The 72,089-nt window shown below is 45.7% G+C and overlaps 1 protein-coding gene and 2 non-coding genes across 5 annotated transcripts; all 3 read left to right on the forward strand.

Annotated features, from left to right (window-relative positions):
- The first annotated feature begins 10,201 nt into the window (after positions 1-10,201).
- Positions 10,202-10,274, forward strand: Trnaa-ggc (transfer RNA alanine (anticodon GGC)). Its single transcript has one exon. It is a non-coding gene; the product is annotated as a tRNA-Ala (tRNA).
- Positions 10,275-13,662: 3,388 nt separating this feature from the next.
- On the forward strand, positions 13,663-46,804 carry LOC135386275 (cytoplasmic aconitate hydratase-like). Of its 3 annotated transcripts, none has more exons than XM_064616098.1 (23): positions 13,663-13,702; positions 19,812-19,904; positions 21,710-21,875; positions 23,172-23,309; positions 25,874-26,098; positions 28,616-28,685; positions 29,788-29,971; positions 30,700-30,839; positions 31,710-31,881; positions 33,009-33,109; positions 34,210-34,326; positions 34,979-35,141; positions 35,556-35,691; positions 36,433-36,517; positions 36,581-36,737; positions 38,493-38,557; positions 39,940-39,999; positions 40,069-40,173; positions 42,091-42,233; positions 42,352-42,499; positions 42,574-42,696; positions 42,819-43,004; positions 46,641-46,804. In XM_064616098.1, exons 1-23 carry the CDS (start codon positions 13,678-13,680, stop codon positions 46,752-46,754), a joined length of 2,916 nt encoding a protein of 971 aa, XP_064472168.1. In that variant the 5' UTR covers positions 13,663-13,677; the 3' UTR covers positions 46,755-46,804. The 3 variants fall into 3 exon arrangements, with proteins under 3 accessions (XP_064472168.1, XP_064472170.1, XP_064472169.1); XM_064616099.1 differs by lacking the exon at positions 13,663-13,702 and adding an exon at positions 19,141-19,340; XM_064616100.1 differs by lacking the exon at positions 25,874-26,098.
- Positions 46,805-66,614: 19,810 nt separating this feature from the next.
- Positions 66,615-66,691, forward strand: Trnat-ggu (transfer RNA threonine (anticodon GGU)). The gene has a single exon. It is a non-coding gene; the product is annotated as a tRNA-Thr (tRNA).
- The last annotated feature ends 5,398 nt before the right edge of the window (positions 66,692-72,089 follow it).

Here is a 72,089-nt window from a genome sequence, read left to right on the forward strand (position 1 = left end):
TCGATCACGGTGACGTTGAACTACCTGTGTTGTTCAGCATGAGGAACACTGAAATGCTTCCTGCATGTGGGAGACTGCACCATACTTGTAATGCTGTGCTTCACAAAATTGCAGCAGCATAAAAGGTTTGCCAGTGACATAGATGTCTCTATTTCTCGTATAGGGTAATGAGAGAATTTCTTGGCATTCTAGAGCTTTGTCTTCTGGCAACAAGCATGACTGAGTAGGCGTCCTTTGTTGTTGCACTTTCAGCAGAGGAGTCTGGTTACTATGGTGCAGAGCTCAAAAAGGAAGCAGAGTGCCTTTCCATACTACGTTGGTACTGCAGGTCCCACAAATTGTTTGCAAGGGCTCAGACACTGCGTCAAATTTGTAGAAGGCACCAGCATCGAATACTGTCTCCGTTACTCCCTGGAGGAATCGGTCGATCCTTTTTTGCCTCGACAGAGTCCGCTTTGCTGCAAGTCTGGTCTGTAGAATGTCCCACAAACAGTGGCAACTTCTGCAAATATTGCATCACATTTGGCATTTCTCTTCCTCGTTCTCAGTATGTTGGGGAACAGTCTGAAAGAAGTTTGGAACAACATGTCCAGGCACTTTTAGTTAGACAAAGCATCTAATATCTGTTCAAATGGAAATCCCAGCGCCATGCACGCGTCAGCCAAAACTCAGTTAACCGCAGCTGTTTGTAAATTACATATTCTGGTTATTTGATGTCCTAGATTGAATCCTGTGGTGTCTGCCCTCACCCTGCTTTGTGGAATCTATGGCTTTCCAGGATATGTAAAATGAGAGACCGGATGTGGTTGCTTGGGGGGAGGTGTCAGTCCTTGTCATCACAAAGAGGACACCACGTTCCCAGTTATCCACAGGTGCTCTCAGGTTACACAATCTGGAAGCCTGTGTTCGGCTCTTAATTTCTAGTTTATGTCAATCCCATAAGCAAATTGCAAGTGTACTACGTCATCCAAAACAGTCCTGAATATTCTGCCATTTAATCGGGCAATTGATTCACTATACAAAAAAAGCAAAAACCCAATATCACTGCTTCAGCAGCATTCATGAACGTCAGCAGACCACAGGTTTCCAAAACTATCGTCACTGCAGAAGCAGGGCTTTCTATGACATCTTTGAAAAGTTTGCTCCTAGAAGGACCGACATAAAAACTAGGCAGAAACACTACTAAGTGTACCCGATTATTATAGACTTTCGCTGTGCTTTTGTGTAATTACTTAAAGCTTAATTGAATTAGCAATGCACAAGAGAGCACTGTCTAATTTTGATATGACTAATATCACTCAGTAAGCTGCTAATTAAGTTTTTCTTAGTTGTGGCCAGGTGTGCTACTGCGGAGGTTATCCTAAATTTTATTGAGCAAAACAATAGTGATCTAAGTTCACCATAGCAAAATCTTCATCAATGACCTGCCTAGCACTTTTAGCTCACATATCCACATGTTTGCTGATGACTGCGTCTTATACAGTCACAAACTCTCCCGCAGATTCCAATCCTCTGCAGGAAGACCTAAATGCTATGTCCTCAAGGGGGCTTCAAACAAACTTCGCCTTAGCATTACTAAATGTTCTTATCTTTGTTTCTCCCACAGTAAAAGCACTCTAACCAGAAATGTTACCATTCGTCTGACACTCCTATCGCTCTTGCAACTTAATAAACCTTGGTCTAATTTTAACACAATATTCGTCCTGGGAGTTTGGAGTTTTCTGGCGCAAGGATATCGAAGATCATATTCGTCCTGGGATGAGCACACTAAACGTAGCCGTTCTGCCAACTCTACCATTGGTTTCATCAGGCACAACCTGAAGCTTCACTCTGTCAGTCTTAACTAAGCGTACATTACCCTAGTTCACCGTATACATCTTCCATGTGGGACCCTCACCCCATCAGTCATATCTCCACGACCTAATAGAAGCTATTCGGAACATGTAGACTCGCTTTGTTCTATCAAACTATTCAACATTCAAATGTCTCTGCTCTAAAGGCCTCACTGAACGACCCCCCCTCTTGCTTTACGTCTAAGGTTCTTCCACTTGTGCCTCTTCCATGAGTTCATTTACCCGTCCCTCCTTGTGTGGCACTTACATCCTGGCTGTACCACATCTCTCACTATGTCTTGACCGTCCCATGAAAGTCAGCCGTCCCACTACTCGTATACTTCAAATTATATTCGGAATCATCCTTTCCACTAAGTGGCAGACTGAAACGACCTTCCCAAACCCCTCGTTCTCATCTGTGATCCCATCATTTTATGCTACCTTGTATTTTTTTTTCTTTCCCACTAAGTCATGTGAGTTGTACATTGTGTGTTCTATGTGTATATCCTGTTCCTCCTTTTGTGGTTGATTTCTTCTTTCTTCTCTCAAATAATATGTACCCCCACGTAATGCCCACTTGAGCACTTTAAGTCATAAATAAAGAAACAAAAATATTAATGAACACATCTACGTCAGCAGGCTCCTGCGACAGCAACTACAGCCACTTGACGCTGAAAAATCCAAGCAGAACAATTAATATACCACATTACACAAATATAAAGAGGCTGAAAAAGATCTGTAGGTTGGGTTAGAAAAAAAAAAAAAAAAACACCACGCCAAACTACCCCCCTAACCTAGACGTACGGTAAATATGTATTGATCGGCAATACGTAAGGCAAGTAAGCGCACCATCAACGCTCTTTGATCTCATTCTGTGGAATCAGTTGGAAATATGACTGACAACGCGTATCTTATAACATCTTAAGACGGGATGTGTTGCGAATATTGATCGGCAACACATGAGGCGAATAAAATGACACAGACTCAATAATTCACACAGACACACAATCGTGGTTTCTACCTCGTTTCTACCTCATTTTTTTTTTATTGCGTAAATGTTGGTCCTGGAAAAGAACGTGCGCGAGATTAACTTCTGCCTCATTTGAGGTGAGGTTCAAAGACACGTTCGTTTTGTATGCAAAGAGTGACGGGCGCCTAGCAATGTGCTAAGCGACCCGCCGCGGCCACACGACTGCATAGGTTCCCCAGGCCAGGACCAGAAACTCGTTAATGACTTAGTCCAAGTCACGAGTGCCACAAAATGGCCGACGACATCTCGTGCTGACGTGGAGCGACCAGAACAGTCGAGTGACCGAATCTGACCTACGGCGCAACTATACGGCAGTTCCAGCGGCGGGAGGTCCGTCCCGCGGGGGCACGTCTGCGACGTCCTGTCCCACGGCGCAGTGACTTACCGTTGCGTCACCCAGGCGTATACACCGCCAGAGGGGGGAGAGAGCGCAAGAGTGGAATTATGGGCAGGGGGATTAATCTTAATTCCGCTACACAATGGTGTAGTTTAATTGTACCGATAATTTAAATTAATCCACATGCCACTCATTGCCCTCTCCTCCGATTAAAGTCTCGCTTTTCCTACACAGAAAGAAAAACACCCTACACAAAATGTCCCTACCGCTTAATCCTATAAACGTTTCCTTCGGAGAAACGGGCGTAGAAAACGTTACACCCTAACAGCCTGTAATCCCTACGTACTCACGAACAAAGGACACCCCAGGACCGCCACCGCCGCGGCCTGTCTTTATACAATCGTAAGAGCTAACCGGTCGCACCCGCCCACTCTCCAACTACCTCAGATTCCACTAACTATACCTGACTATACGCACCTGACTATATCCCAACCCCAGTGAGCGGGCCCGGTGGTCAGCGGTGGCGGTACTTTCCCAGCCCCGTACACACTCATTTCGAATACTTACCAAAGTAACGGCTCGCGAAGGTGCCTCTGATCGGAGTACCACGCGGTGAAGCTATCAGAAGCTATATTAGGGGGTCCGCAACATCATTATACAAACAAAATATGGACGCGTACACACACACACATCCCCACTATCCGCGTGCCGTGGCCTGTTTGTGCAAACGAGATAAGCTAAGACTGGATAAGCTATCCCTAACATTATTGCTTGATCAGCGATGTCAATTGCGTATCAGCCTGAGCTCCAACCCAAAGATACGTGCCTATAAGTGCCGTAAAAAAAGCACACCGCAATTAATAGCTGAGCGAGACACATACAGTCATCACACACCACGAGCCTTGCACGCCTATGAGATGGTTAAATTTAAAGGTAACTTTTTGTTTATAATCATTTTTGTTTAAATGAACACTGACAGATGGACGTTCTCTTAGTTGGCGTCAACATCATGCATGTCGGCTTGACAGCACTTCCTGCAATGTCGCACTGCAGCAGTGATGTGAAGCAGACTTGCAGAACGCGCTGATGCTAACCAAAATACCAGATAACGTTGACATCATGAATGGAATGTCACGTATTTTACTACATTTTCGAAACTAATCGAAGCACACGGAATTGTGCAAGGCTCGTGTTCACAACACTGTGCCCAAGGTGTTCCTGTTCTAAGCAACAGAATTCCTACAATTATATGCCAAAAGTCACTATAACAGCGCCTTACTCATGGCTAAAGGTAACCCACTCGAGCCTACCTGATGACCCCTCAAGTGCTTGTAGCGTTCATAGCAAGCCCTTTTACCAGAGGTTCTGCTGTATTATGGCTATAATGCCTTACGCATGCTATTCAATCACTGCTGTGGCGCTAATAGTAACCATGACTAGTCATAAGATTGCTTGTCTGCTTCAGTTCCTCCTATAGGTTACGACAGGACTGGAAACTTGTTCTCGTTCAGCAATGCAGCTCCTCGGACTCCAATGCACCATCGCGCCTAACTTGACTAAACTACCGCTCACAGTAGTGACACTAAACTAACTTCAACCACGTTAAAGTGATCTTATGGAGAATCTAAGGCGTCGTAGCCTGCAGCACACCTGGGTCGTCGTCCATGTGGAACCAATACGGACATATAGAAGCGTGCCTATACCACATTTTAGAACCATATAAGCTATTCTATTCGAAAGGCTACCCTACATACTATTCTAAATAATAGTTCCTTGGCTGTGCATTTCAAGGACCCAAAATACCCGATCGTAGTTCTTTGGTTTTTTATGGAACAAGCGCAACTATCTGATCGTAGTTACCACTCGTATAACGTTATTACGAGACAATTATTTTACGCAATTTGAGTAATTGATACATAGCCATTGAATACATCTTTAATTGAAAATCCAATTAATGTCAAACTATTAGAAACCTAAAAGCCCACAGCACCACTTGATAAACGTGCCAAATAATCACCAACGAGCTCCTAAAAATGCACAGCACAGAAACGCACACAAGATAGGACATAACGAAGCCCGCTAAGCTGAATGCTCAACACCTCAGGCACAGTGAAATGGAAGGGCTCCGATAGGTTAATCCTATCAGCGTCCTTCAAACCACACACTTGAATACACATCTTCAACAATCCTGACAGTGGAGAGAACGCAGAGCCCGATATAGGTATTCCACTGTTAATTTAATCGTGATTTAAGCAGCTTAAGTGTAGATTACATTTGAATTAAACGATATAAATATAGACGTTTCGAACTACAACTCGCACAGACCGAAAGCTAAAATACCCACCCACACACTTCCACGGCAATCCCCCCCACGAGCTAAATAAAACACTCCTATCACTTAAACACATTAGACAGTATGAAAGCTGACATACACTCTGAAAGGTGCGAGAAAGCCCGGAAAGTCTATTCAGCCTCTGCATCGCCACTAATATGCTACGGCTAAGTATAAGACAAGGTCCACTTACCCAAAATTCTATGCGAGGCGAGGGTTGTCGTCGAAGTCAGCACTACACTGCACCACACCACACAACACACCACCACACACAAACACAACGCCAAAGAGCATCTTCCCTCATCGTTTGTGCACTTGCACATCATTGTATTAAAACTATTGAAGACTCGAATATCCCGATGTTGATGTAGTCGGTGACAGCTGCTTGAAAGAAAAAAAAAATCGTTAGCTAGGTGCAATAGACTTGACTACACGAATACGCGTAAGTGATTATCACAAACTTGAAAAAAAAAATGAAGCAAGCTACTATGTCATGCAGGAAGAAGTTTACTAAAAAAAAGAAAAGAAAAATTACACCTGCCAGAGCGAGCAAAAAAAAAAGTTCCAAAAGCCAGCACATGTAAGTGTCATACATCCCAAACGGAATTCCAACCCCCTTCCTCTACCGAAATGAATAAAATAAAGCAATTGCCACGGAAGGGTAAATGACGAAGTTTACAAATTATACGCCAAATCCAACACGCCTCGGAAGGAGAAAAAAAAAAGAGCATGCAAAAAATAAAAAAAAATAAAAAACGAGAGAGGGAGTTGAAAGAGATGAAGAGAAACTTTCGACCACTCAGCGTCGTTCTTCACCAAAGTCCGCCATCAAGTACAATCAAGGACGCCATGATGACGTATGTCTTTTGAAATGGTAACGGACAAGAAAAAGCGTCCATTGCCGCCTACAATCGCATGCGTTGATAGTGCATTTTAACTGCGACCGGTAACGTTTTGTGGACATAAGTAAGGAGAATTCATAGGCACATCTTGTAGCAGAAACCCAACTAAGGGTTCTCGAATGCGTGACCCGAACCTTCGAGAAGTCAAAATCTACGCACGTTCGACAAGCGCAATGAAACGCGTTCGCAAATAAAATCCAACACGAAGTTCAATATTAATTGCTCCTTACTCTTATAAAACATCAACTGAAAGAGTGTCGAAAGTTCTCTACCAAAAAAGAACAGGCGCAGTAGTATAAACTCAGCACTGTGAACCAAACGCCTTACCTGAATAAGGCCGCACATCAGCAACGTCCGTCCGCGCGGTCAGCTCTCGGAAGATCATCAGATTGGGAGAGGGAAGTCAACGCTGTTTATATAGTTAAGGACTGCGTCATCTGGTGGCAAGCCGTGCAACTGACAAACAAAGATTTAACTAACGAACTATTCATACTTTCATTGCTGTCATTACCTAATCCGTCAATAAAGGAGACAAACTATAGCTTTAGTTGAACAAGTGCTTTTGTATTTCGCAAAGCCTACAGCCAAAAACGGTGACGAACAGCCGCCCGACTAGGGAAGAAAAAAAATCCCCATTACCAAAAAACAAGTGACACAGCATACGTAACAGGAAAACAATTATTTTGTGTCCAGGAAAGATACCGGGCTTACGATTTCTTTTTCACAGAAATCCCAGACAATAAACGAACTTTATTTGATACAGACAGCGACAAATTACGCATCAGATTAATCGCAGGAGCGACATAAATTTCCAACCGATCATACTCGGTCAAGTTCAATTCGTTGATAATTGTACCTCAAATTTCCTCTTCAAGGGCTAAAGGCAGCCGGATAGTGCTCGTGAATGTTCCTCGGTTGTCTGTTGCGTGCATTCCAGCACTGTAGCACCTTAGGACACTGTATTGGTGCAAAAATACATCATTTTAGTGCTTCATATTTACAGCTCTGGGCGGTAGCCTACGCTAGGGAGTGATAGTTTTACGACATAACCCGTCGAAAGGGGCATTCACAACCATAGGCCGGGGAAGAAACACACCCCGTGACTTTATGACGAATGTTTCGACAACCAAGTGTCAGTGTATGACCAATTCATTCACCGATGGAATAGCGGTGAGCAAGGGGGCCACCTTGGCATCTGGGGATCATCTAGGGGAAGCTAGCCAAATTGCGCAAGTCTTCCCTTATACCGGCTCGCGATAGGACTTCAGTGTTTTGGTACTGTTCTGGAAGCGGCTGTACAGGACGTTGCGCTCGGGACGACAGCCCGAGAGATTAAGTAACGTGAAAAGCAGGTAAGTCTTCTCTGTATGTCATACATGTTGCTCTGAACATCCGAAACTACGTTCCGGCTGCACTCGCAATATGGCTACTTACCTTTACGAACAGAGACCATATCTACAAATACACACTTATCGCATCGAATTGCTCAACAACAACAACTTTATTTAGACGATTGAAACATCGACTTGCTGCTTGCATTCGATACGTCTACAGGCGACCAGCTTCGATCAGCTGACAGTGCTACACACACACACCACACGTATAGAAGCAGCACGTCTTTTCAGCCGAACGTTCATCAGCAGCACGAACGCATTTTCAGCCGTCAACGTAGCCACAAACATGAACTGTGCAACTTATGCATATATGGACCACATGCACGCCATACATGTCCGTAACGGAAACACAAACAACAGCACTTCAAAAATTTCTAGCTCCGGCACATGGCGTTCGTCCTTCTCGTCCGCTCCTGAACCATGGTCGTAGATCACGTGACACGCTCTAGGTGCGGAAACGGAAACATAAACAGCATGCCTAGGGCGAATTGTGCTTCACCTTTTCCGGCTAAACGTAGCTAAACGGAGGCGCTGGGTTTGGGGGGAATTCTATTAACTTGCGGAAGTGTTAGAAGCGATACTGCTTGGACGTCTGACGTTTGATGCGTTGTATATCACTAAGAAAGCGTTGGAAATATTACTGCTGGTATATTACATAGGAGTATGGGGACAACGTGAAGCATCCCCCCAATGATCCCCTGTGATGCATGGAGATGGGCGGTGTGTCTAGCAGCGGTTTGGATCGTCTAGAATCGCAAGCATCCGATGAGGGGGAGTCATTATTCTATAGTTACATTGCAACATATTTATGCATCGCTGATTTTTTTACAATGATTTTCACTCCGCAATACGTTCCGCGAAGCATCTGTATGGCAATGAGCGGTGTACAGACGTGCACAGACGGAGAGAGGACAGCAGGAAGGAGTGGCAGACAGGAGGGATTAGCATGCGTCCGATTTCAAGTCTGCAACCCCGTGGGGTGGGACGCTCTTGAAGCATTGCGCGAAGCCGCGATGCCACTGTGATGATGAGAGGCGAGCAGACCTGATGGATATTTGGGTTAGTACGCGTCCTGGGCTGACTTCACTGGGAATTGTGCCCCAGAGGTCCCTTCAGCACTCTTCAGCATGCACCCAAAGATATAACGTTGTCGGTGCGCATGTCAAGGATGCTGTCTGGATGCTGCGGGCTTCCTTGGCTATAAATCAGAGAGGGACAAAAATAAAATAAAATAAAGTAAAAAAACTTGGACCACGTAAGTATGGTTTCAGCCGAGGGGGGGCGTTGGCGGATATCACGTGCCACTTTCTCGTTTTCGTGCGCGAAAGGGTGTCAGCTCTCTGGTATACAACTCCTGAATCGCCCGAATGTATATTCTGGAAGACTCTCGTCACTATGCTATATACGTTCGGGCAAGGAAGACGTAAATGGGAAGACACTGTTGTTTTAAAGGGTTATTACTTTATTACAATATTGCTTTAAACTGGTAATTTGGAGTTCAAAGACGTGAATTAGAAGACATAATTACACTAAAGGATTGCTACTTTATTACATTATTGCTTTAAACTGGTAATTTGAGGTTCAAAGACGTAAATTAGAAGACATTATTACATTAAATGATTACTACTTTATTACATTATTGCTTTAAACTGGTAATTTGGGGTTCAAAACGTAAATTAGAAGACGTTCTTATTTTAAAGGGTTATTACTTTATTACATTATTACTTGAAACTGGGAATTTTGGGGTTGGAAGACGTGAATTAGAAGACATTACATTAAAGGGTTACTACTTTATTGCATTATTACTTTTAAAAGGAACGTGAAGTTCGAGAAAACGAGTGAAAAAATAAAGGAAAAGAAAGATTGGCTTTGTGTATCCTAAATGCGCGTATTAAAATCGTTCTCCACAAGTTTCTGGACTTCGTAACTACGAATTACATGAAGCTATGAGGAAGGTGCTTTAATGAAATACTAGCAACGGGTTGTCCTCAACTGTGACCGTAATCTTAGTAACTGGGAATTGTATTCGCTACTTTTTATTCGTCGCGATGTGATTGGTCGCTTTCCGGCGCAGGAAGTAATTGTATAAGGCGGAGCAAAGACGCTCCGCCCGACGGCGCGGTTGCCAGTCGTCTGTGGAAGGGATGGAGGCAAACAACAACGATCAAAGCCTCCACGCCTGCAAGCAACCAATAGGGAACACATAGCCTGTTGCTGCGCAGAGGGCTGACCACTCTAAACCCATAATAAGGAAGGAAGGAAGGCTGAACAATCGCGCGAGGTGGTTTTTACATACGTTTTTCGATGGCTCCGATGTACGAGGCGATGCACACGGCGAAAAACGGTGCAGCTAAAAAGTACGGTTAGAAGTACGGTCAGCTTAGCTCAATTGGTAGAGCCCTGGACCGGCAATCCAGAAGCTGTGGGTTCGATCCCCACAGCTGGCTAACCTTTTCAGTGACTTTCATCTTTCATCGTTGATTTCTTAGGCAATTTGAGGCTTTGTTTGTATCTGTCCCTTCTATGTTGTTCCAGCCTCAGAACATCAGTTTATCTCTTGTTACGGTGCAATTTTTTTTATATATATATTTGCACATCGCACCGTCCCGTGTAGGTGTAGGTACGATTTTACTGGGGATTATACTTCAAAACACTATAATTTATATCGAATATTTTAGTGAAATATGAATAGATAATATAATAGATATAAAGAACAAATATTTTATCAAACATTTACGGTTATATACAAAGGAAAAATAGAGGAAGCTATATAGATCTGCGTGAATGATATGTTGATGACTTGAGGTATGGGCATGATCGCGTTATTAAGCGTAATATTTACGAGCTTTTATCTTTCATATTATTGTTTTATACTATTATACTTCAAAACACTATAATTTATATCGAATATTTTAGTCGAATATGAATATATAATATAATAATAGATATAAAGAATAAATATTGTATCAAACACAGTTATATACGGAGGAAAAATAGAGGAAGCTATATAGATCTACGTGAATAATATGTTTATAACTTGAGGGATGGGCGTGATCACGTTATTAAGCGTAATATTTACAAGTTTTTATTTTTGATATTAGTTATTTCTACGTAGTATTTATAATTTACATACGATCTCTGGGACTATATGCCTTACCGGCGGTCTATCACCCATCCTCCTCTGGGCCTCTCCAAGTTGGGGGGAGAGGTGGCGTAAGTCTGGGGAAGAGAAAACCTGCTTGCTCGGTTTCGGTGGCTTTGTATTGTGAGTCACCCTCTGTCAGTTCCCGTTCTTTTCCTCCCCGCGCTAACCCCCTCATACGTTAGCATAAGATAAACATAAATTAACATAAATGCGGAGTGTGACAAGAAGGCGTACGCCTCCCGTTTTCAACCAATCGGGCGAAGGAACGGTGATCGGTTGTGTAGGAGCGTGTTGTGCGGTGAAGCTTCGATCTCGCGCTGTGCAGGATCTGTACTGGAGGACGATATGGAAGGCCTCGTTGCGAAGAGCTGCATCCTTTGACCTTGACCTGTTCGGAATGATTTTCTTCCTATACGCTCAGTTCCCGGCCCTGAGATTTTTTAAAGAATATTTTGTGTCCCAGTCCATCCCTGATTGCCATTCCCCCCCAAGAGGTATCTCTGCGGGTCCTTGGGAACTGCAAATAAAAAAGAAAAGTCATCATGTATCAAGTCATCAGCAATCATACATTAATATTAAACATGGAAAAGGGAGAAGGCGTAGGTTAGCTGGTGAAGCGTGATGATGGGAGGAACACCCCGAGGCACGGAAAGAAAGAAGACGACGATACGTCAACACAAGCATTCAGAATTAGTGTCGTCTCGTTCTTCGTTCCGTGTGTCAGGGTATTCCTCCGTTATGGTATCTTAATAATAATTTGTCAGTCAATGTTAATCAACACGAAAAGTAATCAGCTAGCTTCAGTGGCGGATCCAGGGAAAGAAAAAACGCTGGGTTGCACCTCCCCTCCCCAGTTACGCGCTTCGACAAAGAAACTGCCCCCCCCCCCCCCCCCCCAAAGAAAACGAGGGTCTGTATTCACTGGCTAGCCTGTGTCTTACGTACACTCTTAAAAATGAACTTCACCGCGTAGCACGCTCTTAGCCAACCGTCATCTCGAATGATATCGTTATATGCCCTGATTTGTTGAAAACGGGGGGCGTACGCCTTTTTTGTGACAATTATGAACAGCATAAGTGTCACAAAAAAGGCGTACGCCTCCAGTTTTCAACAAATCGGGGCAGGTAACGATATCATTCCAAATGATGATTGGCTATAGGAACGTGCTATGCGGTGAAGTTCATTTCTAAGAGTTTAGTAGTGTCTCCAACGTGAAATCTTGTGTGTATTAAAGGCGGCTTCACCTCTGGTTTTCCATCAGCACCGTCAGCTTTTTGGACGTCGACTGTACACGGACACATCAGATCAGATTAGGGTGTCGAACCAAAAAAATCTACCGGTTCGGTTCAGGTTCAGAAGGTTTGGTTCGGTCCCGGTTTAGTTACGAAGCTAGAACTGGTTCGAACCGGTTTATTCGGGTTCATAAGGGTTCAGCGCACTGCAGAAAAAGTCGCACCAATATTATCTGGTAATACGTTGGAGTGTGCAAGCATAGATTTATTTAAAACATACATTTGAGTTGAGGATAACGCAAGCAAGCACGCACGCGCGTTGTTGAACGCATGAAGTAAGAAAATGTTAGTAAAATAATTGTACATCTTTCATAGTATAGTACCTGTGGTGGCCAGATCGCCATAGGCCAAAGTAGGCGAATCAAGGGCGCAAAGAAACCAAAATAAGTTTTATACTACCAAAGTGAGAAACACGCCACTCACACCTGAATAAACCACCGTGAGGCATTTTTGAGCCCTCGGTGTCCTTCACACCTTTTATATCATCCTTCTCCAAGTGCCTTACGAAATAAATACATAAATAAATAATAATAATAACACTGAACCGGTTCGGAACAGCACTTTCAATTAATTCCGGTTCGGGAAAAAAATATGATTCAGTTGCGATTTTCGGTTCGGTTCCAGTTACTTCACTCTGATACGTCTTCAAGAAAAACTAGATGGTGATAGGGCTTGCCGTTGTCGGCCTCACGTATGTGGGCAACGTCACGACTCACGCCCTGGGGGAATGTGCGTCCTGGGCCGACTTCTAAGGGAACTGTGCCGACATATGTCTGAAAGCGTCTGAGGAAAACCCAGGAAAAACCCCAGACAGCACAGCCGGCACCGGGATTCGAACCCGAGTACCTCCCAGTCTCGAGGTGACATGGCCAGCACGCTAACCACTGAGCCACGGGAGCTGGTCAGAAAAACTAGATGCATGGAACATCAGCGCACATAGCATTTCACTTGCACAAATCAAATTCAAATTGATACTCTCATCTTTCCTGTTGGGAATATAAGACACGAAGAACGGGGCGAAATCTTTCAAATTCCAAATTGATACTCTCATCTTTCCTTCTGGGCATATAAGACACGAAGAAGGGAGCGAAATTGACAATCAAAAGCAATCAAAAAGTGCGAGTCCATGGCGTCCATGCAAATCGTGCGACCCCACTTGTCGGAGTCGTGACGTAAGAGAGCCATCGTACGTCATCGACTTTAGCGACCCAGAGTAGAGTCGCTAGAAATTTAGAATGAGATTCGTGGTCCTGACTGTGAGGTCACGTGAGCCGCGCTGCGACCCTCGAGTTGGTGGTGTACAATAAATGAGCGCACCCCGAAGCAAGAAGCCGAATCCAAAGCCTAAAAAATACGTCCAAAACAAGTCAGTTCTGCGTCGGACTGTCCCTTTGGTCCATTTTGAGCATTGCTATGAATGACTTTCACAGATTGCATGGTAATATTCTGAATGTGTTTAAAGCATTTTGATGAAATGTAACGAAAGCGTAGTGAATGTGAGCTGCAGTGTCCAAATGACGGCTGTAACCACGCGATCGTCATTTTCGTGCTCGGCTGCGCTGCCTTGTTCGCGTGTTATTCATAAATGACGGTGAGGCAGGAAGTATGCAGTCCATAGTGATGACATGTTCTATGTCATGCTGAAGACTTGCTCTTCTGTCTGGGGATTCCAATGGCTATGCTTTTCAAGTGGATGTCGGCATCGTTGTATACACACACTGAAGTCGCACAACAGCCCACAGTCCCCCACTGGTTCCCGTTACGATCTGCTCATGGCTAGATTTGCTTCCTGGTGCGAAAATTTATTTGTTCTATTTGCGTATTTCAGCATATCAGAAGAAACAGGCGCTGATCCCGCCACAGAGTGTCCGAATGAGCAGAGTCCCAGGGAATTTGTTCACCTGGCAGCTGACAGAACCGTTGAAAGCTAAGCGGTATGTTTGGGGCTGCAGAAACTTGAGCTAGAATTTTACAGTGCTGCAGTGGCGTATCTAGAGAGGACAGGCGCCCATGGCAAGCTGCGCAATTACGCCCCTGTCGCAGCGTATCCCCGTGATGTTGTTCGCGATTAACATGGAACACTGCTGGCTTGTCGCTTATTTTTTTTTATTAACCCAGAATACACGCAAAAACGACATAAAAAGAAAAACAAATTGTCAGGTTGGACGATTACAACACTATTTTCCGAGCCTTTGCTGCTGTGAGACTGTCTATCATATCATCGATGTCCATTTTTTCAGTGTCGTGTCTCTCTATGCTCAGTAGAGCAAGATCGCAGAGCCTTCTTTGACCCGTGGTAACTCTCAAATATGAAAGTATCAGTTTTAATTTACCGAAAGTCCTCTCACAGATGGCGAGTGAAGATAGAAACCGCTATCGTTAGCATCATCTGGATCGTGATACGAAGATTTCGGAAGTTGCTCTCGTCCCCACACCGAACAATAAATTCACGAATGCCCTCGGGACTCATTACCTGCAGGCTGGAACGACTTCACAGCAACATTCTGCAGTCTAAAATTTCTCCATGGAGTTGCTCCCCATCAACATTGCAGTCTTAAAAACTACCGAAGCAGCTACACTTCTCCTTCAGACTATCTGTGTTTGTGCCGTGACGTAAACCCTCGATATCGAGAAGGCATCCGAACATGACGTCAGTATCACCCAAACGGGTGAATCCATCTCCATCTAGTCCTTCTCTCATAGTCCATCTCAAGTCGTAGTCCATCTCTCTGTGAAGACGGTCACTCACTCACCATTTTTACCACCTTAGTTAGCGCTATGGGGGCCCCCCATGAAAACGGCGCCCAGGGAAAGTGTTCCCACCTGCCCCACCCTAGATACGCCTCTGCAGTGCTGCCGCTGCAAGTTACGGTATGTCGTAAAACACGCACAGCGTTCCGAAATCTCTAGCACGAGTCGAAACTTTCCCAGCAACACAAAGAGTTTAGTGCCAATATACTTCCGCGTTTCGGGTCTGCCGACGGTGCAGAAATAGGACAACCTCAAGGTCTCTGCAGTCACATGCTGTTCATTATGTGGAGCAGGATGTGACTCGAAAGACAAAAAATATAGTTACCTCGCTGTATGGTTTCTTTTCCAATAATTGCGCTTAGAGAGGTTTGTCTTCAGTTCCAGAGAACGTTCTATTAGAGTGGCTCCTGATAAACTGCTCTGTGAATGAAGCAGTCCTTCGAGCAATGCTAAGTTTCATTTCATTGCTCCTTTAATACGAACTTAGAGGGAAAAGCCATCATATTGCTAGAATTTTCCTTTGTAACAAACTCAAACGAGAAGAACACTGTTCTGAAGCAAATATGTAACCAAAGCACACAGGATGGAAGTGCCCGTACTAGCGGCATGGTCGAGCAGGTTAAGGCATCCCCCCCCCCCCCCCCCCCAAGCATCCAGATAAACATTAGGTCTCCTCCTTCCCTCCCCTGCTATGTGCGTCGACAAAAAAAAAAAAAAAAAAAAAAACCTGCCCCCTCCCTCGAAGAGAGGGTCTGGGCAGATATGAGGGGTGAGGTGCAAGAGGCAAAATGTAGATGCAGATACTGGTTCTGGGTTCACCGCTGATTGCACAGTGTTCAGACATCGGTTGGCATTGACTGGATGTTAAGAAATGTATGAGCAGTGGAAAAGCATAATAAAGCCGAATACGACTGTCTTAGACACCTTGAGGCTTGAGCTGTGTTTGCCTGCTGTGTGTTTCGACCTCAGAACTCCCATTAAGAAACCATTATAAATTACTAGTACGCTGCTCGCGTTATATTTCAGTCATAATTGAGTTTATATGTGAACGTCCACATCATATAGTCAGTTTTTTTTATTGAATTATCTGCTCCAGTGAACCTTTATCATCAGTTGATTGATGGAGTCAGCTTTTACGGTAAATTAGTCAGTAGGCGGTTTTAGTGCATCGTACATTGTCGTCTCTGCATACGTAAGGGGTAGTGTCTCGTATAGTCGCTGTTCTTGTAGATCTGTTGCAGTTGACTATAAATGGCATACCTGCCAAGTCTTCCGGTTTATCCGAGAGACTTCTAGATTTAGACTGTTTTGTACAGTTGTACGAACGAGATTCAGACCTCCCAGAAAACACAGTTTCCCCCCGTGTCTATCAAAACATCCGCTTTTTATCTGGCCGCATACACATAAACTTCAATCCAATCTCAGTCCCGTTGCCACCGCTATTGCTGCCGCTCTCTGAACAGTCGGTACAGCTTTCTGTAGTTTCCGGCTAGGAGTGCAGGCACTGCTGCCTATGGTAAGCAGTATGCGTGGGCTCGGCCAACTATGCACAAGCAGGCGTGGTAAGCTGTAATGCCGTATGTAATGTAAGATGTGGAGTAGTCGGGCCTGGTTGAGAGCCGACTGCCTTGTTTGAGCTCTCTGGAAAGTTCAGACGCATTGCCGTGGTAATGCTTGGGATTCCATTCCTATCGCGCAGCAGTGCTAAGTGCAGGCAACAGTTCACCGTCGTAATACAAAAAATAAAAAAAAGCAAGAAAAGATAGAAAAAAATGTTTTGGTGCCTCCATGTCTGACAGCGCTTCTTGGCAAGCTATTTTGACACAGTGTCAGAGGTTTGTGGAGCATGTTACGGCAAGACCTACCCGCGGGACTTTTTCAAATGGGCGAAGTCAGCTGCTACAAAATTTTTCCAGTAATAAGTTGTGCCTGATAAACTGCTGGGGCCGAGCCTGATGTTGCTGTATGTGTAGACAAGCGATTCTCAACTTCTGTTATTCGAGGAAACCGTTGATCGTGCCAGCACAACCTCAAGGAACCTATTGTACTGGGGCAGCTGTGTAGAAATGAGTGAGTAGACTAGATGTCGTACAAGTAGCAATTTTTTGTTCCCATTTAATTAAACATTAAGTTATTTAATTAAATAATTATTTAAAGCTGATTATTTATTGCTTAGTTTTACTATATTTACTGCTTATTAGTTTCAAATTGAATTGTTTAGTTATAATTTATTTAACTGTTTACTGTTCCATTGCAAGATATCGATTGAGGTTTGTCAGATTCATCTGACTGTTTCGCAGCACCCCACAGATGACACGTTGACGTTGACGTTGTGGGTTGTCACTGATGCTTGTACATCCCAAGTACATGTAGGCAGGAGAGTAGCTCCGAAGTTTCGTTGAAGTAACTCCAGCTTTCCAAGTGGTTGTAGCATATATTATTTCGAAACACAAGGGAAAAGCAAAAGCACAGATAAATTGTCGGGTTGAGCTGCTTGTTGAGTCAATGTCCGTTGAGTCAATGTTGAGGCAACGACTGTCAGCTGCTGCAACCTGGCCCCGCGATCTCCGTGTCAATCCCACTGCTAAAGATACAATGTTGAGCACGGTCCCACAACAAGGCTGTCCCAAGTGAGCCTTTGTGTCAACAGTTAAGTTGCACTAGCAGGTGCCGAACAGTGCACAGCAGAAGTTCGCGGAACCCTGGTTGAGAAACACTGGTGTAGATGAAAGCCTAACAACATCATTCTTCCCTTCTATAAAATATCGAGTCTATTTCTCTGCGAACATAACCCCTCCCCCTCCCGCAAGTTTTGAAACCTCCCTAATTTGGTTTTCCCCAACCAACCCCTCCCTAATCCTTTTTTATTATGAAATTAGAGTTGCAATCAAGAGGTGCACGATTCAAATCCTGCCACTGTTTGGCTTTTTTCGATGACATGACGACGGGAGCACTTCTCAACTTTCAATTTTGTAAAATTTTCAGCCGTTTCTTTGTGTATGCTGCTGATATGACTGGAAAGGTTAGCTTTGAATACAACGACAGCAAGCCCTGCGCCATCAACCGTGTGAAACTGCGTTGTCAGAAGGAGAGCCGCCGAGAGGGTGGGGCAGCCGGGGATGGGGCCCGGGCCGCTTCGGGGGCCTGCAGGAAATTTGCGCCCCCCCCCCTCCTCCCCCCGTATCCTTGCTTCCCGAAAGGTGTCTTTTTTTTGTGCCCCTTAGGGCGGGCTCAGGGGTGCCCCCCCCCTTCCCCGTAGGTGCCAGCCCTGGTGTCGGTCGTCCGCGACTGCTTTCACAGACTGTTTTTGCAAATTTGGTTGCGAGTGGTGGCTCCTGGTGGAGAGCTTGGCGGAGACGGGGTTTTGAGCCACGTTAGATGTCGCCCCACTTTTACACCAAAGGGCTAGTCCAACATTGCAGCTTGTGTGGCTGAAGCCGATGTTCCAAGGTTGCTCTATATACTAAAAAAAAAAAAAAAAGAAAAGAGAAGAAGAAAGAAAGTAAAATAAAAACAGCACAGATTAACTCGAGAAAAAATTGACAAAAAGAAGATGGCGATCTCGGGATCTGCGTAAGTCAGCACTCCTTCTGTGGCGGTGTGCGACTGGAAAGCCTTTCACCACGAAAATTAATTGTTGCATGTAGCGATCTCTCGATCGTCCGTACCCGTCCGCCTTCCCAGCTTCGAGCGTGCGCTTGATTATAACCTTTTCCCGTGCACGCGAGGGAATCACGCATTTTGTTTGACTATCTGAAAGGGAGAAACAAATAAAAAATAAAACGCAGATAAGCAGATAAGAAGTACGACTTCAAAACCGAAACCAGCTTTCAACTTGTTTACTTTGTACCGTATGCGTACCGCGTCGACGGTATCGACACAAATTGTGACCTGCTCATGGCTGTCGAAGGCTACCACGGCAAACGTACAAGCAAGGCGACTGAACTAGAACCGCTAGAACGCCAAACGTAACTCATGTGGTGACACATGTGTTGTGTACAGTTGTGTACGCGTCATGGCTTCTGTCGTTGTCATGGTCGCCATGGTCGTTGTGCAAATTACGTCATAGTGATCACCTGACTTTTGCTCGTGCGCTGCTAATGCATACGTGCGTACTTTGTTAGTTGAAGAAAAGTGAAGGCATGTTTTCACATGTCTGGCGGTTTTTCTGCACATACTTTCTGAATGTTTTCGTTTTGTGTGTAGCCGGCCGGTGTGTCCGTCCTCGTTCTCGCAGTTCTCGTTGCCCTAGCGGCAAAGGTCGTTACTCGTCACTCTCCTCGTCCTGTCGTACGTGAGGTCGGCGTTGTTGATAATGGCAAACGGTGAGAAGCTAATTTTTGCATTTCCGGCAATGCTTGCATAAACAGTGTCTCGTTTTCGTTAGTATTGCTTACATTACAACTTTCGTGGGTTCCAGAAGGTATTGTATACGCGAAGTTCACAGATCTGTAGTTGCAGACGGCACTCGTCGGAAGAAACTCCTCCTTATCGTCCGTCTCATCGATAAGCTTTACATTCTTGGCCAGTTTTTAAGATTGCTTTTGTATTATTTTACGTTAATATTCGAAGCAGTTGTGAACATAGGCGCGTAGGCCCCAGGGGAAAGCAAATATACCGTCTTGTTTTGCTTATTGCGTGCTGTAAACAAATTACGAAATATTTTTCCTCCTTCCGTTTTGCTTTTTTGTCGCATCCTTCTGTCCAGTTTTTCTGGATCAACATTCAGACAACTTTTGAGAGAGGGGTGTGCCTGTGACTTTTTATTGATTTGGGTTTCTTTTCTTTTCTTCCAGCAAACCCTTACAGTTCTCAGGTGAAGAAACTTCTAGTTGATGGCCAAGAATACAGATACTTCAGCTTGCCTGACCTTGGGGATGCCAGATACGGTAATATGTGCAAACAATATTTTTGTCGCTTTTTCACACGTTCACATCATACACAGTACACATATTTTTCACATTCTTCATCTGCTAGGTTACTCAGCCAGTACATAAAGCTGTGAAACCTTTTGTTGACAAATTGTTGCACTTCTACTTTTTGCTCGCATTTTTCCTGTAAAAGTAACATTAATGAAGCTTGTATTGTTCCCAAAGGGTTCCACGTTGATGACAAAGAACGGGCTTGCATGGGCGACAGTGGAACAGTCCACTTTCTTCCGTCTCTCCTAATCGTTGGCCGCATCAAGGAAATATTACCCCTCTTGAACACTCATTGGCTCATGCCTCCCTTATTTGTTGATCCCTCCCTGGGACCTTACTGATAAGATAGCCTGGCAGAGATTGCAGGGTCCTACATCGCAATTGTATGTATGTACGCCCAAACAACTGCCAATACTTTGCAAAAGGCAACGGTAGCCTAACAAAATGATCTCATCGTAGTCACAGGTATATGCTGTGTGTCAATCATCAGACTGGTTCAACACGAAATCAAATCAGGTGCATAGTGGAATGAAAGGGCACACACAACCAAAACTGACAGCATGTGTTCTGTTGTACATTTTTGTTTTGTGTGTTCCTTTATTCAGCTATAGACCCCAACCAACATGCCTGTCTTTACACACTGAGTGCAAATCGGGTGCCTTCTGGGTACGAAGTGACCAGACGTCCCAATTTAGGTCGGACAGGTGGTGCTTTTACGGTCCCAACAGCCTGCTTGTAAGACTGCGTGTTGTTCCGTCTCTGGCCTAGAGAAACATGGTTGCTTTACTCCCGGAAAAATTAAGTATGCAGTCTTTCAATATAATCTGGCTCGAGCTTGATGTTGCAGGTGTTACTGCATCAAGTCGAAGGGTGTGGTTCACATTTTGTTTACTCTTGAGCTCTCCCGCTTTGTCCGCTCCGCAATGTCCGCCGTGGTTTCCCCCACTTAAGTAGAGAGAGTTAGAAAATGCACAACCAAACAGTACGCTACTGGGAGGCATCTAACCATTTCATTCACACATATAACATAATTTATGTCGCGACAAATGCAGCACTGAAGCCGCAATCTCCAATGAGCGGAGGAGTAAGGCAAGTCGTCGAAAATGGCTCCTGCCTCGTTGTAGGGGGAACGCAATGTAGGAGGCTATGTGGAGAGGGTGTGAAGAGGGTGAGGGTATACATTACAAAAAGTGCTCTGGACTAGTGCAAGGAGGCTGCTAACAATGCATGCGAAAATGCACCAGAGCGGTGTGAGCTGGATTCCTGCCACTGTTGCTCACAAAGTTGTTGTGTAACTTCCTCCTCTTGGGAATACCGATATGCAGCTGGTTTCATTAGAATATAATTAGACCCTGAAGTTTTCGGGTTTTATTTTTTTCCAAATTCGGGGGGTAAAATTCGGGTCAATCACTTGATGTCGAAAATTCATGCAAATTCGGGCGGAAAAATCAGACTGAATTTGGGGATAAATCGAACAAACGTTCGTTGTACAGCCTATCCAGAGTATCAGACGTTGAGATCAACCGTGTATTTTGTGAAAAATTAGTATGTCATTGCCGTGAGGTGCCTAGCTTAGGTGCAGTTTTGCGGGTAGAAATCGGGTTTAACCCTAAACCGGTGAACCTCGATTCGGGGTGCAAATTCGGGGAAAAATCGGGTTTAACCCTAAAACTTCAGGGTCTAAATATAATGTGTCTGTATTTTATGCTAGTTCCAGTGATAATAGGGCGTCTTGTGTCTTCACGTGTGTTTCTTTTTTTCCATCTGCGCAGAGAAACTTCCGTACTCTGTCCGTATTCTGCTGGAGTCTGCTGTTCGCAACTGTGACAACTTCCAGGTGAAAGAGCATGATGTGGAGAACATCCTGTCCTGGCAGGCCCAGCAGGGTCCCGTCGAGATCGCCTTCAAGCCTGCCCGTGTCCTTCTTCAAGATTTCACGTGAGTGGTGACCGTACAGTGTGACTCCACGAGGTGCACAGGTATCGGCTTCAGTATGTGCAAGTATAGGTATTTATGTAAAATGCCAAATGTCTCCATGGTGGAGCCACAAGCGAGAGCTCTCGGAGAATCGAAAATGGTCCGTTGTGATGTTTAATATCAGTGCAGTGCTAAGATATCCTTAATACTTATTAATAAATGATTAATGCTTATTAATTGATCAATTGATAAATAGTTACTACTTATTAATGGATGGATCAATAAATAATTAATGCGCTAAATACAGAAAGTGATGAAAGGAGGTGTCATAATTTTTTGCTCAAACTGTATAAATTTTCTGGTGTATTCATGACTTCTATTATGTCCCATGATAAGAAAAGCATGTTTGTGTGGAAGACGCCACAAACTTTCTGAGAGCTGTCTTTTGCTTCCCTTTTTTTTTTTTTTTTTTGCAGAAGTTACGTAAGTTTACTCTCATATTTGTATCTGTATCTCAGACACAACAATGTTCATTCTCGATAACAAAGACGACATTATATATGGAATGGTTCCCCTGCTCCCAAAGGATATGCAGCAGCTGGGACCCCAGCATGATGTATAACACGGTAGTTATGTTAATCGCTGATGCGAGTACTAACTCAAAATATGTTTCAAGAAACGGCTTTCTGTATAGTACATGTAGCAGTATTGGACTGTATTCGATTGAGTATTATTTGAAAAAATAACTACTGGATTCGAACCAAGCTTCCACTATTCGCACCGCCCTAGCAAAAATGCACGTGCGTGCGTTCGTTGCATCCGTGTTTTTCTAGGGACCGTAATTGCGCATTTCTAACGTGCCCTATTTTATGATGCGCACACACGTTTAGTCAAGAAAATCCAAAGACTAACTACAGGTTTTCCCGGTGATTTTAATCCGAGCACCATCGAAATTAATCCACGTGCCATGCACACTTTATGGGCCATGGATTAATTTAGCTGGAACTTGGATTAAAATCGTCGGGAAAACCTGTAGATGCCAGTTCTAGTGTGTCCGCGCAATGTGTGAGTTGGAACAGCCATTCCTGTTGGCATGCATTCTTTTTTTTCCTCTTTGTGATGATTTGTAGCCCAGGTGATTCACCCTGACTGTATTATTTGTCAAATTAAATTTGTGTTACTGTTCATGCACTAAAATTGAAAAGCTCGTGGCATTGCGAAAAGCACGGGGTATGTCACACTGTAATCTTAGATTTTTTGTGGTAGAAGTGTTTGAGAAACACTAAAGTAACTTGAACAGTTGCGCATAATATGCAGGGGTGTACCAGCCGTGGTTGACTTTGCGGCCATGCGCGACGCTGTGCAGCGCCTGGGCGGCGACCCGCGGAAGATCAATCCCCTCTGCCCCGCGGACTTGGTCATTGATCACTCAGTCCAGGTGGACTTCTCGCGCACGTGAGTTGGTCTGTCTCTCTTGTGGGTTCCTTGCAGACTCTTTCTCTCTTTCTCTTTTCTTTACGGTAATTCATATTTTTTTTTGTTGTAAAAGAACCATCTTGGAGGGGATTTTTGAACGTTTCTATGTGAGCAGTTCAAGTGATACCTCTGTCGCACGGGCGGTCTTCAATGATCATTGAAACCAATGACCATTGAAAATGCGTGTAGTGACACCAAGTGTGTGACGTGTCAACTTCCCAAAGAGTATTGGATTCAACATTCCCCGACAGGTTGGCACGGTACACGCTAGATGGCGCTACACACACGTTCAGTGACGATTGGTTTCAATGACCATTGAAGACTGCCCGTGTGACAGGGGTATCAAACACACTGTTTCGGCACTGTTATCAGCGGCATGGGCAGCAGTGTCCGCTGAAGACTTCTGCCATTCTGTATCGGCTGGCTAGAAAGAAACCCCTGAGACTGAAAAAGGGAACAGATAGTTTTCTTTCAAGAACCTGTTGTCTTCCCAATTTTTTTCCCTAGTCTCGAGTTTGTTTCTGGTCAGCATGTACAAGGCTCTCCTTTACCTCTCTGTCTTAGCATTTTGTTCCCCGTGGCTTTAGCTCTGCATGGCTTGCAGAAACGGAGTCATCATATCCGCTACGTAATTGCATACTTCCTAGTGCAGTGGTTCTCAACCGCGGACTCTGCCAACTTTCCTTGAGGCTCCGCGAATGTGATTCTGTTGAGCTCCTGCAAGTGATACTTGAGTCGGTATCAAGGCCTGCCTTTGCCAGAATTGGTATACTGTAAAACCCTCATTGTTCGTGCACCCCTAATTTTTCTGAACTGATAAATTCGCAACGGTTAAGGTCATGAAAAAATTCTAAGCAAAAATTGACACTTTATAAGTCAGTGGTATGATCGTAAACTTTATTTTTGCCTTTGGTTGCAAGTCACGTCATCACCAGCAATGTAGTAGAGTATCGCCCTGGTGATGAAGCTCCACCATCACAATTAAAATGAAGTTGTTGTTGTTTTTGGTTGCTAGTAAGTATTTGAACTAATTTTCAGCAAAAGCATGGGCAGCACAGCCTTAATTGAATATGGCAAGGGCAATTTAAGGTGTATCAATGTAAGGTGTGTACAAAGTGAGGCAACCAAGCCAAAAATTTTAGTATCTAGATTTCGCGAATTTTACTGGCCGCGAATATGTGCCCTGTGTCCGATTCGCGAAAAATTTTGTGTCGCAAAAGTAACGGGTTTCATAGCATATCCAGCTGTATCTAACATCTCGTTGTTGGCCAGCAGGTCTGGTTGGATCTGCTGACAACCTATAGCTCTGAAATAAAGAATAAAATATAATAACAATAAATCAATCAAAATAAATAATTCTCCACTTGTATGGCATTCACCTCACATGATCCACTTCTCGGTCTTCTCCACAGTCATGTCTACCATAGTGTGGTAGAAGGTTTTATAGAAATCATGCTGGTGCAGTCAGGTGTTCCTTTGCATAACGTAAGTTGAGAACCATTGCCCTAGTGCATAACACTTGAATGCTTACTAATGCTGTAACATCACTGACATTTGACTTAGGGGCAAAGTGGCTTTGTGAGCTCCTTGGGGGGTACTTGACAAAAACAGCATAGGGCAACCAAGCGCCTTCAGGCCCCAATGAAATTCGGGGTCGTCACTCTGCATGGTCGGAGCCCAATCTGCCCCTATTCCAAAGCTTGTCAATACTATGTAACCCAGACAACACATACTCTATCAACTCGGTGTGTTTTGCTGTCTCATCATACAGAATAGGAATGCTGCTCTGTTACTGCTCCCATTGCCTTCGCATCTTTCCTAGTCCATATAAGAGTGCCACGAACAACCCTCAGAGTGAACATCACGACTGCCCTATGCCATCTCCTAATTAACGCCGGCACAGCAAAACAACTGGCAAAAAGCCACGACTTTGCATGGCTCCATACTGTGACTAGACGAACAGTGCATTGACAATGTGCAGCAGGGCATTACATGATAAATGTCTTCAAAGTTACAAATTGTTTTTAATTTACAAATAATAGAGAAAGTGAACAAGTAAATATAACTATAATGTGTTCAGTGCACGTAAATCAATACGCGCCAAATAAGGTCAAGTTATGTAGATCCCACGCAAAGAAAATTGCATTTGTTTCCGTTAGTGGTTCTACATTTTTTATTTATTTATTTATTTCAGATACTACTGGCCTCCATCTAGAGGCCCAAGTAAGATGTCAAAATCTGCAACACATTCACTTTTGTAATATTGTTTTTGTGTTGTGACTAGAGTACTATTCATTGGCATTGTGCATAAGAATATGTGGGGGCTGTACTCTCACCAAATAACAGTCAGACAATCCTTTCATGATGACCAACTTCAGAGAGCAAACTCATTCTTTACTGAATGCCATCGGACGCCCCTGCGGGACTGTTGTAAGACTAGTGCAAAGATGAGAAAGCAGCCCCTGCCACTTTGTGACGGTCTTGTGTTTTCTTTCCAACGAGTCTTGAAATCTCTCGCAATTGTTCCCCCCTGTATGTTTCAGCGTGTTACGAAATTCACCCAACCCGGGAGGCGGGAACGCTTGCTCTACGTGCCAGAGCTGCAGGGGCAGGGGTGTGCGGGCAACGCCAGCAGGGAGTGCGTGCGATGTAGCCTCGCAGCTACGCAATTCCCCCGTGCCCCTCAGGCAGCACACGGCCCGGTTGCCCTCCCACCACCCACCTCTGCAGTCGGAACTGTGCCCCTTCCATGGGCTCAGGGCCCTTGGGTGGGTAGCTCTCTGTGCTTGCTCTTTGGTTTTTGCATGACAGGGGCAGGGGTGTTGCGGGACGCTGTGTTTATCGACGTCCTGGAGCCGAGCGTAAAACACGATCTTTAGCAGTTAGATGTTGTCAGACTGGGAGCCCTACCGTGATACAGTTGAACCCGTTTTCTAGGATAACCCGTACTTACCTGTTTATTACGATAACCCGTACTTACGATAACCCGTTTATTACGGTAGCCCGATAATCGGAGTTTCACGAGCCCGTGTAACCTAATGTTGGTGGAACTTGTCCTGGTATGTTCCGTCCACGTGTTCGGGATAAAATGGCGACTTGCCGTCTCCCAGTAGATCCGTCAAACTCTGAACTAATGAAGGCGACTGCGGAGCTTTCGCCCGTGTGCAATATCGCTTCAGGAGGTAGCAGCCGTAGAATATAGATGTACAGGGTAAATTTAGCGAAGGTTACACATTTCGGTCATGTCATAAAAATACGAGATACAGTCAAACTCCTTTACAACGAAACTCAGGGGACAGCAAAAAAAATTCGCAGTAAAGGTATTTTCGTTAAAAAGGATGTCCACTATTGGACCTATAGGGCTCCAGCGGGACCGCAAAAAAAATTTGCTGTAGTGGTATTTTCGTTAAAAAGGTGTTCGCTATAAAGGAGTTTGACTGTAATGTCTCTGGGGGTTCAAACCCAGACGGATCAGATGCAGGGTTTAGAGGCGGCGCCACCTATACGTGGTGATGTGAACGTGAAGCAGACAGAGGGAAGAATGGCGGTTTGCGGGCGGTATAGCCATAGGAAATGCACGGGGTGAGAATTTGCTTTGCTTCGAACTTTTTTTCTACAAAGTGACTGCATTTGAAAAAAATATTGATAAAACTGAGGGTGAATGACTGCAAAGTTTGAAGCTCCGAGACATCATCTTGTATTTTTACGACGCGGTCGAAATGTGTAACCTTTGCTGAATTCACCCTGTAGATGAAAGTGTAAGCCGACATGATCAGGCGAAGATGGAAGACTTGCCCGTTAAGAATGCTTCGACAACTCTTTCTGGCTTATTAGTTCTTAATTAAGTCGTAGTAAGGAAGTCGAAGTAAAGGAGGTTGCTTGCTTCCTTTCCACATTGTTCTCTCACCCTCAAGTTTTCTTCTGGCCTGCTGCATGCATACTGGCGGTGGATTTTGTACTTGCGTAAAACCTCGTTTCAAAGTACTGCACCCATTAAAATGTGAGTTGGCAAAAAGACGCATGCTGCCACCCACACACCCGTTGGCGAATTACCCGTGTATGAGGCGCGTTCTAATGCAGTTCTGATTGTGTGAATGATGATGACTACGGCACTGGATAACGAGCAATGGACGAAGTCGTGAATTTCAAAAGCTGCGGAATCTCGTGTGGCATCGACGGTTATGGTTTTCTTGGGAAGAGCTTTTGACACAAAGCTGTGTCAATTTAGAGCTAGATGATATGCTTTTGCCCTCTCACCAAATGTGCGCGTTCAACTGTGTTCTACTTGTACCGTTCCATTTCGTTGACGTGAACCCGACCGGCAGTTTCGTGAGAGCTCGTGTATAACGATAACCCTTCTTTTACGAATCACTCTGATACGATGATATATTGGCGTTCCCGCCAATATCGCTATAAACGGGCTCGACTATACCTCCCTGTCGTCGCCGCCGGACATTTGTGCTCTTTGTGCTCCCCCGTTATATATTACCTAGCTGTTTCAGTGTGTCTTTCCCGTTAATCGTTGTGCAAAACAAGCTCTTGTATTATCGCTTCCAAAATACTTCAATTACACTCTCTGGAATTTGAAATTGGTAGTGATAAGTAGCGACTGAAGGGGATCTGAGATTGACAGGGCTCTTTTTTCCGTAGTGGTCCAACATCAAGTTCTTGTTGAGCCGTTGCCCCTGTGCACTGTAAAATACGCGTCACAATTGCTTTCCCCCATAGCAGAAAATATCCCTATTTGTTCCCTATATCCTTCCCCCCTCCCTCCCTCCTTCATCCTCCTACATCCCTAAATCCCCTGTGTGGGGCGGTAAACCTCCATCGTTCAGTGTGTCACCTCTTGTGATGAATGCCGTGATGCCGGAACTTTGCAAAATGTGCCTCCTTCCTAATCTTGTCACATCCTTGTGGCCCTCTGGCCAACTTCTCTCTTGTCGTATTTTTTTTTTTTTTGTCAGAGTAATTTCTTCCCCCCGAATGAGCTACGAAAATGTGAAATGTCGCAGTGCACAGGCAATTAGGGATGAGGTCAGTTCCCGGTATGCATGCAGACATGTCAGTTGTCCTGGGAAATGCTAGTTCATCGGGAATTACTCACTGTGACGGTACTAACACGGTGGAGGTGTGGTGGCTTGATTTGGATGTGTGTGCGCCTCAGTTGAACCACTGTGGTAGTATGTGGTAGCAGTTTTGATGAATTGTCTGAGTGTGCTACAATCAGTTATGTGTATGTGCGTAGAGGTACAGTATTGCAATGAATACGCTGTGTCTTGCTCCAGGGCTGACGCACTACAAAGGAACCAAGACCTGGAATTTGAACGAAACAAAGAAAGGTTTCTCTTCCTAAAGGTAATTCTCGTAGTTGCTCCCTGTCCTTGTAGTACCTCCTGTTTCTAACATTTACCAAAGTTATAGCAGAAAAAACTTAAGTGTGCAAGTTTCTTAGCAGATTTCTCAGCAAAAGTGTTATGCGCACAAGATATGCCATAATTTCTTCTGCTAGGGCTTCATTTTCCGGGTGCCATTTCCATTTTCCGTGTTCATTTTCCATGAGCTTTAACGTGCACGCCCATTTTTGTCAAAGCGTTTTTTGAGTGGAGAGGTACACTGTAAAATTGAGTAGACGAGTAGTCTCCAAGCGTGTTTCCTCCATTTGCTGTGATTCAATTCAATTCAGCTTTTATTTTCATGGTGCTCGTGAACAACCGTAGCCTGAGTAATGGTGCACTGCACTAGTAGAACAAAACCAAGAAAAACATAACCAAGCATCACACGAAGCATGACTATGATAATGTTGTAATCCTAACAGCAGATGAGAAAACTTTGTTACCTGTCATATTACCCGTACTGTACTACATAAACCCGTACTACCCGTACTACTATACTATTACCCGTATACCGTACTGTCGTATTGTTGATAAACATCATTAAGGTCAGTCATAACTAGGGCCTGACTTTTTCGGGTTTTATTTTTGGCCAAATTCGGGGGGTAATTATCGGGTGATATTTTTTATTCGAAAATTCGGGTGTATTCGGGTTAAATCCCGTTACGGCATATTCTGTCGTCAGGAATTCGGGTGTATTCGGGTGATCTTTTTTTTTTTTGAAATAAAAATTTGTCTTAACATGGAACTAATGTTTAGCAATGTTATCAAACTTAATTTTAATGCACGCTTATGAGTGGTGCCACGTGACCTGGATGTTTTCGGGTAGATTCGGGTTAAACCCGAATTTTACAGATTTCGTTCGGGGGGTAAATATCGGGCGGATACGGGTTTAACCCTAAAAAGTCAGGCCCTAGTCATAACATGCGTTAAAGGCCTCTGATCGTGACACATTCCATAACATAAAAACACATGACATAACAAACACATAAAACATGACATAAAAAAAAAAACATGATGATTCAAGCAGTGCAGTAACACACTATAGCTTCTTCTCTTTGTTGCAGTGGGGCTCAAAGGCCTTGCAGAACATGATGATCGTGCCTCCAGGGTCCGGTATTGTTCACCAAGTGAACTTGGAGTTCCTGGCACGTGTGGTGTTCCACAGCGACGGACTCCTGTACCCGGACAGCTTGGTTGGAGCTGATTCTCACACAACCATGATCAATGGCTTGGGTGTTGTCGGATGGGGTAAGTGCGTCGCGGGGTCCTCCTGCATACCGTGACTTGCGTTCTTCAAACTGTCGTTTCCCATCAGCTCTCCCATTGAAACACATGCAAACACACACAGTTTTTTTTTTTGTACGGTCATCAGTGGAATGCCTTGCTCATGTAAAACAGTGGGATTTTCTTCCGGTCGACCGCCAAAACAAGAAAAATTTCACTTTTCTAAGGTCGCGAGCACAACCCACGGAACACTTCTACCTCACACTTCTAAGGTCACCGCCCCGAGCCTTTGGGGTTAGTCACGCGGAGCGGAAGGATTAGTGAGTCACTGGATGCAAGAGGGTCTTTTCCACTTTTTTTCTCCTCCACTTTGGCAGTCGACACTGGTTGTTCACTTTGGCTACAGTGATGGTGTCCACTGCGTCGGGACGCATCTAGACGTTTTGGACAAATGACAAAAAGGGGTATCCAATGAGATAAACGCATATCAGAGTAAAAGTGGGCTTTGGCGAGTCTAACCAAGAAACCTTAAAGCTCTAAGTATGCACTACCCTGCTCCGAAGAACTGATATCTACATTTCCTCTCGATCACTAAGAAAGTTTATAAAAGTGCGTAGGACTTGGTTTGGAGAAGACTGGGAAAGTATTAGGCTATATTATACGTATATGTTCTATTTTATTATAATTTTATTTATAATTTACAAAATACCGATTACCTTTTTACATGTTGCAAGTTTGGTTATCTGTCTCAGGTGTTGGAGGTATTGAAGCTGAAGCCGTAATGCTTGGCCAAGCCATCAGCATGGTGCTGCCTCAAGTGGTCGGCTACAGACTCAGTGGAACCCTTAGTCCTCTGGCCACTTCCACCGACTTGGTGCTCACTATTACCAAGGCAAGATCATTATCATCATGATCATATTATCATCAAGGCAAAGTCGTGACATAGTCATGAGCAGTAGCATGAAAAATTATCGGCTATGAGAGCATACGGCTGCTATCTCTTTCAAAGTTAACTTTTTTTTAAAATCATCATTAGGCTGTAGGATATTAATGAATGCCTCCAAAAGCTCCGTAGTTACTGTGTGTGTTTTTGATTTAATGAAGTCTTTGGATGCTGTTGTAATTTCATTGTTGTTCTGTATGCTGCTGAGTCTGTTTTCATAGTGATGCTGCCAACGTAGTGTTTACTTCAGTCCCTTTACTCAGATTCTTTTTCTGTGGAGACCAACATAAGTGAGCATATCTTTATACTTGAAACGATACCATGTGTATGCACCCTATCATTCAATCAATCAATTCAATATCAATTTTGTGCACTAAATTTTGGTACCCAAAATTTTATGGCTATGTGCTCCAGAGTGCTCCAAAATTGCAGATTTGCATGCTCCGAAGTTTTGTTGCTGCAAAAATTGCTCCAAATTCCTTTTTGAGAGTGGCATTGCTGCTTGTGAAAGTAGTGCGCTCTTTAGTTATAGGTCGTAATGATTATTCTTAGATTTCATAATATATGAACCTCTGAACATGAGTGAACATGATCATTTGATGTGTAGATGGTGGTGCACTTGTTATGTTGCGAACAACTAATAGCACACTAGCGGTACATCTTCTCAATTGGTTTCAGTTGAGTGAAGTTTTTATGGATTGATAGACTCACGTGGATTCGATATTTGCATGGTCCTAAAAGTCCGGAAGTAAATGTGTACGTCTCTGCACTGGAAAAGTGTATGCTCAACTTTTGGAGGTTTTTATTCCAACTTTGCAGCACTTACGACAAGTGGGTGTAGTGGGCAAGTTTGTAGAATTCTTCGGTCCCGGCGTAGCGCAGTTATCTATTGCGGATCGTGCCACCGTCTCCAACATGTGCCCCGAGTACGGGGCCACCGTGGGGTTCTTCCCGGTCGACAGCAAGACCCTCGACTACCTCCGCCAGACAGGTGAGCCCCCGGTCGCGGAGTAATGGCAGCATTCCTGCCTTCTTTCTTATTCTTGCTAGACTTAATTTTACAGCTCTATATAAAAGTTTACGGAACGTGGCAATGATGTGTTCCTCCATCAGAGTCCCCCTGCTAAATATCGGGAATAGATCGGGTGAGAGACGGGTGGCCGGCTATTTTATTCGTCTCTCACCCTGTGTGTCCGCTGCAGTTTCCAGCTAGGGTGTCGCACCATGCTGTTCCGTAAACTTTTGTCCCCCCAAGCTGTGCATAGTTAGGGAGTGACTTTTTCGGGTTAAACCCAATTCCACCCAGTTATTTCCCCCCCGAACTGACCTCCAACCAGTTCGGGTTAAACCCGGTTTCTCCCCGAATTCCAGTCACTGTGAAATCCTCAAGCGACGTTTCTACTGAAGACTAACAAAGCTCGTGACGTGTAACACATGTAAGAAAGGCTCACTTACATTCCCAGCAACACACCCGTGTGTGTCAACACTGTCTATGCCATCGGGGATTACCGCTGGAAGGTCACGATCCCGCAAAAAAAGAAAAAAAAGAGAGAGATTAGGAAAGGACTTAATAGACAAGAGGAGAAACAAAAACACCCGGTAACACCCGAAGGCACGATTATCGCCCGATTTCTCCCCGAATTACATATTTAAAAATTGCGCCCGATTTTTTTACTCCCCGAATCACGAGAAAGGCATTTAACCCGAAAAAGTCGCTCCCTATACATAGCGTCGATAAACTACTCTGGTGGAGATGCCTACAGTGATATCGGGGCTGGGTGAGCTTCAGTACTGGTGGGGCTGATCTTTCTGTGCACCTATTACCCCTTTACTATAAAACCTGCAATGAAGGTTAACATTGATGCAAATACTTGTCTCGCACATTTAACTTGGGACGAATTGTCGCAACCCCTCAAAGGTTTCCTCCGGTTTCGGCCAAATAGCTGTTTGTGGTCCTTGATGGATGCAGTGTTACTGCTGAAGACCATTCTCGTGGTTATGGTGGCGTCACATTTTATGTTTTGGTGCGTCATGTTGCCCTGTAGCACTTATCTCGTAAAAACTGACCTCTTTTAATGTTGTCCCTATCTACAAGTTGTCACACATCGTGTCTCATAGGTCGTGAAGACAAGGTGGTGAAGTACATGGAGGCGTACCTGAAGGCACAGAAAATGCTGAGGGATTACTCTGACCCATCTCAGGACCCTGTCTTCTCACAAGTGCGTTAATCATAGTTTCTGTACTACTGCGTAGACTGCATGTCCTAGTGCCAATACAGTCTGTGCCCAAGCAGCACAATATCTTGGCCCAATACAGGACCAATATTGGCAATGTTGGCCCGACATTGGACCAAGATTGGGCCAGTATTGCCAATATTGGTCCAATGTTGGCCCAACATTGAACTAAGACTGGGCCAGCACTGCCAATATTGGTCCAAGATGTTATGATGTTTGCCCTTCCCACCCCTCCCCTCCAAACACATATATGTGTTTGGTGGGGAGGGGAGCTAGAGCTGTGTTGGCCCCAATCTGTTTCCTTATTACATGAAGAAGAAGAAGGAGGTGGTCTTTATTTGCAAAAGTAGAATTGTGTACAATGTAATTAGCAGGGTTGCTAGGGTGCTACATGATTGAACATTGCTACATGATGTATATGCTGTGTCACACACAGTGCAGTGCAGTTGTAGTGAATGGATTACGTACCGTTACTCAAAAGTGCTATACTGTCCTATCGTTAACCCGCATGTGACACAAATTCTAAAGCATGCCTCAGTGCTAGCAGCAATCTTTGGCTTTTCAAAAGTATTGTCTTTCTTCCGCGATGTTTTTTTATTAGTTTTTCATGGATATGCCTCATATTCTTTACAACACCTGTGGGAGTTATAACGTATGGATTATACTTTTATTTCAAAATGCAATGTGCTACATTCACGCGATGCCGGAAACGTAGGAGGATCCTTCGTTCCAAAATATTTATTTACGGGCAAGTAGTATCAATGTCTCAGAGCTGAAAATAATCTTGTACAAGCTTGCATTCGCTTCTTCAGCCACTACTCAATTAACATAAGAGGACTCGCTGTTGGGCACATTGGTGACTAGACATGAAGAAAAAATAAAGCGCGAATAGACACGACGGAAGCAGAGAAGACTGAACAGGCGCTGTCCCGTTTTCTCTGCTTCCGTCGTGTCTATTCGCGCTTTATGTTTTCTTCATGTCAATTAACATAGTTTACATAGCTGAGCCCAGCTCAATGAGACAATTCCGCCTGTCATTCGCACCTTTCTGTGTGATGTGAGTTTTGCACGCATCCACTGTACAGGTTGTTGAGTTGGACCTAGCCACTGTGGTGCCATCCCTAAGTGGACCCAAGCGACCACAGGACAGAGTTCCTGTGGAGAGCATGAAGGAAGACTTCTTGCAGTGCCTCACAAACAAGGTAATGGAAGGAACAATATTGATCTGGTGTAGTTGGGTTTCCTCACTCCTGCACAGTATATTGCTTTTGGGAGACTTGCCAGAGAGATCAGAAAGTCTTGCGTCAGGTGTTCTTTGTGAAAACTATGTGAGAAACAAACCCTCAGAATGATCAGTGTGCCTTCGCCTGTTGCAGTGTGAAGTCCAGACCTCTTGCTTTTTTTAGTTTATTTATTTATGATTAGGGAGCAATTTTTTCGGGTTACTGTAAATGCCTTCGGCATTGCATTCGGGAAGAAGTTGGGTTTAACCCGAATTGGTCGGAGGTCAGTTTGGGGGGGGGGGTTAACCGGGTGGAATCGGGTCTAACCGGAAAAAGTCACTTCCTATTTATGATCAGTACCAATTATGTAGTCTACAGATCTATGCATATTGTTGCATAGGTGCATAATCTATGCAATATCGTTACGTACAGTATACATTATTATAAATCCCATATTATTATTTACATTAATGTTAATATGTACTTTTATTCACTATAATTTATTGTGCTTTTGTCATTAATTTTACATTTTCATGCCCTGAGGGTAATGGCTTAGCTTTGAACAGAAGAGCTGCACGCTGAATATGTTATTGCTGACTAACGTGACTAACGTGCATTGTACTGGGAACAGGTTGGCTTCAAGGGCTTTGGCCTGAAAGCAAACCAGCTGGACTCTAGCGGTGTGCCGTTCACCTACGACGGAAAAGAATATCACCTGCAGCATGGCTCTGTGGTCATTTCTGCCATCACCAGCTGCACAAACACCAGCAACCCCTCTGTCATGCTTGGAGCTGGTGAGTGGTACCTAGATCTGGAGCAGTGTGTTATGCACAGTTAATGCCAGTGCAGTGCAGTTTAATATAGTCAGTCCTCGATTTATGAACAGTTAATGTTCCTTGAGAAATTGCAAATTTTTGTTTATCAAGTTGTAGCTCCATGTTCAGAGTAATGCAAAGACCATGGACTTACGAAAGGGACTACTGGACTATTACATGGACTACTTTTGCTGATACACATTGCAAGCAGGAACAACAACAACAACAACAGATTATCATAACATAGTTTGGCAAACAGAGGTGACATTGAGTTGCAGCTTTCCTCACCATTTCTTCGATTCAGGGATGAATTGATGGAGGTCCGCTGTTTTGCTTTATCCTCACGTAGTGTCCTCATGCCCTACATGTGTCCTATGGTACCTACATTAATAGGGCTGCTGGCAAAGAACGCCGTGGAACGTGGACTCACGGTGGCTCCCTATGTAAAAACTAGTGTATCCCCTGGAAGTGGAGTCGTTACCAACTATCTCAAAGCATCCGGAGTCACTCCTTACCTGGAGCAACTGGGGTAAGGTCATTAGTTACGTGATTTTCGAAAGCCATGCTGCTGAACTGTAATCTCTCAAGAAAAGAGGGAAGTAGGTCATTGTACAGGTCCTTCTACACGAATGCATGTAGCCTTCTTGCTTCCAGGGATCGGAACCGGAACTGAACCCAAACCGAAAACCGAAAAAAAAAAAATCGTTATTTTCTTACGAACCCGTACCGAACACGATCAATTTTTTTTGCTTGTCCTGGACCGAAACGGAACTGAACTGAAAAAAATTTGTACGGTTACCGGTTCGGGAATCTGTTCAGAGGTGAAATCATTGTGCTACTGACCGACCTTTTTTTTTTACTCACCTGAAACGGTTATCTCACACCTTTCTCTTACAACCGTGTACGGTGAGCGTAAGTTTGCTTTCATGGAGCAGAATTACTGCCCATGAACCGGTTAAACCGGGACTGAAAAAAGTAACTGTTCCAATCCCTGTAAATGTCCCGATTTTTTTTTTGTCCGTGGTGTGCGGGGTGGGGGGGTGTTCTCCCTGAGCCGAACCCGAACTGAACCGATATCCCTGAACAGGTCCAAGCTGATAATTTCGGTTCAGCAGAGCTGAACCAGAACCAGACCGAAAAAAAAAATACCGGCCCTGGTCCCTGCTGGCTCCTGGTCCAGTGACCTATTTCCCTCAGTTCTTGACTTTGGAGCGCCATAGTTTTTCCTGTGCTCGCAGTAGGATAACACACGAGTGTCCTCTCGATCCAGCTTTGACATCGTGGGTTATGGCTGCATGACATGCATTGGCAACAGTGGACCTCTACCGGAGCCTGTGGTGGAAGCCATCGAGAAGGTAACACTGACGGCAGTTTGAGACCGCTGTGTGTATATACTGATTTTCCTCTGTCGTCTGCAGGGAGACCTGGTTGCCGTCGGGGTGCTGTCTGGGAACCGTAATTTTGAGGGCCGGGTGCACCCGCAAACACGTGCAAATTATTTGGCCTCCCCTCTTCTGGTGGTTGCATACGCCATCGCTGGCACCGTGGACATCGACTTCAAGACACAACCCCTTGGTGAGTTGGCACTGCGTATTGCGAAGAGGGTGGTTGTGTGTCCAGGCAATTGGGGCACTTGGCAAGTTGTCAGGAAGTGCTTGAAGCATGCCCAGCACAGTTGAATGGGAATTAGGAAGTATAAGTGTTCAGATCCCATCACTGTGTCTTTTTCAATTACAATTTTATTTTGTTGTTGCTATGCATTGGAGACTTTGGTGTTGTGATTGTTCATTCGTGTGGTTCTTTTGACTTTGTCACTTTCCATCTGTTATACAGTCAAACTCCATTACAACGAAACTCAGGCGACAGCAAAAAAAAAATCACAGTAAAGGTATTTTCGTTAAAAAGGATGTCTATTATTGGACCTATAGGCTCCAGCGGGACCGCAAAAAAAATTTGCTGTAGTGGTATTTTCGTTAAAAAGGTGTGCGCTATAAAGGAGTTTGACTGTATCTTGTACTGCATAGGAAATTATTTTCGCGGAAGTTGAGACTAATGGTGGAAGTTGTCTATGAAAAATGGAGAACCACTCCAGAAAGTCTGCATCCGAATGCTTGCAAACGTAATTCTTTGAGTCTGTGAAGCACACTGGAGCTATTTGTTTTTGTCAGTTTACTGCGTGTAAAACCACAGTGGCAAGCGCCTCCATTTGAACTGTTGATGTTGTGTCCCTCGACATCCCGCTGTGGTAGCTCGCATTCAGTGCTTTGTAGTGTCCTAAAATGCACCACTACAGGCTTGTATTTCATGACAACGTGTATAACTTGCAGTAGAAGCTCCTTAACTCGAACTCGGGTATCTCGACATAATGGATGAGTCAGAGGTTTCTTAGACCATGGAATAAACTCTGGACAGTACTTGCAGCGTGTAAGACTTTGGGGTTGGCATTCCAAAGAGTGACAAGTCGCAATCGCAACATTTCCAACGTCGGGACGCGAAGTAGAAGCGCTGTCTTCTCCGGTGTGAGAATCGGTCGTAGGCGTGGGGCGACGGAGGAACGAAGTGATGTTCGGATCACATCTGAGTCACCAGTTGTAGGGCCTATACAACCAGCAGTATCGGAAGACCAAAGCTGGAGAAGGAATACTATTTTATGTCACGTGCAACCGAACAGTGACTGATCTTTGCACGGCAGCAACTGGATCAGCACCGTCATCAGCACACTCATCAGCACACTCATCAGCACACTCATCAGCACACTCATCAGCGCAGTCATCACCACCACAACCACCACCACCACCATCATCATCATCATTTGCACTCAGTGTTTATCACTGCATATCTCGAGAGGTGCTGGTGATTGAATCTGGATATCTGATCTAGTTAGCAAAAAAACAAGTAGAGGAAAAAGCAGACAGTCAGCAGGAGGTCACTGAAGCTTGTAGCTGCCTCTTGGCCATGCTGTGATCCGGGGAGCAATCCTCGATTTGCTGAATGCTGAAGTTTGTCAAAAATAGTCATAGCTGTAGTCATGAGATTCTACCGTTCCACCAGTAGCACAGTGCAGCGGAGTTATTGAACCTTTCCTTTGTTTCTGCAAGGGGAGGGTTGATACTCAGCGTTGCCCTGGGCATCATTGGCCAGGCAGACACACAGGATGGCACAGCCCAACCGGTGCAAAACGTTGACAGTTGAATGGGAGTGAATGCCAAATGTGAACGCTGAGCTGACATTCATCACAGTGTTTTACTTCTACGTGTTTTTAATTTGCTAGAGTAAACTGCCTTTCCTTTCACAAGATATCACTTATTCTGAGCTTTCTTCTCCTTGTAGGAAAGGGTTCAAAGGGAGAGGATGTCTACCTATGGGACATCTGGCCAACTAGGGACCAGATCCAGGTGAGGAGATAATATAACCCACAGTTATATTATAGTACATATATAACTAAGTATCCTATGTAGTATCTATAGATTATGGGATCAACACTTGTCACAATTTTTGTGAACTTTTGTACAACCGTTAGGGCCACGAAGATAATCATACATGCAATCCTATATTCAAAATTTGAATCAAAGTGATGTCTCATTCAAATAGAACATGTTGGGATAGTTCTGGAGCTGCACAGGGTATAAAATATATAGGATGTGAGTACTGCTACATATAAAGATCTGTATTCATGTATCGTGTATGTATGCTGCATATCCGTACATATGCTGGATACGTGTTTGGTTGGGTGTATAGAACTATCAATGTGGTTAAAAGCGCTAAAAGAGGAAAAGATGAATCACAAACACAGAGTGCCAACTCTCAACTCTTTCATCTTTGGTTACTCTTTGTCTCTTTTAGCGCTTTTAACCACGTCGATGTACCAACAGGCACAAAAAGGCAGTCTTAAATTTATAGAGCTATTCACTCCAGTTAACTATTTGCTTTATACAGTCGCCGTCCGATTTTTAGGACTCGGCGGGGATCGCGCAAAAGTCCGAATAATCTAGCGGTCCGAAAAAACGAATTTCGCTTCAAAATAAACTTTACTAAGCCCTAGTAGGCTGGAAAAATTTGTGCTTTCCTAACGCGCTTCCAGCTCTGCCTGATAACATCAGCTACTATTTCCCGAAGCGACATTTCGTCAATGTGCACTGTCAGAGGCACCGCCGTCATCAAGTCCGCAAGTCGGCTTCGCCTAACGCATGCGAGCTTTAGGTGAAGCTCGCTTTACAGCGCTGTCGCGCGACTCGCGGGCGGAGAGCACGTGCTGGGCCGTTGGCCAAATCGAAGACGCAAAGGTGCCACGACAGACCTCTTCTACACAGAGGAATGGAAAATGAACAATCATCACTGCCTATTATTTTGCCTCAATATTTTAGTTGGTTGATTTCTTTCGATACGAATTTCGGACGATACCAATATTTTCCGTCACCCCAAGAGCGAAATTCGCTGGTTGGGCAAACAGAGTCCGAAATATCGAGCGATGGAGCTGCACGGCGTCCGAAATTTTGGACGCTCTTATACATCAACTCTATGGGACCCGCGGCCGTTCCGCGAACGAGTCTGAATAATCGAGCATGTCCGAAAAATCGGTCGGTGACTGTATTTGCTTCTGGAACATAACTGTTCGTTTCATATTTGCTCGAGTTTTTAAAAATTACCATTCACACGACCCTGAAAAACTGCTCCATTGCTGCGTACGGCTGAAGGGAAATAATAGCAGAGACGAGCTGACCACGTAAGAGTGTTACGTCATTAAATGTGGCGTGTTATCCTGTACGTGTCCCTGCAGGAAGTGGAGTCGAAATTCGTCATTCCGAGCATGTTCCGGGAGGTGTACTCCAAGATTGAGGTAGGTGTAAGCTCTGCAGACTTTGTCTTTGTTTGTTGACGCCTTGTGAACGCTTTGTGGACCTTGCAGCAAGGCAGCAAGAACTGGCAGAGCCTGGACGCACCTGAGACATTGCTTTATCCGTGGGATGGCAGCTCCACTTACATCAAGTGTCCGCCTTTCTTTGATCCCATGGTAAGAAATTGAAACTGGTCATGTGGAGAACTGTAGAGAAGGCGTTACTTGTGTTTTTACGTGTATATTTATACAACAATACCGCAGGCCCTATGTGGGGTCGCCTCAGCAGGAGCATTTAAAAAAAAGAACCGAAACCAATTACCGTATTTTCACGCGTATTAGCCGCGGCTTATGCGCGATTTTTTTTTTTTTTTCGCGGACGCTCTGCGGCTTATCCGCGGGTGCGGCTTATCTGGTGACTATATTTCCCTGGTGCTTTCCCCATACCACGGATTAAACGAAAGGGCCGACAGTGCCTCATGTTTTTCGGAACAGGACCGCCCTGCCAGTGCACGAACAATACCAAACAGGGGCGGGTCCACTCCACATTCGAGTGGATTAACCCGTCAATCCACGAAAAACACGCAACAAGGGCACAATCCGATCTTAGTGGTAGAACACTAGAACTGACCTCCTTTGTTATACATCATGCCGATACCGGAATGTGGACCACAGGGTTTATGGCCTTCCCTACGGTCTCCTCTGTCGGCAGACCCAAAGGAAGGGTTCAATACACCTCATATCGGGATAAAACGTGGTCAGCTAAGCGTCAGTTCTCATTTGACGAGAGCAGCAGCATTCGTGAACACGGGCACGGCAGTTAGGTGAGGCATGGCTCCAACGCTGAGGCACAGCCACGACAGCGGCTTGAAACTAAAAGTCGTCGACTTCGCGGACCAGTACGGGAACAGGGCAGCTGGCAGGGAGTACGGCGCCGACGAGCGTTGAGCGTCTCTGTTGATTTTGTATGTGCATCACTGGTTTAGCGCACAGAGCAGTCGCGTCGTATTACCCGCGGCTTATCTGCGAGTGCGGCTTATCTGCAAACACATTTTCAAAATGTATCTAAAAACGAGTCCTGCGGCTTATCTGCGATGCGGCTAATACGCGTGAAAATACGGTAATTACTGCAACAAATGACCCGCTTGGGTGGCAGATTTTTTACTGGGGGGGGGGGGTACTTCCTTACCTCATAGTATCGCTCAGCATCACATTCCGTTCACAAGGGTTCAGCGAACCTCAGGAGCTTGAACTCCCGCAAATGAAACCTGACTGTGTACGAAACCTTGCCTTTGACTGGCCTTGGCATCCGACCATGCCCGGCTGCACTGGACATCGCTGGTTGGCTCAACCGACGACCCAACATCAGAATAAATAATCAAATAATATAGTAATAAATCAATCAATCAATCAAAATCATTGATTCACTTCTTGTACGACATCTTGTTCGCCCGACCCACCTCTCTGTGGTTGCGTCTACTATTGTGCCTTAGAAGGTTTCTGGAAGTCTCGCTGGCATGATCACAGGTTCCCTGAAGTAACATAAGTAGGGCCTGACTTTTTAGGGTTAAACCCGTATCCGCCCGATATTTACCCCCCGAACGAAATCTGTAAAATTCGGGTTTAACCCGAATCTACCCGAAAACATCCGGGTCGCGTGGCACCCTCATAAGCGTGCATTACAATAAAGTTTGATAACATTGCTAAACATTAGTTCCATGTTAAGACAAATTTTTATTAAACAAAAAAAAAATGACCCGAATACACCCGAATTCCTGACGACAGAATATGCTGTAATGGGATTTAACCCGAATACACCCGAATTTTCAAATGAAAAATATCACCCGATATTTACCCCCCGAATTTGGCCAAAAATAAAACCCGAAAAAGTCAGGCCCTAAACATAAGTTGAGAACCATAGCCTCACTTCGGTACACCCATATCTCATAGCTCTCATAGCGACTCGTCATCCGACATTGACATCACGTAACATCACCCCACCCATCATTGCATCACCTAGCCTCACAGATTCCGAGAATGGAACGTCATCAGTTGAATCTTCCACCGAGTTTAGAAAGCCTCGTTTCGCTTCAGAAACGGGAACTTCCCCCGGTGACGAGCATCCAGGACGCCTACGTACTGGTGAACGTGGGCGACTCCGTCACGACGGACCACATCTCCCCTGCCGGCAGCATTGCACGCAACAGCCCCGCTGCACGTTACCTGGCTGCTCGCGGGTGAGTTCTAGAGAACATTCCGGGAGTCTGCTGTGACACGGTTCTGTGGCTATAGCCGACCACGATCCGAGAACGTGTAGCAGACCCACACGGCCGTTCTATTTGGTGTCCTTTGCAGGCTCACTCCACGTGAATTCAACTCGTACGGAGCGCGGCGTGGCAACGATGATGTCATGGCCCGAGGAACTTTCGCAAACATCAGGCTCGTGAACAAATTCCTGCAGGAACCAGGGCCGCGTACGCTACACATTCCTTCTGGTGAAGAAGTAGGGTGCCCTTCCCATACTCTGATGTATTGAACGTGTGCAGGATTTACAGTGTTGACCTCTCTGTCTTGCAGATGGATATCTTCGATGCTGCTGAACGTTACAAGCAAGACGGCGTTCCCCTGATCGTGCTGGCGGGCAAGGAATATGGCTCGGGGTCGTCGAGGGACTGGGCTGCTAAGGGACCTTACCTTTTGGTATAATTGCCTTTCGTCGTCCCGTTGTGCCTATGTTCCTTGCTATCAGTATGCAAAATTGTCATTCTGTTCCAACGTGCTGAACATTGGCGTTCATGAACGCTCGATGCGTGCCTTTTCAGGGTATTCGAGCGGTGATAGCCGAGAGCTACGAACGAATCCACCGTAGCAACCTCATCGGGATGGGCATTGTTCCCCTGCAGTACCTGCCCAACGAAACTGCCGAGACCCTGGGCCTTACCGGCAAGGAGCGTTTCAGCATTCCACTGACGGAGAGTCTGACACCGGGACAAACCCTCACGGTTCAAGTGAGCACTCTTTCTTATTGTGTTTCTTTTTCTTTTTTTTTTTTCAGTTTATTCAAAATACAGTCAAACTCCTTTACAACGAAACTCAGGGGACAGAAAAAAAAATTTGCAGTGAAGGTATTTTCGTTAAAAAGGATGTCCATTATTGGACCTATAGGGCTCCGGCGGGACCACAAAAAAATTTGCTGTAGCGGTATTTTCGTTAAAAAGGTGTTCGCTATAAAGGAGTTTGACTGTATTGCATTACACAATCTCTGAAAAGATGAGAGAACTGACTGATGCTGTGAGGCTGGAACAACATAGAAAGGACAAACACATACAAAGCCTCAATTAGTAAGAGCCCTCGACTAGTAATCCAGAAGATGTGGGTTTTTGAGTCCTACAGCTGGCTAACCTTTTCAGTGACTTCCGTCTTTCGTCTCTGTAAAGATGTTTTAGGAGCGTAGGAAAAAGGGGTTAACCTGATCTGAAATCGTGCAATTTGCCATGCCCCGTGTAAAGTTTGCCATAGAGATGGTGTATTTTTTCCTGCTTGACGCGTTCATCAACGGGTGCCCTAAGCATGGTACAGTGGAGACCACTTATAACGTGACCGCTTATAATGCTGCTTTTTCCCGACTCCCAATATTCTTCCCATAGAATGTACCGTAATTTCACGCGTATTAGCCGTGGCTTATGCGTGATTTCCTTTTTTTTCTATCACGGGCGCTCCGCAGCTTATCTGATGACTATTTTTCCCGGTATTTTTGCCATACGCCGGTTTTAACGAAAGGGCCGACAGTGTCTCCAGAACAGCACCGCCCTTCCAATGTACAAACAGTGTGTGACAGGGGCCGTGTCAACATTCGAGTAGACTGACCATCCTGGTTCCTTCCCCCCGTGCAGCTCTAACGAAAGTGGCGACAATGACTCATGTCTTCTGCAAGGCCACCGACCTGTCGATCCACGAAAAACACACAACAAGGGCAGTCCGAACTTGGTAGAACACTGCAGGTTTTCCCGGCGATTTTAATCCGAGTGCCAGCTAAATTAATCCGTGCCTCATAAAGTTTGCGTGGCACATGGATTAATTTAGCTGGCACTTGGATTAAAATCGGCAGGAAAACCTGTAGACCTGTGACCGCCTTTGTTGTTACGCCATGCCGGCTCTGTAGTACAGACCACAGGGTTCATGGCCTTCTCTATGGCCTGCTTTGTCCCACAGATTAGTCGCGTCGTACTGCTAGCAGCTTATCTGTCCGAAAATTTTGTTATCTCCTCGTGACAAGGCGGGCGAGGGTGTTGGCCGCCCGGGACAGCTTCGGACTTCTCCTTGCACCCGTCTTAGTGACGCCATCTGAGACGATCAACATGCAAGACTTGTGGAACGACCTTGTAGACAACAACTTTGTTTCTTCAGCGGACACTGTTGACGGACACCGATGTCTGAATCCGCGAGCGAACAGCCGCCAATGAAGCGATAGTGCACCGTGATAGTGGGAGCGTGAGGCGTGCATGCCGGAAAACAACTCGGATGGTTATCGGTTCTTTACGGCACCAAAGAGGCGATAGAGTGTGGGCACAAATTGAGGCACTTCTGTACCCGGAATGGATTGAGCGACGAGGGATTAAGTTGCCGAGCCGTTGTTGAGGACGCTATAGTGCGAGACATGGTCAGGAAGTTACGCCAGATTAAAAACACTGCGTTTTCCCAGGCTCCCTGGGAATGTTGAATAAATTGTTTTCTCTGCAAGGAATCTTCAAGCTGTTCAGTCCGGTTCACAACATGGTGTAACAGATAGGTGGGTGCTCGATCTCTGGCATGTATTGGCCCAAAAATGTGATATTTGGTTATACAGTCAATCCTCGATTTATGAACCTTCGATTTATGAATTTTCTCATTTTATGAGCAGAAGGAACCAAACTTTTGACATGCATTTTTTCCTTGTTTTATGAACCTCGATATTCGAATAATTAATGGAATTTCTGGGAACCAACTAGGAGTTGCGCAGGGTTTTTGACCTCAATTTATGAACGGATCGTTCCGACGTCAGAGACCTGCAAAGGGATTATTCCGTGGTCTTATGAATGACACCTGGACTGACAAAACGTTTCTTCCTGGGTCGCGCAAGGGGTGACCAAGTGTTCCTGACCTCAGTTGATGAATAAGGGGGTTGCTGTCACCCGGGGGTTAATGAACGGAGGTTACAAATTCCGGAGGAAATCCGAGACCAGTCGAGTGCGAATGAGGTGACATCTCTTCTTTCCAAGATTGACACAACAGAAGGCATGGTCGAAAGCAAAATTACACAGTATACCGTATTTACTCGCATAATTTGCGCACTTTTTTTACCGAAAAATGACGCGAAGGTTGGGGGTGCGCAAATTACGCGGGGCATTAACAAGCCCACTTGAAAAATGTGCAAAATCTGTTAAAAGATGTTTCCTTAGGTGAATAATACAATACAATCTCGGTGATAGGAATCTCACGGGGTAGCGGAAGACATTCGTATAGTCCGAAATTCGTATAAAAGAAATTACACCAAAATAAAAATTTAGGCAAGAAAATAGACAGTGACTGTTCATTTTCTATAACTGTCAGTGAAAGAAGTCGGTCGTAAGGATTTTCTCTCTTCGTTTTTGGCCAATGCTGTAAAAATTTGCGAGATGATTCAAAAAGGCCCAGCTCGTGCTTTCCACTTTTTCTAAAGCGAGCTTCTCCTAAAGCACGCATGCGTTAGGTGAAGCCAGCTTGTGGAATGCTGACGCGTATGTTGCCGCCAGAAGTTTTCCTGATATGTTCCCTCCACGTGTTCTGGTCGTTCTTTCCTAAGCCAGCGCGATGTCACACAGCTTCGCGGTTTATTGTAGTGAGGGGATAAAAGGTCAAAACAGAGATAAGATTCCATAACGGGTAATCCCTTTGATCTTATCTCCTCCACCAAGGGAGAGTCAGTGCTTGCATTACGCAACATGATGTAGGGAATTCGTGGTGAGGATCCCCCTCCTTTTTCAAAAGAAGGAGCAGCATGAGCCCCGTGACGCGAGAGCGTCAGGGGGGAACGACCTCTGTTGCGCACGAAAGTAGGAGTGCGCAAATTACGCGAGTTTTTATTTTCACAACTTTTTTAGTGAAAAAGTGGGGGTGCGCAAATTATGCGATGGCGCAAATTACGCAAGTAAATACGGTATTGCATTACTATAAACAAAATCTCAACTCGGAAATACTGTTCCATTTGCTCGATAGTACTCACTTAACGGAATTTTCTATTTATGAATCCCTGGATTTATGAAAGATTTTTCGGGGAACCGAGGGTGTTTATAAATCGAGGGTTGACTGCAGTGCGGAACTGCTTATAGTGCAGATTTTCGGCAGTCTCCACTGTACAATTCACTGTGGGAGCCAGTACATAGAGATGCATTTTCGAACATGCTATTTTTCACTGGTAATGACCAGAAATACCCCGAAGTCCCTTTTCACTGTTCTTCCCCTCTTGCCACACACACACCGACAAGTTTGACCATTATCTATGGCATCCTTTACGTGACACGGAGGCAAAGCAAATCCACTGCATCCCATTGAGTTTTCCTGTCACATATTGATGAGCACTATTGTATACAAGAGCCAGATGCGTTACATTCCCATTCTGCTCGTAGGTGAATGACGGCCGGAGCTTCAACGTCCTGCTACGTTTCGATACAGAGGTGGAGCTGACGTATTTCCGTAACGGAGGAATCCTACAGTATGTAGTGAGACAGATGTTGCCTTGATGGCTGGCATGGCGAGAGGAGCAGTCAGTAAAAATGCTCTTTGTTGTTTTTCCAATGTGTTTGCTGTTTCTTTGAAGTTCTGATCCATGTGCCATTAAATGGCCATTGGCATCACTAGGGGACGCGTCATCCAGTGCCGGAGCTTTTTGCGTCCCCCCCATTGATACACACGATAACTAAATCTTATCCCACACGCAGAAAAAGAAGCCGCAGCGAGAGAGTGTAAGCGGCGGCGCGTCACCCGGAGCGGACCACACCCCTCACACCCCCTTAGTGACGCCACCGCACATGGCAAAATGAGATGACATTTAGGATAGCTGGAAACTTGTTTTATTCGTCAGGCTGTTCATCAGGAACCACCACGCAAAATATTTTCGCCCTGCGATGAATAGACATCTCCTTGTTTGTAAAGAAAAGACGACATAGTATTCGACAGCGCCACCAATTTGGTAGAGTTGAACTACGCTTGCACCTAGTCGCGAACAAGGTCGCCCTCGAAAGCCACAGTCTTGGAGAGATTACGATGGTCCCCGAGAGGGACGCGACCTTCGGTCCTACTTTTCTTTCAATAAACCTCTACCCGAGAAACGTCATCATGACGTTGGTAGACACACCGATACCAAAACAGATCGGAAGGGGAGGGCTGGGTTCCACGAATGGGCAATTGTTCACTGCCTCCTATTGAAAGAAAAAGTGGGACCGAAGGTCGCGTTCTTTTCAGAGACCATCGTAATCCCCTCAAGACCATCGCTTTCGGGCGCGACCTTGTTCACCACTAGCTTTGAACGTAGTTCAACTCCACCAAACTCGTGGCGCTGTCGAACATTATGGGGTCATTTGTTTACAAACAGTGCCCTCCCCTTCCGATTTGTTTCTGTTTCAGTCTGTCTACCGACGTCATGATGACGTTTCTCTGGTAGAGGTTTATTGTCATTGTACAGTCAAATTTACAAAAGCGCTCGAAAGAAGCAGCCGCAGCCGGCCGGCACGATTGGTTCACGTGACGTCGCCACGTCCCTGTGCCTTTCTTTCTTTTCAGCTCACACTCTGCTAAAAGCAGCTTGAGCTGCTCCGATGTACGTCACAGGACATGATCTCCCCTGCCAACGGGATAGGTGACGTCACGACGTACCCTCCTCCTTTCCTCGTTCTCCGATGCGCTCTTTCCAAGGACGATGTTCAGATGGTGCGGTGATCAAATAAAATGAGCTCCTGCGAAGTAACGGCAAGCGCAGGGGCCTCTGTTCGGCGCACCCTCCAGAAACCCTCCACTTCAAAGTATACGTGTGAACGGAGGAAGTCAGACGCGTATGCTTGCAGACCTGCTGACGTAACGTAAATTAAGCGTCACCAACTCGCAAGCAATTATCTTTCAGGTCTGCTGACATCGCGTAGGAGATCGGGCCAAGCCGATGGCTTTGATTGATTTGATTGCATAGTGACAATACGCCGCAATGCGAAAATATTGTGCATGGCGACTCACGATGGACTGCTTGATAAATGAAAGAGAATTTTAAGCTACGTTGAACGTCACTTCTTCGCTCTTTTCGAGGAACTGTGAAAACTCCCTTCGTAATTTTTTTCTTTTGTTTTTGGCTGTGGATGTTCTTACGACAAATTATTGCGCAAGAACACCACCACATGACTCTTATAGCCCACTAGACGTCGATGATCATGCTTTCTGGAATCAGATCTTATACGCAAATGTGTGACTTGACTCGACATCAGTGGGGTATAGCTAGGCAGTGACTTTTTCGGGTTAAATCCGATTCCGGCCCGAATACCAGTCACTATTAAATCTTTAAGTGACGTTACTGTTGAAAACGAACAAAGGTCGCCACGTGTAACACATGTATGAATGAGTCACTGTGAATCACTGTGAGTGAATGAGTCACTTACGTTCCCAGCAATACACCCATGTGTGTCAACACTGTCTATGCCTGCGGGGATTACCGCTGGAAGGTCACGATCCCGCAAAAAAAAAGCACGCACAAAAGAAGACAGACATTAGGAAAGGACTTAATAGACAAGAGGAGAAACAAAAACACCCGAAGGCACAATTATCGCCCGAATTCTCCCGGAATTACAGAATTAAAAATAGCGCCCGATCTTTACCCCCCGAATCTGAGAAAGGCATTTAACCCGAAAAAGTCACTCTCTAGCAGTGTTGTACGTAGCGCCGTTACTAGTAGCGGCGCTACCGTATCCGTTACTTTTTTCGGTAGCGGAGTAGAGATCCCGCTACTTTTTTAAACTGGTAACGAAAGAAGTACTTCCGCTACAAATTTGCGGTAGCGCAATCTTTGAGCGCTACCGCTACTTTCCGAGCTGGGGTGCGCGACAACTCGACTTCGACCTATCGTCAAACCTCCACTCTGCCTGCCTTCGATCCAGCTGCCCGATATCACAACTCATTCTGGGAGACCGTGCAAATAGCCGAAAGGAGGGCACAGAGGCCGTTATCTTACAAAGAGGGTGTGCCCTCCACGTGTTCCCTATTTGGGATGAACCTTCTTGAAGATTGTTGTCTGCAAACTGACGTCACTCCATTCTGGAGCCGTCCTCGCTAGCTATGAGTCATGACATTCCACATGACATTGCACCACGTGCGCTCAGGTGCTTGACAGTTGCAATTTCTTGTCCGCTGCAATGGAGGGACCATGGCCTGCTACAGTACAAAACAGTAGCGTGGTGTTCAGATGTCTACTATGCGCCTCAGTGGGGAAGCTTTATCTGTGCGTCAAGGAAGTCAACGTCCAATTTGAAAAAGCACACCATGGTATGTTTACTAAAATCTCGTTCCGGGCAATCCGAGTTCTTTTTGTGACAAAGCTGTTGAGCCTTTTCTCGGTAGACTTGCTTTGTGCTTTATTTGCTTTAGAGGAAGAGAAAAGATATGCAGGATACCGAGTAGGCTTTAGTAAATCTGTAAAAAAACGGTTTTCAAAATTTTAGCCTTCAGGCAACCTACGTGTAACCTCCATTGGTCGTCGATTTATTATTTTGAGATATTGTTTTATTTTATTATTTTAAGACGTTTGAAGTACGTCATCAACGATACTGTTTGTTTCTTTCCTAAAAAGTAGCGCATGAAGTAGCGCGTTACTTTTTACGGGTAACGGTAGCGGTATTCCGCTACTTTTAGGTACGTGTAACGATATCGGGATATCGTTACTTTTTGCTCAGGTAGCGTGTATCGGTATTGCGCAACCTTTTTCGGGTAGCGGGAACAACACTGCGTATAGCAGACGACATAGTGGCGAGTGAAAACCTCATAGCCTAACTACGTCGCAGTATGTGCCGGGCTGCTCCTCCAAGGTAAGACCTATTTGGGCATTCCTAATTTTGGGGGGCATTTATTTCGTGGACTTGCCTCCCTGCTCGAGGGCTGTTAGCCTGGGTGTGTTGCCTCACCCTTACCACAGATGGCGCCACAATGCCGTAGCATTCGACTTAATCGTATCGCTTGGGGCAAATGTAACTACCGTCAGTGAACATTACTAGATACCACGAATTTTCGAAAAAAGCCTCAAAGCTTCATAGTTTTGGATTTGTCCGAGTGTAGATAACGTCATCGGGAGTTGGCGTTTCTCTCCTGGCAACAGCGTGAGCGTTTCCGCTCTTCGCCCAACGTTGGAAGTCTCCCAGCAGTTATGAGGCGGAGACGGAAATCGACCTTAAAGTAGAAATGTTGCCAGACTCACCGCAGATTGCGCACCCCACGATGTCGTACTTCTCAAAACTACATAGAAAGTACAAGTCCCAGACGTCGCCACACCGCCGCTAGTGTGGCGACGTTTGGGACTTCTAAACATAAGTTCAACGTGCAGCCAAAGAGCTTCTGCTACTTTTCTTCCCTTTGAAAGTACAAGGGTAGTTCAAGGTTGACCAACAGTTTTCGTTCGAGAAAAATCAGCGAGTAAACGTAATTGACAAACTTTCGGAGGACGACGTGCAATCCTTCTCGGGTTAGCGGCACTTGCACGTGCAGCAGCTATCACTGCGGCGAGCTGCGTGCCTGAGTGTCTGTATCTGTGGAACAGCGATGCATAATCAAGTTCCTTGTGTTGTGAAGGAGAACACGTCAAACCAGATGAGGTTTTGAAAATATTACAGGCACAGTACGGGGAACAAACGACGTCAAGGGGAAGAGTGCATGAATGGTGCAGACAGTTTGGAGACCGACGGGATACTGTGACGAATGAACCACATGGACACGTTCATCCGACTTGAAGTCAGTGAACGTCGCAGGCGTTGAGCAAGCCATCCTCGAGAACTGGCGGGACATAGCAGTCCAGCGTAATGTTAGTGCCGGCATTGTCGAGGCGATCATTCACGAGCACTTACTATTCCGCAAAGTCTGGGCAAGATGGGTTCCCCGACAGCCGCACTCACTACACAGCAGCTCACTTATGACCAGCAGGGAGCGCGCATGGCAGTCTCTGAGCAGCTGCTGAAGCGGTTTCAATCCGAGGGGGACGAATTTTTTTGCAATCAATCATCACATGTGATGAGACCTAGATGCATAATTTCAGCCCAGAGACAAAAAGAATCGGCATGGAATAGCGACATAAGGCTTCGCCGCTGCCAAAGAAAAGCAAAATGCAGCCGTCTCCTGGGAGGTGAATGGGTACTGTCTTCTGGGACATGCAGGGTGTTATCCATGTGGATTTTTTGGCGCAAGGGGTCACGATTAATGCCCAGTACGACGCCACGTCGATAAACGGTGCCGCGCGAAATATTGTTCGCAAGAAAAGGCCCGGGATGTTGTCCGCAATGTGACAATGTGGGATGTTCCTAACAATGCCCGGCCTCACACGGCGAATTTGTCGGTAGCAACCCTGGCCAAAATGCGCTGGGAGGTATTGCTCCATGCCTCTTACAGCCCATATGTAGCCCCAAGCGAATACCATTTGTACGTTACGTTCCACACAGAGGAAGCCCTCTAGGAATATTAAACCCTGCAGTGGCTACGACAGAAGCCTGCTTTTTTTCTACGCCTAAGGCATCAAAGAGTTGCCACAGTGATGGCAGCGGTGTCTAGGTGCGCACGCTGAATAATTTGAAAAAGAGAGAGAAAAAAAAAACGGACGTAATTTGGTGCGAAATTTCCATTGTACTCGAAGATATAAATGTCTCAGTGAACCTTGAACAACCCTCGCAATTTTGTAACACTTCCGCATCACGCAGGGAAAGAACATTTTGGAGAATACACTTTGAGACACGTTGATTCCGGAGCAAAAAAAAAGGCGGTCAGATTCTGAAGACACCATACTTACGTAGCTCGTAAAATAGCATGGATAGAACGTTTTGGTAGCATAAAGGTTATCGCTTTCCTATTTTTTTCTTTTTCCTTCTTATAACTATAAAATCAGCCATCATGGTTTTTGTCAACATTGAATGTCCTGGTATATTCTATACCACAACGGTCTCACCGAACGTACATACACTCGGTAGGAAAATGGGGAACTTGAAAGGCTTTGGCATGGGGAAAAGAGGAAGAGACTGAACTCCCATCTGCCCCGTACCACCACAGCTTATCCACGCGGTAACGCTTGAGTGCGAGGAGGAAAAAAAATTTGGCAGAATACACTTTGCAGAACATTTTTCCAGGTCCCCGGTAGCATTATCGCCGCAGACGAACTTTCTTGGCTTTGTGAAGCAAAAGCCTCAGGTGGTGAGCCGCCGAGAAGACCAGCCTCTATTGAAAACATCGACGGCGGCTCCCGGTCTGATTTCGGACTGTATCTTCTACTTTTTTGGTGTTTGTGTTGCTTGATCAAGATGCGATAAAATTCTGTTCCTCGAGGAACACCCGTGCCCCCAGTGCACGAAAGTCTGGAAAGTCCTGGAACGTGCTGGAAGGGTCGAGTGCAAATAGGGTGGCCGGGTATAGGTGGAAGGCCTTGAACAGACTCGTGAAACTAAAGAACATCGGTAAGACACGTACCGTCCACCCCTATTGCTCTCGACTTTCCGTACATTGTGCTGCTTGGGGATCGTTGCAAAGAGAGGCACGCATGATGAAGCAGATGCCGAACAGGAACAGATCTCAACCTCCCTATTTCGCAGCAGACTTTATCAAAAACGGGTTTGCGCTCGTCTCGGACTTTGACACCAATACACAGCACATGCGCGTCTGTGGTGGTAGTGACGATAGAATTGCTTGCCGTAGTCGGCCACGCTTAGGCGGTTAAAGTCACGACTATGGCAGGGGGTGATTGTGCGTACCGGGCCGACTTCATAGGGGACATGCCGCCATTTGTCTTGAAGCGTCTGCGGAAAACCAGGGAAAACGCACAGACAGCACAGGTGGCGCCAGGATTCGTATACCCGGTCAAGTGTCCAAGAACCATCTCCCGTGGTCGTGGCTACGATGGCGGCATTCCACGCCGAGGCTGGGAGGTGACACTAGCGTTTGTGTATGGTAAAATGTAGCCGCAGTCCCAAGTGTTGTGCGCGTTGACTTTTCCTGATGTTCTATACGATCGAAATGCTTTGCGCGTTTGGGACCGCCGGCGTAGTGGCCGCTTCTATTCCACTCTTAGTCTTCTTCGGATTAATGCGAGCAGGGCGACAGTCAGCGTGGACATGGCCTGAACCTGACGAAAGTACTCTTTTGCTGTGGTTCATTACTGGATGCACAAAAGGGGCATCCAGTCATCTGGCAGTTTGCAATATCGGTAAGTACCATTGTTATCTTATATTGAGAGGGGTGGGGGTGATGTAGGGGGAAAGTGCGTTCAGCCTGCTCTCAAGTGGCGGCTCGTTGCACCACCCAGGGGAAGGAGAAGAGGGGAGGATGAAAGAGGGAGGGAGGGGAGAGATGATGGTGGCACAGGAGAGGGAGGGGTGTGCTAGCCCTCTTGCGCTGGGATTAGGGTTAGTTCAAGGGGGCTACCCACCACAGAAAGCATGCGAGCGTCCCTCAGTAGTCGTCATTGGGATGTTCCCTGTACCACGGTAACCGCCAGGATTATTGGCGAAGTTACAGATACGGGGTAGGGTATACAAGGGGATCAATGCCAAATCATGCATTTGGGAAAGGGAAACGAGGTGAAATCCTCCTCGCCTATCCGTGTATTCACACGAGCGACATTCCCCCAGAAGCGGAAGACGCGAAAAGCGTCATAGCTTTCTGCTGTCACGTGATCGCGAGCGCTCGACGTCGTGTTTTCACGTACACTGCTAACCGTGGGGAATATCCTGCTACACCGCCAGAAGATATTCCGTAGCAGACGACAGGAAAACACGCTGTCGTCTGCTAAGTGTCGTCTGCTAAATGCGCAGTACGCCAATCCCGATATTCCGCACCGTGTGAATGCTCAACATAACACGGGACGGAACTTGGTCTATGTGAGCAGTGTTCTTGCTTTTTCTTCCACTAGAATATTCTGTGAGGATGTCGCTCGTGTGAATACACGGTATATGTGTAAAGTTCTCATACTGGTGGCAGCATAACGAGCGCGGGGCTGAGTGGATGCGCATTTTGTTCGCTGAAGGTGGCTCCGAGGCCAGCCTGCGGAAGAAAGACGAATTAAATGGCTAAGAGCTTTTCCGCGTACTTTCCAAGAAGAAAATGTGAAGAAACTTGCATGGACTTCGATGACGTAGGAGTATCGAACAATATACCCCGTACAGAAGCCCACATCGCAACTCAAGAGGAAACGTTTTGGGAAAATTATGATATCTAAACACCTTTGCAGTTGAATAGGATGATGAAATGTCTTGCCGCAAGTGCAAAAATTCTGCAAATGTTTTTGCTCCACAACGAGTTTTGTAGCCCAATCATTTAATAAATACTTATATTATCCTAGTTATCTCCTCTCTCCACAGAAGGCGAAAGGAAAATATCGGGGACGACGGTAGCAGACAAGGACAATATAAACAAGCAAAAAAAAAAAAAAAAACGGCGAAGAACATCAGATAGCTTGCGTGCTGTTACCTTGCATGCCTCTCGAAACCTTCTCGGGCATTCAGATTATACATTGGAATCATAGAGGCACACGTTATCGGTATCGCAGACCATTTATCCTGGGGGTTCAGTCAACCGCGTCTGCAGCGGTGTCTGTCGCAGACAAAGGTCCGTCCGTTTGAAACGTTTGCTGAGCCAATGACAAGTTGTTTGTTTTGGCGCCTGTATATATCCTTGGAGCGTGCGATAGCACTCGTCGCATGAGTTATAACGCAGACTTCAAAGGATGAAAACGCAGACAGGCCGACTCCTGCATTCTATTCTGATCGTCTGCGAGCGTCAAGTCACTGTACACTATACGAGCAGCATATGTCAAAGCCTATACCTTCCAGAGGGCGCTTCCGAATATCGCGCGTCGAGGATATGTTCTCGCTTTTTTTTTTTTTTTTGTCTACGGCTCCAATATTCGAACGGTCTACGGGCTCTTTCAACTAACATGGACCAAGGCTAAAGTAAAAAAAAAAAAACAAAAAAAACTGGCCACTCTCAGTGACATGAGAAATACGTCTGCGATAAAATTCACTCAGCCGATGCGTTTAGACTTGGGAGGAGTAAGCTATAGCATGTCAGTTGAATTGCACCGAAATAATTTGTATGATCGCTACTGAGAGACTGCTTGCTGTATGAAGCTTTATTCGACCAATCAAAAATGCCATTTCACTGCTCCTTTAACCAGTGGTGGGGAGTACCAGAAGTACCAAGTACTCCAGTACTACTTTCCTGATTCCTTCTTAGTGAGACATCGGCTGCTACGGACGTTACGTCAGCGGAGCGCTACTTATTGTATAATCATCATATCGATAAATATCGATAGCATATCGAGACATTTCTCGCGGATGTCTATATACATAGATAAGTATCGATGCGAGACAACGAATAAAATCAGTCTCGGACGGAAGTACAGGAAAGTAAAAAAAAAAGCACATTTTTTGAATTTTTAAAGGGGGGCTGCTGCATGATGCTGAAAGTACAACTGATTGTCGCAAAAATACTGTCGAGCTTTCCACAGCTTCTCCTCCCTCGGCACAGCATGCATACGTGTGATAAAATATCGGTATGATTCAATAAACATAAATAAATATCGATCGTTTTCTCGCGAATATTGATATACATTGATAGCATATATCGACAGTTTTAAATCGATGTGTATCGATATTCTGTTGTATAGTTATCGGTATTTGTTCACATTGTAAATTTCGATATCTTCCACTTGTAGTAACCACGCTAAAAATAGCGTGCGTCCCAATACCCAAATCACGGATTGGGCTCTGGGGGTGTGGCTCACACAACGACCCACGTAACAACCCACCATATCATTAGGACCCCAAAGCTCTCGGGCACTGTAACGTGCACTTCAGCGCATGCTATAGGGAAGAGCTATCACCACCATCCCTTGGCCAGACTTGTACAAAATACTGCGCAAAAGTATTTAAAATAAGATGCTAAATACTCTACGGAAAAAGTATTTAAAATAGAGTACAAAATACTCAAAACTGAAAGTAATTTGAGTAGAGTACTAAATACTCTAAGAAGTATTTAAGATACTCTTTAAAGTACTTTAGTATTAGCAGTAAGTGAAACGCGTATTCTGAACGTGACAAATGAAGGGAATAAACTTCATCAGCGATTCATATCTTTCATTTGCAACGTCTTGGTGTCAAGTAATGTTTGGTGAACTTTGGTGAACTCAAGTGAACTTTGTTGATATGTTCTGACCCAAAACTTCGTAATCCCTCCTGTATGTCGGTTCGGGTCTTTCAACCTGTGGCACATGTTTATTGCTTTGATGATCAATGAAATAAATGCCGGGATTATCTTGTACCTAATCCCCTGGTGATTCACCTGGCAATATGAATAGGAACGGTTTTCTGACGAAGTTGGCTATTGACAAGCAAGGCCAGGCTTGGGATCAGCCTATTGTACAAGAGGATAAATGACAGATTCGCGAATTCCCGAAAAAGGAAAAAAAAGAAGAAAAAGGGGGTTAAATTCCAGCGAGCTGAAAATCTCGGCACGGCGGGAAGCGTGCTGGATATGGCTTGACGAGGAAGGAAAGTATTTTGAGTACTGAGTAGCAAATACCGAAAAAAGTATTTTAAATACATTAAAAATACTTGTCGCAAAAAAGTATTGAGTAGAGTACTAAAATAGCGGAAAAAGTATTTAAAATACTGTATTTTGAGTACGTACTCAAGATACGTACAAGTCTGCGTCCTTGGCGTCTTTCGTCTTCGCGCTGTTCAAATGAAAACGTGTATCCGCCAACAGAACCCGAAAAATGAAGTTCTTCTCGAATCTCGCTACCCACCCTTTCGAGTTCTTCCTTAGCGTCCATGGGACTTCCATCCCTTATTTCAATCCCCAGATCCCCACCAGCAATGGGGCAGAGTATCGCCCCTGGCGACGAAACTCCCCATTCATCATCTAAAATAAAGTTGTTATTTTCCCCTTATCCTTCTTCAACGTTCATCCCAACTCTCCTCATCCCTGCTTATGTCATGACGCTGTCCATGCGTGACCTCTAAAAACAGAAGAACCTCACCCGTATACACTGAGAACTTCCATGCAGATCTTTCTCTTTCCTGGCTTGTTCCAAATGGGAGGCATACGTCTTTTTGTAGCAATTTGGATACACGTTGATCGCTACAAAAAAAAGGTGTTCGCCCGGCTTCTTCCTCAAATCGGAAGCGATAACGGTATTTTCCGGCGTCGGGGGTTCGTTGGTCGGGGACCGTGTTCACAATCGGCCGCGAGCGCTCAGACAGCACCGTGACAGGGTACACTCTTAAAAATGAACTTCACCGCATAGCACGTTCCTAGCCAACCATCATCTGGAATGATATCGTTATATTGCCTGATTATTTGAAAACGGGAGGCGTACGCCTTTTTTGTGACAATGTAAACATTCGATAAGCCGGAGCACGGGTGTGTTACTGTGCGCGATTCTGAATTGCGTCATAACTGACCGTTGATTGTGTCACAACCACTCCTTCGATTGAATTTTGTGCATGGATAATGGGATTTTCGAGGGTACTTTTAGGTTCCAAAGTTAGCATTCCCAAGGACCCACACTCTTAAAAATGAACTTCACCGCATAGCACGCTCATAGCCAACCATCATCTCGAATGATGTTGTTATCTGCCCTGATTTGCTGAAAACGGGAGCGTACGCCTTTTTTGTGACACTTATGCTGGTCATAATTGTCACAAAAAAGGCGTACGCCCCCCGTTTTCAGCGAATCAGGGCAGATAACGATATCATTCCAGATGATGGTTGGCTAGGAATGTGCTATGCGGTGAAGTTCATTTTTAAGAGTGTATACGGTTTGCTCAGACATATCTTCCTTCGTGAGCGCCTTCTAAATTTAGTGTGCCTTTTTCAATTTTTTTTTCACTTCGCGTTAGCGCCGCGAAGCAACTGTAGCTATATGAGCGGCTTACAAACGTGAACAAATGGAGAGAGGAAAGAGTATATGGGACGGGGGAGTTAATGTGCGTCCTGGGTCGACTTAACGTGGAACTGCGCCTACATTCGTCTGGAAAATCTGCTGGAAAACTCGGGAAAAACCTCAGACAGCACAGCCAGTGGTAGGATTCGAACCAACCACCTCACAGTCTTGAGCGCGGCCTTATTGACCTCTACCTGTTTGTAAACAAATGACGTCATAATGTTCGACAGCGCCACGAGTTTGGTAGAGTCGAACTACGTTCAATGCTAGTGGCGAAAAAAGGTCGCGCCCGAAAGCCACGCGGTCTTGAGGGGATTACGATGATCTCTGAAAGGGACGCGAACTTCGGTCCTACTTTTCTTTCAATATTGGAGGCAGCGAACAATTGCCCATTCGTGGAACCCAGCTCTCCCATTCCGAGCTGTTTCGGTTTCGGTGTGTCTACCAACGTCATGATGACGTTTCTCGGGTAGAGGTTTATTGGCTACAAGAGAGAAACTGATGTTCTGAGGCTGGAACAACATAGAAGGGACAGATACAAACAAAGCCTCAAATTGCCTAAGAAATCAACGATGAAAGATGAAAGTCACTGAAAAGGTTGGCCAGCTGTAGGGATCGAACCCACATCTTCTGGATTACCGGTCCAGGTGTTATCATCCCGGTCCATCACCGTGTTAGCTTAGCTCAATTGGTAGAGCCCTGGACCGGTAATCCAGAAGATGTGGGTTCGATCCCTACAGCTGGCTAACCTTTTCAGTGACTTTCACCTTTCATCATTATTGGCTACCACCAGCGAGCGGACGCTTTACTGTGTCTCGTGCTGAGATTATACAGCGCACACGACACGAACGATCACCCGTCAGGTGAGGAAACAGTGGTCTGAATGAACTTCGCGGAAGCCGCGGAAGGACATACGTCACATTGAGAGTGACGTCGTCGCGTGACGTGTTTCAGGATGTCGTGCGGATCATATTATGCTTCCTGCTCTCAACTCAACGTCCGTCGTTTACTACTATAGCGGTTACTTCCGATTTTCCGAAAATGACCCCGCTGTCCCGAATGAGAGTTTTTTGCAACTGCGTTTTCGTAATCACACTGTATATACACTCCTAAAAATGAACTTCACCGCATAGCACGCTCCTAGCCAACCAGTATCTCGAATGATATCGTTATCTGCTCTGATTTGTTGAAAACAGGAGGCGTACGCCTTTTTTTGTAACAATTATGTACAGCGTAAGTGTCACAAAAAAAAAAAAGGCGTACGCCTCCCGTTTTCAACAAATCAGAGCAGATAACAATATCATTCGAGATGATGGTTGGCTAGGAGCGTGTTATGTGGTGAAACTCATTTTTAAGAGTGATATCACGTCACGATTGTTCAGGGTACACCTTTTGTGCTTCTGTCTTCTTTGCACGCATGCAGTCGACGATTTTTTTTTAAAGTACCAGTTATCGCGCCCTCTTTGTCGTCGTGAAATTACGGAGTGAAGAATGTATTACACTGTAATCACCGTCTTAGCGCCGTCCACCGCCACGATGTCTTCTGCATTCTTTATAAGAACCGACAGAACCGTTTTTTGGTGGCGCCCCCACACTGCGGGAAGCTATTGCGCATGCTCCCGATAGGCGGGTCTTGTATGGCCGCATTAGGGATCCTGCGATTACCATTTGTTTTCGACGGATCCTCCCATGATGCTCAGGGAGACGCCTCCAGATCGATAGCACTCATGTCCGCTCCATTGGCTCGGCGAAGACGCCATGTTCGACTTTCTCGGAAAGCTCATGAATTCTTCCATCGCTTCTTTGTGGATCCCCGAACACGAAAGAGGCACGGGCGAGGAGGAAAGAATTCTGGCGTGATTCCTAAAGACCTTCAATGGCGTGATTCTTCAGCCGAGTTGAAGACTGCGAGAAAAAAACAACCCGGAGCACGTTCCAATGCTTATTCTTTTCGTCATATGCAGTTTGGGTTATTGTGTAGAGGCTAATAAAAGCACTCGTTAAAGGCTGCGGAGATAGTGAGATGCCCCCTAGCGTATTTTTTTTATTTGTTTTATATTTTTTTCTGTTTCAGGAAACGGTATTGAAATGTGGGTAAGGAAAGAATCTTTTCTAGATGTCCGAGGTTTCAAGCTGGGAATGGTAACGGTATTTTACCGATATTGGAGTGAGTGACGTTAGCAAAAACAGAGAGGCATTCTACCTTCCTCCATCACCTGAAACGAAAAGGAAAACGGTCGACTGGTACTGAATTCCGGTTATTACTGCACCTTTTTTTCTTGTCTAGTGCCCGTAGACTCTAAACATTCCCTCTAGACTCCAGAGAACTTGACCGCATATCCCGCCCAGCGCCAACCACTGCTGATAGTGATACAGTTATTGCTATTGATGAGAGGAGAGAGAGCGGGGTGTACTCCCCTTTTGAGGCTATTAACGTATAAACAAAGGCGTAACAAAGGCAAAGGCGTAATACCTTCAGTTCTCAACAAATGAGGGCTGAAGCCTTTAGAGTGAAACACTGCAGTACACTTCGTGAAGACCCCGCGACAGCAACTGAAACGCAACGTCCCAAGCAGCAAAATATATTGGCCCAATATTGGCTATATATCGGCAATATTGGTCCAAGGTTGGACCAATATTGGGTCGGTATTGCCAATGTTCAGCCGTTATTGGGCCAAGATGTTGTGCTGCTTGGGATGGGATCTTCAGGATGCATCCGTCACTCGCTCATCTCAGTCAACCAGTCGTCGGTAGTAACGATAATACCCCTGTCAGACGACGCACTAAATGTCCGTTAAGAAACTGACAGTTACCTAAATGGCATTTGTTTAACTGTCATTTTCTTACTTTACAGTGGACCACAGGAAAACCTCTGCTTATTGCACAGCATAGCTATATGCTTAGACCGTACAAGTGCTAAAGCAAATTTTTTAGTTATATTTGTTTGGCTTTAAAAATATAACTGTAAAGTATATTAAGGTTATTTTAATGTAGGCTGCAACTGCAGTTACATTTCAAAAAGAGTAACTGTAATTCAGTTACTATTTTTGCAGGGTACTGATATATGTGACTTAGTTACTTTTTTTAGTAACTTGCCCATGACTACAGTCAACGCCACTTTGACATAAGGATATGCAAAAGAAATGACACAAGACTCAACGACCTGTAGCAAGAGGACGCGCGACGGCGACCTTTTCCTTTGATCTTGGCGTGACTGCAACGTTTTTGTATTGTCCAGAATATATTGTCTCTCCGCGCTTCAACCACGAAAGGGTATAACGCCCATGCAGACTTGCTGGAATCAGGATTTCAGCGATGCGCTATGCTGAATGTAGACGCTTTTCCGAAGATTTCTTTCAAACAACAACACATTTATTTGAATGATGATGAGTGGGGACTTTCCTCACCAGGGGGCGATAGTCTACCCCATTGCTGATGGTGATGTGGGGAATGACATAATGAGCCCCTTCACAATATGGTTCGAAGTCCTATATGGTGGCCAAAAAGGTCAAAAGCGCTTTGAGGGCACAGCGTTGCTGGGCTGGATTTCGCCAGGGACCAAGCAATTTTGATTTTACCCCGCAATTTTGTGTGAGAGAGAGGGGGCGAGAGTCCAGCAGGTTAAGAGACCCTGAGAGTGCGTTTCCGGAAGGTTGGCTGTATGGGTAATGGACAAGAATGTGCTCTACATCTTCTAGAGCACTGCGGTTACAGCATCTGGGAGCGTAAACTTGTCTCATGCGGTAAAAGCCACATCGAGTCGCATTCGATGAATTAATGTAGCATATATCTTGATGAGAGCGCTTCGTGGCATGCTGAAAGCGAGCGCTGGATCAACTCTGCTCAGCATGGATGGGGGGAGAATGTCAGTTGTCCATTGGCGGGAAATCATGGGTGTCACGAGGCGTCGAAGAATGGAACGACGGTCTCCTCTCAGCGCAATACTCATCAGTCTCCGAGACGAGAGAGCTGCTTTTGCTTCGCTGTCGGCCTGTTAATTCCCGACGATACCACGATGGTCTGCAACCTACTGGAGAACCCGCCTGAGACCTGAGAGAAGCCTGTGCCCTGCTTCGTACACAAGTCGGTAAGCCATTAACAGATTCGTCACTAGGGGTGCTGATGAGCCTCGTATGCCAGAATTCTCAATAGCTTGCATTGCAGAATTTGAGTCAGTGAAGACTGCCCATTCCCGCGGGGTAAAATCAACGATGTGTCGCAGAAAGAAAAGGATGACATAGACTTCCGCAGCTGTTGATGAGGTTGGATGCGAAAGGCGTCGTCCTTGCACTACGCCTTCGGATGGTATGACGAATGAAGGCGGACTTGCTATTTCTGGATGCGCCATCTGTGTATGCTGCTACAGACGTAGAAAACTGCTCGACTACCAGAGCATAAAAATGGGCTCGAAGGACTTGAGGGGGAACCTGATCTCTTCGTTCCAGAAGGTTCCGAAGACTTACGAAGGTGGGTGGTACCGGCAGAGACCAGGGGGCTTCCGGCGGTGTTACATCCTTAGCTACGAGGCCAGTGAGACTCTTTCGTGTCCTCTGCGCTACTCGATAGAAGTCACTTTCAGGACGGTATCAAATTTTCCTGAAGAGAGGGGGTGACGGGGAATGTGCGTACGCAAACGGAGGAAGTGTCGAGCCGTTTGACGTTCACGTAGAACCTCAACCGGGAGTTCACCAGCTTCAGCCAGGACCTGCCGTGTTTCAGCCATTCTTGGAACTCCAAGGCAGCGACGAAGGCTTCGAGCAAACATGGTACGAAGGGGCATTCGATGATGTTGCGTTTGTTGTGGAAATCCTGTGTGCAGGATTGGAAGGCTGTAAAGCACAGTCGTCCTCACCAAAGCCACGTGGACTGCGCTAGAAGGCAGCGCTGATCACAGCCCCATCCTCTAAGCCAGGAAGACGTTGAATTGCTGGGAGCCGTGGCTGCACTTTGGTTTCAAGGCGCTGAATGTGGCGAGTCCAGCGCAGGTCCGCACTCTTAAAGATGAACTTCACCGCATAGCACGCTCCTAGCCAACCATCATCTCGAATGATATGGTTATCTGCCCTGATTTGTTGAAAACGGGAGGCATACGCCTTTTCTGTGACAATTATGAACAGCATAAGTGTCACAGAAAAGGCGTACGCCTCCCGTTTTCAACAAATCAGGGCAGATAACCATATCATTCGAGATAATGGTTGGCTTGGAGCGTGCTATGCGGTGAAGTTCATTTTTAAGAGTGCGTGTCCATGACCACGCCAAGGAAGCGATGGAAACGTACAATCTCAAGCGCTTCTTTGCACCAACCCAAAGAGAGCTCGACGCACTTTTCTTGCGGAAGGTCCATCCCCAAATTGCGTGAGGTACAGATGTATATTATTTAAAGTCAGCTGCAAGCGGCGCTGAAGATTTTCTTTCAAATCCGACGGAAGAGGTACGATTTCACCGAAGCCAAATTTTTTTTGTGTACGTGTTAGGTACGCTGAAGTCAAAAACAACAGAGCTGAAAGTTGCGCCCTTGCAGCTGCTTTGGGGCAGTTTCTTTACCTGAGACGATAACGAAGATGGAATTTAAACGCTGGGATCAGAAACGGAAAGAGAAATATCGGGTCTATATAGGACATTTCGGAGCACGTATACATCTTGAAGCACGGACATTTCGGTGTTCTTTCTTCTCGGCGGAAGAATTCTTCGCGGGGGCATTTCCTGGGGTAGTTGGTCTCTGTTCATACTGTAACACTTTTCGCAGTACACTCTTAAAAATGAACTTCACCGCATAGCACGCTCCTAGCCAACCATTATCTCGAATGATATCGTTATCTGCCCTGATTTGTTGAAAACACGGGGCGTACGCCTTTACTGTGACAATTATGAACAGCATAAGTGTCACAAAAATGGCGTACGCCCCCCCGTTTTCAACAAATCAGGGCAGATAACGATATCATTCGAGATAATGGTTGGCTAGGAGCGTGCTATGAGGTGAAGTTCATTTTTAAGAGTGTAGCACTATAGTATGCGCATGAATGAAAAATTTGAATTAAACCGTGAGAAAGAAAGAACAACAATTTCTTACTCTGCACTCTTAAAAATGAACTTCACCGCATAGCACGCTCCTACACTCTTAAAAATGAACTTCACCACATGGCACGCTCCTAGCCAACCACCATCCCGAATGACAACGTTCTCGCCTCTGATTTGTTGAAAACGGGAGGAGGAGCCTATTTTGTGCCATTATGCACAGTACAAAATAGGCTCCTCCTCCCGTTTTCAACAAATCAGAGGCGAGAACGTTGTCATTCGGGATGGTGGTTGGCTAGGAGCGTGCCATGTGGTGAAGTTCATTTTTAAGAGTGTAGGAGCGTGCTATGCGGTGAAGTTCATTTTTAAGAGTGTAGCCAACCATAATCTCGAATGATATCGTTACCTGGCGTGGTTTGTTGAAAACGGGAGGCGTACGCCTTTTCTGTGACACTTATGCTGTTCATAATTGTCACAAAAATGGCGTACGCTTCCCGTTTTCAACAAATAAGGGCATATAACGATATCATTCGAGATGATGGTTGGCTAGGAGCGTGCTATGCGGTGAAGATCGTTTTTAAGAGTGTGTGGGCAAAAAGTTGCGTAATTGTGCACTCTAGAAAGGGGACTTCACCGCATAGCACGATGTGCGCCAACCATTGCCACGAATGATTAGGGTTATCGCTTCTGATTCGAAGAGATCGAGAGGGAGGGCGTACGCTTTTTTGTGACATTTGAATAAATGATAATTGACACAAAAAAGGCGTACGCCCCCAGCTGTCTTCAAATCACAAGCCATAATCACAGTATTCGTGACAATGGTTGGCGCACAGCGCGCTTTGCAGTGAAGTTCTGTTTTTTAAAGTGCATTACGCCGTCTTCCATTAAATTCGCAAAGATCACGTGTTTACGTAGATTGTAGCATTCAGGTGACCATTTGCGAAAGTTAGTAACTATTTGATATCTTGGGGAGTAAATTTCAGGGTCAGGGGACTAAAAGGGGGGGATAATTGCAATCTACAGGGAACTAAAAGCTGGAATTACCCCCCGTGCAGTTACTCCATTTTTCGTAGTCCTCTCTATGTCACTCTCTTAATTCACAGGTGATAGTGGTGCTGATTTTGAGCAGATGGTGGCGGTCTTTTTGCCACAGGTTGGTTGATGAGCAGAGCATCACCGTTTATTATGCTCAGGACCAATCACTAGGCTCTACCAGCTCAGTGATTGCTGGCCATGTCACGTCGAGACTGGGAGGTACCCGGGTTCGAATCCCGATGCTGACCGTGCTGTCTGGGTTTTCCTCAGGCGCTTTCAGACATATGTCGGCACAGTTCCCTTGGAAGTCGGTCCAGGACGCACATTCCCGTAGGGTCAACGGCGAGCCCTTCCACGAGCATCACCACCACCACCACCACTAGGCTCTAAAAGCAGAACTCCTTGTTCTTCTTCTTCTTCTTCTTCTTCTTCGAATAACTGGTTTCTGGACGTGGTCTCCCTGGTGGGCACCTCCAGCTCCATTTCTTTTAAGCCTCAGCGAAAACGCGAAGACGTGTCTTGAACGTGCGACGCACTCACCCCAGCGATGAAAATAAGCAGCATGGAATGGGGACATAAGGCCTCCCTTCACCAAAGAAAAGTGAGATGAAGCCGTCTGCTGTGAAGTTCATGTGAACTGTCTTCTGGGCGTGCGGGGTGTAATCCATGTGGACTTCTTGGAGCAAGGAGTTACGATTAATGCCTAGTACTACTGCACGTTGACAAAAGGTGCCGTGCGAAACGCAATATGCAACAAAAGGGACGGGATGTTGTCTAGAACTTGGTCATTCTTCTTCATGATAATGCCCGGACTCACACGGCGAACTAGACGGCAGTATCCCTGGCCGAAATGCACTGAGAGGTTTTGCCCAATGCCTCTCGCTGCAGGGATTTAGCCTCAATCGATTACAGTTTGGTTGGACCCCTTAAAGGGCTCCTTGGAGGGAAGACGTTCCACACAGATGAAGCCCTCCAGAAGGATGTCCTGCAGTTGCTCAGCAGCCCACTTCTTTCTATGCCAAGGGCATCAAAGAGTTGCCACAGCGATGGCAGCGGTATCTAGATGCCCATGGTGAATACTTTGGAAAACCATCACCACCACCACCATCACCACCAGCTTGACACCGTAATTATACCATAATAAATCGCATGAAAACCTGGTGTGTATTACCTGATACGCGGGAGAAACGAACATGCATTCAAGAGAGAACTGATGTTCTGAGGCTGGAACAACATAGAAGGGACAATCACATACAAGGCCTCAAGTTGCCTAAGAAATTAACGATGAAAGATGAAAGTCACTGAAAAGGTTAGCCAGCTGTAGGACTCGAACCCACATCTTCTGGATTACGCAGATGACGCACCCTGGAAGTGGCTGAGAAGGCTTGTTAGCTTAGCTCAGTTGGTAGAGCCCTGGACCGGTAATCCAGAAGATGTGGGTTCGAGTCCTACAGCTGGCTAACATTTTCAGTGACTTTCATCTTTCATGCATTCAAGTTTTTACTAAAAAGCGTTAGCACCTGTTTACATCTTACGATGATCGCATCACAGGTTTCTAGGTCCTCTACATGGCATCTGAGAGACGCAGGTCCAGCGACTTCGATGTTTCCTCGTACGCCGCACGAGGACCCGCCTTTGCCTTCCCCAGAGACGCGGAAACGCGGGTGGCGATGGCCGCAGCTCATTAAATTCAAATTCCAGTACTCTGGTCGAGGGAAGACCGTGCGTCACTACTTGCGCCCCGTCACGGTCATAACCCCTTCGTTGCGAAAGTTAGGTTGCCGAAGCAGAGAAACATCTACGCATATGTGTCGCGGTTTCTTTCTTCACAGTAAAGCAAACAGTGTCTTCGTCTCCCCCGTGGTCGCTCCCAGTGTCATCTATCACCTCCTGCATTCCGGGACACCAGCGGCATGGCCGGGTGGGCTAAGGCGTCCGCTCGTTGGTGATAACCAAGGTCGTGCTCTAGACTGCGAGGTGGTGGGTTCGAATCCTACCGCCGGCTGTGTTGTCTGAGGTTTTCCCTGGGTTTTCCGAAGACTTTCCAGACGAATGTCAGCACAGTTCCCCCTGAAGTCGGCCCAGGACGCATACTAATCCCCCCTGTCGCCCCACTCCTTCCTGCTGTCCTCTCTCCATCTGTGCACGTCTGTATGCCGCTTATAGCCACAGTTGCTTCGCGGCGCTAACACGCAATTAAAAGAAAAATGCATTCCGGGACCTAACGTTAAAGGAAACTGCGATGGACATGACGCTCAGCAGATACGCTCAGCATACTGTTGTCTATACACTAATGGGTCCTCTACCCCTGACAAGTTATCATCTGCCTTCTTTACTTCGTCGGCCTCGTTGTCCCACGGATATCGCCTGGCACATCGCACATCTTCTACGTAGCCATCTTGTTCTTCCTGTGGTATGCACTGCGCGTGACTCCGCGCATGTGGACGGTGTACATCGGCACACTGAAGGCAAGTCTGTGCATAAAGGGGCATAAACATCGGGGCAAACTGCCTGGGAGTGAAAACGGCACTGTTGGATCCACGGAATACAACCAGGACCTGTCCGTGATGTCCCGACGTTATTGATGCACCGCCATAGATTGAATCATCGCCGAAGCAAGAAGGCTTCCTATTACCTCGGGTTAACATATTTAGGCGCAACATTCTGGCATTGCAGCGCAGCGGCTTCCGCTCTGTCAGCCTCTACATTTCCGCTTAATCCGCAATTAGAAATCCGCAATAATCCGCAATAAGGAAAACAGGACCTTTGGTCCTGTTTTACTTCCGATAGGAGGCATGCAGCGAACATGTGCCCATTAGTGGAACCCAGCCCTCCCCTTTTGATTTGTTTCAGTTTCAGTCTATCTACCAACGTCATGATGACGTTTCTCGGGTAGAAGTCTATGGACCGCACCGACGAAAATGTCTGTACCAAAGCGTCAAATAAGAAACGGCCTCCCAAGCAACGCCGTTGTCATTCCACAGACATTCTAGATGTGTCTTGCTTAGACGGTAAGGTGAGGTAATCGGAGTATAGATTTACATGAAAGATGTGTCAGTCTATTTGCGTGGCGACATGCTGCACGTGCTACAGGGTAGGACTGAGGATAATTTCGACCACCTGGGGTTACTTTGACATGCGCCGGAAATCTCCGACACACGGCGCTGAAAGCAACGTTCCTCCCGTTCCTTATGTCTTGATTACCATCTTTCCTGAGACATCTTTCCAAGCAATGAAAGAACCAATAAAGACGAAGAAGCCTTGCTGGCCTTGGGGGGTATACTGTTTTTCTAACTGTGTAGTGCCTTCGTGGCAACCTCCGCGAAACCTCTACCTGTATTCCTGGAACTCAGAGACCTTGCGCCTCTCATCGCTGGGGGAAGCGATGCAGTTGAAGTTGCTGTGGGCTACAATTGTCAACTACTGTTAGAAAGTCCATGGAGCTGACATTGGTGGTGGTGGTGGTGGTGATGGTGAAAGGGCTCGCCATTGTCGGCCTCACAGATGTGGGCAACGTCACGACTGACGCCCTGGGGGAATGTGCGTCCTGGGCCGACTTCTAAGGGAACTGTACCGACATATGTCTGAAAGCCATGTCACGTCGAGACTGGGAGGTACCTGGGTTCGAATCCCGGTGCCGTCTGTGCTGTCTCGGGTTTTTCCTGGGTTTTCCTCAGCTGTCATTGGAAATCGTGTCGGATGTCCGCAGGCATCGAAAGAGGGACCAATGAATGCTGTCACGAGACTTCCGAGACGCAAGATCCAGACGTGTATTCCTGGAACAGAAAGACCTCGTCGCCGAGAAGATCTCTTTTTGTCGATGCTTGGGGCAACAGTTTCCTGACATACGCATGTCTGCACGTATCGCCACTAACATACCAGAGACATTCCAGACGTGTCTTCTTTAGAATCCATACAGGGACCTTTCTTCCAATCCATGAAAAGGATCAATAAAGACAAAGAAGCTTGCTGGTTTTAAAGTCTTCACTTTCTTTTTCATTGTAGTGCCTTTGTAGTTCCTTGAAGGGCTGTAGGAGTTTTCACCCCTCTTTGTGTGTGTTGTAATTTAATCGAATAAAAAATCGGTCTCACAGTTTGATCGATCGGTCAACCAATATAATTCAAGTCGTGTTTTTAGAGTATGGTGCATTAATCCAGCAGATCACGCTAAAGATCACCCTATACTGGCGTTTGGAGCAGCATGAGTGCAAGAAGATGAGTCATATTTGCGATCATGAAAACATTCATGTCATGTCATAAATCATTTTGTTCCAGCACCTGAATCAGCAGTATGAATAGAAAGTCTGGGCACGAAGGGTATCGTAGAAATATTTAAAAAAATATGTCATCATGTCTAGCGGTTCTCATAACTTCTCCTGCTGTAGTGTTATGCAATATATGAGCATCAGTAGTCATAGAAAGAAAAGTCGTAACTGGGTTCAGTAAGTAGTCAAGAAAGGAGGAGTACTTCAAAGCACTAGTAGTCATTCGAGTCCTGCATGGTTGTGTTCACGAAAATAGTCATGACATCACTAATATCCAGCAGTATATAGTGACGGATCACCATCGCATTAGTGATTGAATTTGCGGTACTTACATAAAGTCAGGTCATCGTGGGAAGCATGAAAGGAGTTATGAAATGTCGTAATGTCCAGCAGAAGTCACGAACGACCATTAATTGTAGTGCTCGAAGCAGTAGTCGTAAAACGTCACGTCATTGCTGGGAGAATAGTCATGAAACGTCAGTTTCTGAGGGCAGATATCATGGTATATCGTAGCCAACGCTGTCATAGGAGGCCAAGGCATGGTTACAATTACAGAGACCGGCATTTTGTGTTGAATCTCATGGTCATAACAAACTGCATTAAGAACGATTAAATTGGACAATGCTCGATTAAAATATGTGCGAAATCCTGCAGTAGGTGGACATGAGTTTTCTTTCTTCATGTACAACGCAGTTCCAGATGCTCTGTGGGCTATGCATTGTCCATAGAAACGGATTTACTTAAAAACTTAATCTCGTCGTACTTGCTTTTATCAGATAACGAAGACCCCTCCAGTATACTGACCCTCGAAGGGTAATAGACATTGCTGAAGGCCAAGAAAGAACTGTGAAGTCCATCTTTAGGCACCCTGTATTGTTTAAGCCTTCGTACCAGAAGACTGATTAATAGTATATTCTTGTATTTTCTCTGGCGTGCCGTGCTCCTTCCTGTATGCTTCTCTGCCTTTGCGGGAAGAATATGCGCTAAATAAATCGTCCTTTCTCGACGTCTACTCCTTCCCTTCGAGTGCATTACCACGCATCGCGAACGGGACACTTACCCATGTCCCCCCTTTTTTTTCTTTCTCTTCTTTCTCTCGTTCTCTTTCACTGTATCAAAGCGATGGGGGATGCGAAGAAGTTTCTCTTTTGCGTACATCGCGATCGATCGCCTTCGCTGGCGCCAGCGGTCGTCGCTGACGACGGCGTGGCGACGCCAACAGGACGCCGCTGTGCTTCGGGGGGAAGAAGAGCAATCTTTGGCCATAGGACATTAGCGCTCCGTTCTGTGCAGGCCAAGATCACGGTCACGTGGGTTCGTCAGAGATCTTTCTGTCCGGGTCGCGTTACTACCTGCGTCACAGGAAGGGTGCCTGCCGACCTTTCGATTTTCTGGTAGCGCAGATCGACGTATCGCTCACAGGAAGAGCCGCGGTAGCGCTGTTGCACTTCCACCTAGATAAGGGAAGCCTGATCGCTTAAAATACTTGACGTAGGTCGTTAAGAGTCCGCAAATCACGGCTGTGCTTTCGGCGGCCGTATAGCCAGAGGGGAGCCACAATCAACCGAACTGGCAGCCACTGGTATCCAATGGGAAGCCCGCGTTTGAAATCGTCTGCGGCGACTGACCGAAGCAGAAGACACGGCGACTTTATATGTTCACGTGGCGAAGTGTGAAGCAGGTCTTTTGCACTCTGGGTATCTCTGGGTAGCGATGATTGTGGATTAATCTTGCTCTTTAACGGTAATCGAATCCGGAGCACGCGACAAACCGTATTTATCGTCACTCGCTGCATGAGGAAGACGAGTACAGACAGCTTGTATGCTGCCACCAAGTTTCTGGTATCCTCGGCTTCAAATTGAAATTTTCGTGCATGAGTATTGCAATCTTCGAGGTTCCCTTCAGTCTTCAACGTTAGCACTCGCAAGAATAAAACAAGCCTCGTACACGGAGACGTTTGGCGAAGAGCACCTTTGACTACTGCTCCGCGAATAACTTGATTTTCGTATGAGGAGTATAAATGTATAATAGGTATTCCCTCTAGGATTTATGAAATAGCCTATATAATGGATAAGTTCATAAACTTATAATAAGCGTATACAAATAGTTATCTTTTTACACGTGTCTCAGTAGAATTGACTTCTTCAATATGCCTGTCATAAACTGTGACTGTTATTACATTGCTCAGTCCATCGACGTCACCACCATTCTGGACCGGTACCGAGCTCCCTTACAGCAGCTAAGTGAACTATTTTCGGCGCAAGCTTTCCATAGAGGAACCTTCAGCCTTTGTGGCCTTCTTTAAAGCATTGGAGGTTATCCAGAGCTGGCTTCGCCTGATTGACCGAGGACCTAGGTGAGCCCCACCTTTGACCTACCCGCAAGCACCACTCGTTCCGTGCACTGCTTCACGAATAACTTCCCGTATTTCGGTATTTCCGTAACTTTCAGATTTCTGGAAAAGCAACAGTTTCCGTGACGCGTGAAATAGTCTATTCAGTGTGTTCGTTCCAAGGGACTACATTTCTAATGCTGGGAAGATTGAGCCCTAACGCGCCCGCGCAGGAAGCCTTGAGGTACGCGTGTAGAAACAAACA

The sequence above is a fragment of the Ornithodoros turicata genome, chromosome 2 (assembly GCF_037126465.1).
Source record: "Ornithodoros turicata isolate Travis chromosome 2, ASM3712646v1, whole genome shotgun sequence".
In the NCBI taxonomy this organism is placed as follows: Eukaryota; Metazoa; Arthropoda; class Arachnida; order Ixodida; family Argasidae; genus Ornithodoros; species Ornithodoros turicata.

Bases quoted from the DNA above. Each gene is read 5' to 3' on its own strand.
- LOC135386275 (XM_064616098.1), top strand. From the start codon at position 13,678: ATGAATGACTTTCACAGATTGCATG. The intron at 26,099-28,615 runs GTGGGTAGCTCT...GTCTTGCTCCAG, and splicing joins CATGGGCTCAGGGCCCTTGG to GGCTGACGCACTACAAAGGA. The intron at 35,692-36,432 runs GTAAGGTCATTA...CTCTCGATCCAG, and splicing joins CCTTACCTGGAGCAACTGGG to CTTTGACATCGTGGGTTATG.